Genomic DNA, 72,089 nt, shown 5'->3' with positions numbered 1-72,089 from the left:
TAGTCTAAGGATAAGGGGTAAGCCATTTAGGACTGAAATGAGGAGGAATTTCTTCACCCAGAGAGTGCTGAACCTATGGAATTCTCTGCCACAGAGGGCGGTGGAGGCCAGTTCATTAAATATATTCAAGAAAGAGTTGGATATATTTCTTGAGGCTAAAGCGATCAAGGGATATGGGGAGAAGGCAGGACAGGGTACTTAATTTGGATGATCAGCCATGATCTCATTGAATGGCGCAGCAGGCTCGAAGGGCCGAATGGCCTAGTCCTGCTCCTATCTTCTATGTTTCTATATAAGTACCACGCGCTAACTGATTGCGCCACTACAGCTGCGCTTGATGTGTGCCAGTTATCCGTGCTCATTTACTTGCAAATTTCAGGTTGTCTAATCGTGCGGGGGCGCAATGTTGTTTAATAGAGGTGCATTGGCTGGGTTTATATGAAAGAGTGAAGCAGGTGTTTTCTCATGTGTTAGTGAGCTGGTGAATTTACCAACAGCTGCACCAGATCATGGTGCCATAAACACTGAACATTTTTACCCAACTCCTACAATACGGTCTGCAAAATTAGAACCGATGAAAATTCATCACATGCAAAACGGAAGAAACGTTTTAAACTTTTGCCCATGATTCGGTAACCATGTGAATTACCCGGTGATTAATGACGATTACAACAATCTTTTCACACAGTCTAATGAGTTTTACTTAATAGAATAAACAGTTTTCTTAAAGTTCACTCCTTGACATGCAATGGAACCCTATCGCAGGTTAAGAGTATTTGTAGCTGACAATTGCTGTTCTGAGCTGCTTCTCTAATTATTTAAAGAGCAGCAGTTTCCGAAGTGTAGCGGTTATCACTTCCGTCTAAAGTACAACAGGTCCCTAATTCAATCATCTCTTGTAGGTAGAGATCCCTGGACCTCTCGCCTTTTTAAGTAGCGAAATCCCTTGAGCGAGAATCAGATCTCTAGACCAACCAGCCGCCGATCTTGGGCTCGAAGTTGCATTGGGTTTCCCTGCGCTGGTGCGAACCCAGTTCGCAGAGGATCTGTTCATTCATTTGAAATATGTTTATATTTTCCTAAATCCACTTCCTTATATGAGCCGTTTCCCGGAATATGCTCACAATTCTCCCCAAAACAAGAAGGTCGGCGACAGCCTAATTGTGGATATGGTGTTTGGGCAATTGGCTGTACGTAACTTCCGTCCTTGTAATTCACAACATCATTTTCAGGTGAATCGTTGTTTGTGTTCAACATGATGTCGGAAACATGTACAGATTACCCGTGAGTTTACGCAACTTCTCGCTTGTGCCAAAGGCTCAGTCACTGATTTGAAATCGAATCTGTTTCCTGCACATTATTTTTTGCCTGATAGTTGCTGGTTTAACAGTTAAAACTGGCCCCACCTTCCCTCCTGTCAATGAGTAACACTGAAAGACTCCTTTAAAACTCTCATCCGTTATTGCAACACGGTGGGCCTCAGGAAACTGAGAGCAAAAACATTGGCTGTTCTAGGTGAGGCTCGAACTTACAACCTCGACATTTCCCCGAAGCTACACTGTTATATAAATACCAACGCGCTAACCGATTGCGCCACTAGAGCTGCGCTGGATGCATTTTAGTTATCCGTGTTCATTTACTTGCACATTTCAGGTTGTCTAATCGTGCGGGGGCGCAATGTTGTTTAATTGAGGTGCATTGGCTGGGTTTATAGGAAAGAGTGAAGCAGGTGATTTCTCATGTGCTAGCGAGCTGGTGAATTTACCAACGGCTGCACCAGATCCTGGTGTCATAAACACTGAACATTTTTACCCAACTCCTGTAATACTGTCTGCAAAATGAGAAACGATGAAAATTCATCACATGCAAAACGCGAGAAACGTTTTAAACTTTTGCCCATGATTCGTTAACCATGTGAGTTAGGTTGCTGCAACTACCTGTTTTCCCCTGACATACTTAACAACTTGCTTGGCTCTCTTGTACAGTGCTTCCATGGTTCTCAAACCCATGATGTCCTTGAGGAGCAGGTTAAGCCCATGAGCTGTGCACCCAATAGACGTAATATGAGGGTAGGCCTCCTCCACTTGAGCCCAAGCAGCCTTCATATTCGCAGCATTGTCAGTAACTACTGCAAAGACCTTTCGTGATCCAAGATCGTTGATGACCGCTTTCAGCTCATCAGCAATGTATGTGCCCGTGTGTCTGTTGTCCTTCGTGTCTGTGCTCGCTATCGTTTCCTTGAGCTTTCTTTGGGCTCTGTTATACTCAGCCTCCAGCAAATAAGTAGACAAAGCATGTCTGGTGGGAGGACAGTATGCAGGGCGAAAAACATTGAAAAATCTCTTCCAGTACACATTGGCTGTGAGCATGAGGGGTGAGCCTGTTGCATATACAGCTCGAGCAAGGCACTCATCTGCATTCTTCTGGCTATGGTTATCCATTGTATCAAAGAACCTTCCAAGTGGGCCAGGAGTTGCTGATGATAAGGAGCCTGATGCTGAATGAGAACCATCATCTTCTTGAATGGAAGCAGAGGAACTCTGGGCTGACTGCTGTGAGCTTTGAGTGAAGTTGTTGCATTTGGATAAATGCTGCTGAATCTTTGTGGCATTCTTTACATATGGCTTTCTACAGTGTTTGCACATGTACACAGTCTTTCCATCTTTAATGCCTGGGGTAAAATGCTTCCACACATCCGACGGTAAACGTGGCATTGTTCTATGCAGAGAAATAAAGGGCATTCATCCCTGTGTCGAACTGCGGTCGATCAGCACGATTGCAACAGGGTGAGTACATTTTTGCTGATGCTCCATGTGATGGAAGCATGACCTGTACACACACGATGCTACATCACCAATAGTGTATTATTTTGTATATTTTAAATTGAAGGACAACAGAGTTCAACAAGTAACTGGTTTATTTGGTATAAAGTCTGATTTACTTACTGCATCATCACAACATCAGCAGAAAACAAAATGACTTCCCTCAGGACCCCTAACCTGGATCTTAAAAAAACTATAGCAGTCTTACAGATGCCTGCAGGCCAATCACAATTTGTTATGCAAATATTACAAACAGAGGGAGCTAATCGCTCATCCACTCATCCAACCAATCAGGACACATTTGTTCACAGTCACACACAAAACTTGTAATTATTAAAACAAGCCAAGTAAGAAGATAAACATATATTGATTAAGAAATTCCTTAATAATTAAGATTCCATCTCTGTTAGTAATTTTAAGAGAGGACCTGTGGAAAAAAAAGAAAGAAATACAAAAAAAACAATATTATGCTAGCATGTGCTTTTTAGGGCAAAATTCCCAAAATTCCCAAGCTAAACTTCCCGTGGAAAATTTCCGGAAATTTACCGGAAATTTACCGGAAACTTTCCACCCCTTTGCAACCCTACGTATGAATCTCGCTTTGGCGATTGTAGATTGACATTTGCGAATGGTTCCGCGTGAGGCCATTTTTAATGTCGACTTCTAATATTGGACTTGCGCTCAAAAGTTGCTCGAATCCGCCTGAGAAATGATCGTTTAGAACCCAAATCATTCTCCATCAATCTCCAGCGGCTTTGGAGGAAGGTCAGTGCAAACTACCATGCAAATATTGTGGCTTTAAAGACAAACAATTAAAGTATTTTTTTTAGCAAACAATCAGTAGTGATGGTTGTAAGTATATTTGTGTGTGTCCATATTAGATACAAATGTATTGGTGAGTTGCTATCATATTAGTTGTAAATGCTTTTGCACCTCTGATCGCTACAAATATGTTTAGATGTATCTGTATTATTTATAAATGTATTGAGTGGGGGAATTTATGCCAGTTATAAATGTATTTCTGAGCGCTGCAAATGTTCAGTCCGGCCCCATTCTACCTTCTCATTGCCCCCACGTGGGACACGGCAGACCATCTGTTACATTAGGATTCAACTTTTGATTTTATTGATAATTAGAAAATGTGAGCTGTAGAAAGTAATAAATCTGCATCCATCAGACTCTCTGATACCTCTTGAGCGTCCCTTACTCTGTCTGATTGGCCTTGAGCATCCCTTACGCGCTCCAGAACCTCTTGAGCATCCCTTACCCTGTTTAGTACATCCGGAGTATCCCTTACCCTCTCTGGTACATCCGGTGCGTCCCTTTCCCTATCTGATACAACCGGAGCTTCCCTTACAATGTCTGGTACATCGGGAGCGTACATTACCCTGTCTGTTACATCCGGAGTGTCTCTTACCCTATCCGATACATCCGGGGCATCCCTTACCCTGTCTGATGCATCCGGAGCGTCCCTTACCCTGTTTGGTATATCCGGAGTGTCACTTACCCTGTCTGGCACAACAGGACCGTCCCTTACCCTGTTTGGTAAATCCGGCTCGTCCCTTAAACCGTCTGGTACATCCGGAGCGTCCCTTACTCTGTCTGGTAAATCCGGAGCGTCCCTTCAACTGTCTGGTATATCCGGAGCGTTCCTTACCCTGCCTTTTACATCCGGAACGTCCCTCACTCTCCTTGATAACTACTGAGCGTCCGTTTTCATTTTTGATAGCCAGTTTGTCAAAATTGCATATTTCACCCTTCATCCGCAGCTATGTAGCGCTTCCCATCGCTCACGCCCATCAACTGCTTAGGGAAAAGCGGCAACTACCAGGTGAACAAACCCAATTTTTCAGTTAGCCTCCCCAGTGCACTTCATTTCCCGAGGAATTTTCTTGTACAATCAGGCTGCTTTGGTTCCAAATGCCGGCCCTGCTTTCGCAGAGCTTGTCTGTCGAGAGGTCCCGCAGGTCTAAATATATCGACTGGTTTGAAAGCACCAACTCAGATTGGGGCGAATGGGACATGTGCCCCAGGAACAGCGGTGGTAGCAGAGCACACTTAGCGTTTTAAGTAGGTGAAAGTGAATGTTAGATTAAGGTAATACTGCAGGAAATTGACAATGAAATTGAAGGAGGAATGTAAAGGAAGGCTATTGATTGTGGAAGGATGAAAAATCTGTGCCGTGACTGGGATTCTGACCGAGATTGCTGCGGCCACAACGCAGAGTACTAACCACTATACGATCACGCCGCCACACATCAACTACTGAAGCTCTGCTCTGACTACAACAAAGTAACGCACGGCACTGCTTAGAAAAGATGGATTTTTGGTGAAGAGGCCAAAATCAGCACCGCCAGAAATTAGGACAGCGGTGGAATTCGACCCAGGCCCCGCAGCGACTGGAGCGTTCAACCAGAATGTGAGCTTGTGCAGTTGCAGTTACATTTAAAAGAATTTTAGCCTTTTCACACGAGAAGAAACTCACCCCTAGAGATTCAATAAAACAAAGGCCCCGCTGCAAGTCGAACCCAGGATCTCCTGTTTACTAGACAGACGCTTTGATCAGCTAAGCCACGGGGCCAAATCCCGAAAAGAAAATTCACCTCCACTCACTGACCTCTATCAGCTACCGGTCACTGTCTTCTGGAGTCACAGGCCGTTTTGTATTTCTCCAGCTCTCTTGTCTATTCCACCATGTGTCCCATTGTTGTCTGTATCTCCCACTTAATTTATCTCAGTGTCAATCTGTGGGGTGATTCTGAATGATTACCTGAGTTTGTGTCTTATTATCTATATATATAAACGGATCGATCTGTCTGCCTGTCTATCTGAATGTCCGTCCGTCTGTCTGTCTGTCCAGCTATACACTCTAAAGTTATAGAGCCTACCTACACGTGCATTACATCAATAGAAAGCTTATGATTCCAGAGCGGTCAGAAGCGTATTTACTTTTTGGTGAGACAAAACTTGCGCCCGCAGTATCCAAAAAACGTTCAAAATTCCGCTCATTATCCGCTCATTAGCATAGTGTGACATTAAGGTCGACCAATTGTATGGTCGAGCGACCCGACGGTCAACCAATCGCTGCATGGCGGGGGCGGGTTCGTTGCACGTACGGGCGGGCCCTGCTAGAGCCGAGTGACAGGACCATTGACCAATCCCACGCTTCGGTGACATGACGGTCGACCAATCGGTGCATGTGTGGGCGGATCTTATCGTTCTGAAATGAGGTGAGTGGCCGCCATCTTGATTCTAAACTGTTCATTTCTTTTTCCCACTTTCTGCGTGTTTCTTTTCACATCTACATTTCCAGCAAAAAATAAGTTGCTTTTAAAACACAAATTATTTTTTTAAAAGTTAATTAATTTGTAAATCTTTTCTCTAACCTCAATAATTTTCCTACCTTTCACCATTTTTCCAGGCCGCGAAGCCTGGGCCGCTGTTGCCCAGCCCCGCCCTCTGTTGCCCAGCCACGCCCGAGCTAGTCACCACCCGTCGTGATCAACAAAAGGCCCGCGATCGCCACAATCTTTGTGAAGGCTGGAGGGGGCAGGCCTGAGCCAAGCGTCGCCACCGCCGCCATCTTAGTAAAGGCGGACGGGGCGGGAGTCAGCGCACACATCAACTTCTGCCCAGAGCGTGACTTGAGTCCGGCCGGGCCTCACGTGGTAGGTTGCGCGGCGGCATCTCTCTCTCTGGTCTTGAAGCCGGCTCGGGCGTGGGGAGGTGCTCGGGAGGGTGGAGCTCGGGAGGGCAGGGCAGGGCTCGGGAGAGCTCGCACGCGAGGTTCGGGGGGGCGGGGCTTGGGAGAGAGCGAGCGCGGGGCTCGGGAGAGCGTGAGTGCGGGGCTGGGGAGGCGGGGCTCAGGAGAGCACGAGCGTGGGGCTCGGGAGAGCGGGGTCGCGGGGCTCGGGAGGCCGGTGCTCAGGAGCGCGGGGCTCCAGAGGCCGGGGCTCAGGAGGGCGGGACTCGGGCTGAGCCATGTCAGTACGTGGGGTGGCATGGAGCTCCGCGGAGCCATCGCCAGCAGAGGGGAAAGGGTCTGCTAGCTCCCCCCCTCCCTTTCTCCCCCCTCCCCCTCATTCCTCCGCACACACTCCCTCCCCTCCCACCCCACACCCCCCTCCCCTCCCCCTCCCCTCCCCTGCCCCTCCCACCTGCCCCCTCCCCCCCCTCCCCCTCACCCTGGCCCCTCCCCTCCCCCTCCCCTCCACCTACCCCCTCCCCTCCCTCCCCTCCACCTCCCCTTCCCCCAGTTGCTCTTTCTCTTCCCCCCAGTTGCTCTCTCTTCCCCCCAGTCGCTGTCTCTCTTCCCCCCCAGTCGCTCTCTCTCTTTCCCCCCCAGTCACGCTCTCTCTTCCCCCCCCCCAGTCGCTCTCTCGCTCTCTCTTCCAACAACAACATGCCCTCAAAAAAGCCTCGTCACCGCCGGGCACTCCAGCTAGTATATATATATCTAAGAGTATGTCTCTCTCTCTTTCTCTCTGTCTCTCTGTCTCAATGTCTGCCCAGCTTTACAATCAAAAGTCATAGAGCGTACCTACACATATGTTATATCAAAAGAAAGCTTATCGCTAGGGGACTCTTGTAGTTGTATTTACTTTTTAGTCACACAAATATTGTTTGGACAGTCTACAAAAAACATCAAAATTACTCAAAAATCCACTCATTAGCGCTTGACCAATCCTACCTCTCATTAGCGTTGAGTGACGTGCTACTTGACCAATCCTGCAGTTCACTCACCTGCTGCTTGACAAATCGGTGCGTCACAGGCGGGACCTAATGCTCCAATCTCCCTAAACTTCGCCGCCATTTTTTTCATCCCCACAGGGACACCACCAGCCAAAGAAACCCCCACATTCTGACTCCGGCAGCGGCCGGTGAGTTTCCACGTAGCGGGCGGGTCATCGGCAGCGGCCGACCGTCAACCGCGCCATCCGCAGGGGAGCCCCATCCCCACAGGAACCCCCACATTGCGGCTCCCGATCCCGCTGCAGCGGCCGCCCGTCAGCCGCGCGATCCATGAGGGAACTCAGCTATGGTCCGTCTCGACCCGACAGCACGGCCGCACCTCAAGCGCTAGGCCCCGCACGGCCGCTATCAGAATGGCACTGGGCCTCAGGCGTTAGACAGGGAGAGGGGAGGGAGGGGGATATGAGGGAGGGAGGGGGAGGTGTGGGGGGAGGGGGAGGTGATGGGGGCAGGGGGAGCGGAGGGAGGGATGCAGGGAGAGGACAGCACAAGGAGAGGGGGAGAGGGACAGAGAGGGGTGACACACAGGGGCACGGACACCGCGTGCCCCAAAATTGCCCTGGCAATGCCGGGCTCCCCTGCTAGTATGAAATAAATGCGGGGATCAGACAATTCTTCCTCTGACACCGGGGAACTAATGAGCCAACATTTATAACAAGATATTGTTTATTTTGGTGCAGCAAACACAATATTCCATCTTGAAAGATTCAGGTTCAATCCTGTGCAAAAGAAACTGTGAAACCAACGTGTTTCCAATAGGCTGCCTTTTAATTTGACGTCAAAAACACCACCATTGCAGCTCAAGGTGATTCATAACTAATGAACAGAGAAGTCAAGCAGTGAAAGGGTATTTGTAGAAAGGGTTGTGAGACTGTCGAATGCACTGGCCCAGCAGAGCAGCAGATATAAAACAAGGTCTAAAAACCGGCAGCATGTGGGAGGGAGGCAAGACAGCCACAGGTAAGATCACCTTGGAATGCACTGGCCCCGAATCTGCTTTAAATCCCCCCACTGTACTGAAACACATTTAATGTCATATTCACACATTGATGCATTTGAGCAATATATGAGATTTAACGCTGCCTCTGATCTAAAATATCTGCTTTATGTATGTGAAATTATCATGGCCGAGATTAAACACGCATTGCAGGGTTAGTGGCTCTTTGCTCTAGGGGTGTGATTCTTGTTTTGGGAATTCACAACAATTAAAATGCAAGAGGTACCGGGTCCAAATCCCGGACACGCTCCAAAATTTTAACAGAACCACTTTCTTCGGCCTGGAGACATTCCACAAGTCTTCAAATAATAACTGCCAGAAAATCAGCCTGTGTTCAGTACATCACAAAAAAACGGCAATTTTATTCTTTAAAGCAGGAATTCAGTCCCAGAAGTGCCGAATCTGTGAGATAAATATATAAGTCCGTTTGTATCCAGAAGCCTGCTCCACATTTTCCACAGTGTCAATCTGGGAACACAGGCAGGACATGTGGTAAAGAGACTTTATTAAAGGTTGTTTCAGAAATACTGAAATAAAAGGGATTTTTGGATGATTCCTTTTGTATAATAATGTTAGATCGAGGTTGGTGAGACGCTAACGTCTCAGGACTGTTAATCCAGTTGGAAGATACGTGGCCTGAAAATGTTACATTCCCCAAGTTAGACAATATTTTCTCTCCCTGTTTGGTAAAATTCTCCTAATTTTTCAACCTAATATTTCACCCAGCTCTAATGGAAAGAAGATGGAATCGAGAGCTCCTTCCTCCTTCCTCCCTTGCTTCCCTCCTTGCTTCATTCACATCCTTCTTGTTCACGGTTTCCTGCTTCATTGGACAATGAGCCTGAATTTGATGTTAATAGTTCCAGTCCTAATCTCGTCTTTTTGCAGATTTATTAAAATCTTTTTGATGGAAACTCTCCAACATATAATAAAACCGCCCATTTAATGCCTGTGAGTTAAAACAGGCGTTTTCCTGGTGAGGGAGCTATTAGAGGAACAGAACAACTCCTGCAACAATAGAAATAGATTCAGTGCCCAGCTCTGCTGTTCGGGGCAATCCTCGAAGGGCTGAATGGCCTATTCCTGCTCCAATTTCTTATGTTCTTATGTTCTTACACCGCTTGAACGATAAACAGAAAAAGCAAATGAAGTGGGAGCTGGCAGAAAGGGTTAACTTTATCCTTTGGAAATGAATTTAATTTCAAACTGTTATCGATCTTCGACCAGTGCAGTTTTCTGATTTGTAACACGCCTGTACATTTTATTTCTGTTAAACTGTATTCCTGCCCCCGCTCTTCATAAAGAACAGAGGGTCCCGCGCCATGGGCATTCAAAAACATTTCAATTATGGCCAACCTCCTGTAATTGCTGGTTTCACCCACTAGTGCTCTTTCCATTTAACCTCTATTTGTTTCAATCGCACACTTCAAAGGAACTGTTAAGATTAAGACGAAGCACTTCCGATCCAACTGAACTGTAACAGCGGGCCACTAGTTCACATTTAAACCCTCATTGGCAGCTAGGTAGCGCTCCCTGTCACTCACGCACTACAACAGTTTTGGGAACAGCACGAACCAGCATTAAAATAAATCTCAGTTCTTCAGTTAACAAGATTCTCCAAGGAAATTTCGTGAACAATCCGGCCGCTGTCCATCTGAAGTTCAGTCCTGCTTTCACAGTGATTATCTGTCGATCTCTCACACAGATCTAAATGTATCGACTGGTTGTACATTGGTGCGAATGGGACATGTGCCCCCATGAACCGCGGTGGTAGCAGAGAGAACTTAACCACGTAAGCACATGAAAGTGAATGCTAGATTAAGATAATACCGCAGGCAAGTGACAATGAAATGGAAGGAGGGAAGTAAAGAATGGCTACTGATTGTGGAAGAGTTAAAACCTGGGAGAAGAGGTGGGTTTGAATTATGGAGCATCAAGCTCAGGCTTGTGAGAGCGCGGGGTTTTAAAGGAGTAAAAAGGTTTTCACCGCCAACAAAACATAATTTTTCATGTCTTAAAGATTGATTTTTCTGTCAGTTCCATTGGCAGGTGCCGCAGAAGACAGAAGATAAAAAGCGAGCTGTGACATGATTTAACTTTGAGCCGAGGTTACTGCGGCCACAATGCAGCGCACTAACCATGATATGATCAATGATCACAGCGCCGCACCTCAGCTTCGCGTATTTTTTCTGGCTACAGCATAGTTGCACACGGCACGGATATTTTTGCTGTTAACTATGAATAAAATGCGACGTATGTTTGCAGCTGTTGATGTTTCTGTCCTGTTACTGTCATAAGAACAGAGAAACATCACAAGGCCATTCAGGCCCTCGAGCCTGCTCCGCAATTCAATTAGTTCATGGCGGATCTGCAGCTGAACTCCATCTACTTGCAATGATTCCATAAACCTTCACATCCTCGCCGAACACAAATCTATCGATCTCATTTGGAAATTGTCAATTGAAGCCCAGCCTGAACAGCTGTTTCTGGAAGCGAGTTCCAGATTCCCACTACCGTCTGTGTGAAGAACAGCTTCCTTATATCATCCCTGAACGTGGTAGCTCTAATTTTACCGTTAGGCCCCGTTGTGCTGGACACTCCCAACAGAGCAAATAGATTCTCTCTCTCTTACACCTATTTGTTTGCAGCTCTAACGGAAGTTCACACCCCAGAACATTAATTGTCACTCAGATCCTGTCCTGCTAATTTGGATTTTGAGTTCATGCCTCTTTCCCTGATTGTTATTTGCGCCCTGTCTCTGCAATTGGATTTGTTGCAGATTACTGGCAGCAGGCAGCAGAAGCAAGCGGGATATGGGCGCTGATAGGGAATGTTGCTTCTCATGGCTGTCTCACACCCCGCGGGAGCTGGCGGGGGTTTGAAAGCCTTCACGTGCAACACAGTTAGAATTGATGACGTTGTGTCTCAAAGTACGACCCTATAATGGAAAAGCCTGTATATGGGGATATTTGAGACGCACACAGGATTTCGGGAAACTGTCTAACTCCAGATTATAAGACCGCCTGTTCGAATGACGCCCAGATCACGGCTACTTTTATACCAGATGTGCGTCTGAATAAATCTAAACCGCTCACAATAAACACTGTGAACTTTCAATATTTAGCGGACGAGTTTCTCCGAGCGATCAATCTGATCCTCTCATTAATTCTTTTCTACAAACTTTGGGAACAGACGGAAGTGGAAATGATTTACAGGGAAATCACGTAAACATATCTTCAAGTCTCCCAGTCACCCACAAAGAAGCTCAAACTCATGGATTCAGCACCCTCCGATGTAATCGGCTTAGTTGCGCAATGAATAGCGCGTTGAACTTCGAAGTGTTAAGAGTTGGAAAAGTTATTCAAAGGCTGTGGGTTCGAGTCCCACCAGAGTCGTTGTTCAGTCAGGTTTCGATGATGAACTTCTGAAGCAAAACCACTTTGATGTCCTTCATAGGACTGAGAATAACCAATGAGGTCGTTTCGAATTGTGAACAATTAACATGTCAGCAATCTGCGCACTTTCTGCAACTGTAAAAGGACATCATTTGAACCTGGGAACCACTCCCATATCAATCAATGGAAACCACCCCAAGCGAGAATCAAACCGGAGAACCAATGAGTCGCTGGCAATGAAGCCATAACATTTCATTCAGACCGCTTCTGTCCGTCCAATATTGCTTTCCTATAAAATGTACAGCAATATCTGCGGTACACTAAACATTTCAAGTCAAAATATCATCCTCACCTCACCAGGTTCTGTTTGAAAGTTCGAATTTCACTTTACTTAATTACTTACCCTGCCGTCTCAGTCACTATTTCTTTCTTAACCGTTTCCTGCTGGTGTGGCAGGTTCGATCAGCCTTGGCAGTTCAAGAAAGCCTGAGACGTCTAGCTGTGGAAAACACAGAGAGGCAAGATAGAGAGACGGAAACATTGAGAGATGGTGTCTACCGGTATGATTCTCGCACAGAAAAATCCACTGACTTAAATGCGAGAGACGAGGACCCAAATCGCGGATGAGCCCCGTTCTTTAGACGAAAATCCCCAAATCCCTCAGTTTGGCGACATTGCAGAAGATTTAAAATAATAACTGGCAAAAATGCTGCACCGAGCTTGTGTCCAGTACACGCAAGAAACCCGCGATTTTGTTATTAAAAGCAGGAATTCAGTCTCAGGTGTACAGAGACTGTATAATGTTAACCCGCTTGTTTACAGAAGCCTGCTCCACATTTTCCACACTGTCAATCTGGGAGCGCGAGCAGGACATATCTACAAGCCAGCAGCACAAACTCATGGATTCAGAAACAACTCATAGATGGAGAATGAAAGATAAACACAACCAGAGAAAACTGCAATACCTTTAGCTCAGGAAAAATGCTTTGGCACAAAAGCAAAAGACTGCGGATGCTGGAAATCTGAAATAAAAACAGGAAATGCTGGAAATACTCAGCAGGTCAGGCAGCATCTGTGGAGAGAGAAAGGGAGTTAACGTTTCAGGTCAATGACCCTTCGTCGACCTGAAAAGTTACCTCTCTTAAAATTCCGTGGCTCAGTTGGTTAAAGTGCCTGTTCAGTAAACACGTGTTTCTGGCTTGCACTCCCAGCTTTGTTTTATAATTAGTGAAATTAAGCAACAAAATAACTCTGTATCTGAAAACCACACAGACCAGAGCGTGGAAATATCAATTTTAATAAAATGACCTGCAATTTTTTCAATGGTTGGTGCGAAACATTAGATCGGAGGAGAGCTCATCGACCTGAAACGTTAACCCTGTGTTTCCATCTCCACAGATGATCCCGGACCTGCGGAGTGTTTACAGCATTTTCTGAATAATTTCATTTCCAGACTCTGCAATATTTTGCTTTGTGTTTTATTCTTTCATTAAAAGAATCAGGAGCGTAACAACAGAATTGAATACTAGGCTCTGTTGGTCCAGAGGTAGAATTCTCGCCTGCCATGCGGGTTCCATTTCCGGCCAATGCAAAGTTTAAATTCTGACTGAAGTATGTCGGTAATCCTTTTAAATTAAAGAAGATTCATGAAACGCACTACAAAGTATACAATTTTAAAAATATGTATCAAACTTTCCGTCATTCTTCAGTTAAAGAAGGTAAATCCATCCTCTCACATCCGTGGGACAAATCTCAGGCAAAGAGCTCCGAGCTTCCTTAAGAATTTCTTCACTCAGAGGGTTGTGAATGTTTGGAATTCTCTGCCCCAGAGGGCTGTGAATGCTGAGTCTTTGAGTATATTCAAGGCTGAGATAGATAGGTTTTTGGACACTAGGGGAATCAATGGATATGGAGATCACGCAGGAAAGTGGAGTATAGGTCGATGATCAGCCATGATCTTATTGAATGGCGGAGCTGGCTCGAGGGGCCGAGTGGCCCTCTCCTGCTCCTAATTAGTATGTTCGTACAGATAACCCGTGAGTTTACACATCTTCTCGATTGTGCCAAATTCTTAGTCACTGCGTTGAAATCAAATCTATTTCCTGCACATTATACTTTGCCTGATAGTTGCTGCTTTAAGAGTTAAAACTGGCCCCACTTTCGTCCTGTCAATAAGTAACACTGAAGGGCTCCTTTAAAACTCGCATCCGTTATTGCAACACGGTGGGCCTGAGGAAACTAAGTGCCTACGTGAAACAGCTAATAAGGAGAAAGCTTCCGCAAACACCAATTGTACCATCAGCTCCGGTAGAAATATCACACCGCAAAAGCATTGGCTGCTGCAAGTGAGGCTCGAAATCACAACGCCGGCATTTCCAGAACCTCTACTCTCATAGAAATATGGCACGCTAAACGATTGCACCACTAGAGACGTGCACTGTGGGTTGGAGTTATCCATGCTCATTTACTTAACTTTTCAGATTGCTTAATAGTGCGGGGGGCTGCGGCACTGGTTACTGTTGTTTAATTGAGGAGCATTGGCTGGGATTATATGACAGAGTGCAGCAGGAGTTACTCTGATGTGTTCGCGAGCTGATGAATTTACCAAAGGCTGCACCAGATTCCTGGCGTCATAAACATAGAACATTTTTACTCAACTCCTAAAAGTGCAGTCTATAAAATGAGAACGGATGTAAATTTATCACATGCATAACACAACATTTATTTTAAAGTTTTGCCTATGACTCGTTAACCATGTGTGTATTTCGATCAGTCCGAAACAGAAAGTTATCGGTTGATTACTGGCGATTACCAGAAACGTTTTGCACAGTTTAATGAGTTTTGCTTAATTAATAAATTAGCAGTTTTCGAAAAGTTAATGGAACCCATGTCGCACGAATAAGAGCATTTATAGATGACAGTTCTCTTCTGAGTTGTGCCTACAATTATTTAGAGAGCAGCGGTTTCCAAATTGCAGCGATTGCAGCCTCAGAGAGCGTAAACTGCCCATCGCTGCGAAACAAGCTATCACTGAAGCGGGCGCTTGGAGGGAACCGGACGGACAGGCGGCCTGAACGTTGCTGCTGTCGCGGCCTCACTCACTCCAGGAGCTGGGGAACAGTAAACCAACACAATGGGTTTGTTGCCGGGCCTCAAATGCGGCTCCGAACTGTTGCTATTGACCGAGGCAGCGGTGCAGGATCCTGTAATGATCTCCCACACTGTCGGTGTCTCTGTAGAGTTTGAGTGTGTACAGAACTGTATAGAGAAAAGGAGAATACTGCGCAGCTGTTCATATATTTTATTGCTCTCTGCCTACAAGTGATGATTGAACCGGGGACCTGTTGTACTTGAGACGAAAGTTACACTTCAGAAACCGCTGCACTCTAAATAATGAGAGGAACAGCCCAGAACAGCAACTGTTCATCTATAAATCTCTTATCCATGCGACGATGGTTCCATTCCACGTCGAAGAATTAACTTTGAGAAAACTGTTTATTTTATTAATTACACAAAACTCAATAAACTGTGTGAAAAGTTTGTTTTAATCGCCATTAATCAACCGCTAACTTTCTGTTTCCGACTCAGCGAAATACTCACATGGTTAACGAGTCATAGGCAAAACTTTAAAAAGATATTGTGTTCTGCACGTGATGTATTTTCATCCGTTCTCATTTTACAGACTATATATTAGGAGTTGGGTAAAAATGTTCAGTGCTTAGGACACCAGGAATCTGGTGCAGCCTTTGGTAAATTCACCAGCTCGTGAATACATGAGAGTAACTCCTGTTGCATTCTAGCATATAACCCCAGCCAATGCTCCTCAATTAAACAACATGGTGGTGCAATAAAGCATGAGAGTTTTAAAGGAGCCCTTCAGTATTGCTTATTGACAGGAGGGAAGGTGGGGTCAGTTTTAACTGTTAAACCAGCAACTATCAGACAAAGAAAAATATACAGGAATTAGATTCGATTTCAACGCAGTGAGTAAGCCATTGACACAAAGGAGAAGATGTGTAAACTCACGGGTTATCTTTACATGTTTCCTACATCATTTTGAACACAAACAACGATTCACCTGAACACGTTGTTCAGGATTATAACGACGCAAGTTGCGTACAGAGAATCGCCCAAACCCCATATCCACAATTATAGATTCATTTAACTGCCGAACTTCAACATTGATGGAGCGAGATCGTCCATACAGGATGTTCAATTACCATTGCCCTGATGGACAGTATCACACACATAATTGGCGTCAAACATCCGACAAAATCTGAGCTCAATTTCAGAGTAGGACCGAGGGGTTTCGTTATCTGGAGAGTACATCGGGCTCTCGGTGGCGCTCAACAACAATAAAAACAACAACTTGTATTTACATAGCGCCTTTAAAGTAGGAAAACGTCCCAAGGCGTTGCACAGGAGTGTTTTAAGTCAAAAAAATTGAAACCGATCCACACAAGGATAAATTAGGGCAGTTGGTCAAAGAGATATGTTTCAAGAACCGTCTTAAAGGAGGAAGGTGGGATAGCGAGGCGGAAAGGTTTAGGCAGGGAATTCCAGAGCTTAGGGCGGCAACAGAAGGCTCAGCCAGCAAAGATGGAGCGATTATAATCAGGGATCCTCAAGAGGGCAGAATTAGAGGAGCGCAGATATCTCGGGTGTTGTGGGGCTGGAGGAGATTACAGAGATAGGGAGGGGCGAGGCCTTGGAGAGATTTGAAAACAAGGATGAGAATTATGAAATCGAGGCACTGCTTAACCGGGAGCCAATGTAGGTCAGCGAGCACAGGACTGATGGGCGAACGGGACTTGGAGCGAGTTTGGACACGGGCAGCCGAGTTTTGGATGATCTCAAGTTTATGTAGGGTGGAATCTTGGAGGCCAGCCAGGAGTGCGTTGGTATACTCAAGTCTAGAGGTAACAAAGACATGGATGAGGGTTTCAGCAGGGCATGAGCAAAACAAGGGGTGTATACAGGCGATGTTACAGAGGTGGAAGTAGGTGGCCATCGTTATACCGCGGATATGTGGTCAGAAGCTCATTTCAATGTCAATTATGAAAGCAAGGTTGCGAACAGTGATGTTCAGCCTCAAAAAATTCTTTGGGAGAGGGATGGAGTCAATGGCTAGGGAACAGAGTTCGTGATGGTGACCGAAAACAATGGCTTCATTCTTCGCTCCTGGAGGTTCTTCTGGAGCAAGTTCCAAATAATGTTTCCACCCGGGATCGAACCAGGGACATTTCGCGTGTAGAGGTGAACGTGATAATCACAACACGATGGAAACCTCTGCTCCGTTTATTATCGGCAAGTCAGATGACGTGTTCAGGGACAGGGTGAATCGCTGAATTAGAGGGCGGGGATCCTGCGCTGTTGTTGAGGCGGTCTGGCTGTTGCTGCTTCCACCTCTCGCACTCGGAGAGCCTGAGCCACAGTCCGTACTGATCTCACTCCTATAGATCCCAACTTTACTCCGTTCACTGTGGTGCAATGGTATCGCAGTCTGAAGCCAGTTCATGAAAGCTGCGTGTTCAAAATCATGCGCAGTTACAGAAACCGCTCCTAAATTGATAAAAAGGAACAGTTTGCAAGCTGGGAAACTCAGTGTTTTTCAGAATTGTGCTCTTTTTCTGTTACTTCCCAGTTACACATTCAGTTTTTATTTGGCAATTTTTATTTTATATCGGAACAATGTTTAGGGGATGTGATGTATTCATTGTTGGTACAGTAACTCTGTCACCCAGTGTGAGAAGTGAAACACAGACCGTCCAGCCTGGGGCTCGCACCCATTCGAGGTGAGTCTTTCTGTCCGTCAGCTCAGTTGGTTAGAGGCGGTGTTAATAACGACTTTACAAAAAAATACAGAATGTCAGGGGAATTTATTTTCAATAACATCCATTGCACCTTTGCACTGGGGTGGAGTAACGCATCTTTTTGTTTATTTGTGTTTCTTCGGTTTGCTGAAAAACGTTTAACTGGCGGCCTGTTCCCGTTAATGTTCACAAGCATTAACAGACAGACAGAGCGTGTCGGACCGCCCGAGATGTGCAAAAGGCATCAGTTTAGGACAAATGCATCAAATCAAATGTTCACCCGGTACCGAGAGAGAAAAAACCAGAGAAAATGGCAGAAGTAGATCGAGAAATAAAAACTAAATACAGAGGATATAAATATGTCCCACTCTAGATGTCACTCAACCATCATAACAAAAACAGATGATCTGGTCATTGCCCCATTGCTGTTTGTGGGAGCTTGCTGTGCGCAATTGGCTGTCGCGTTTCCGACATTACAACAGTGACTCCACTTCTGTAAAGTGCTTTGATTGGTCCGGTGGTCATGAAGTGCAAAATAGAAATGCAAGTCTTTTTTTCTTTATTGATTCCAACCCAGCCCTTCAGTTCCGGATAAAGAATTTCAGAGTAAATCATTCAGTTCGAGATTCAGACCAAAGAAAGTGACAGGAAATACCATAAAACTGCCAAAACCAGAGAATGAATCAGGAACCTTTAGATCTTTTTCAGTCTAACGCTCTCCCAACTGAGCCATTTCGGCCTCACAGCAAATTGCGCTTAGTGTCATTCATTGGAAAAAAATATCTCCCCGGATGGAATTGCCCCGAACCTGCAACACCAGCAGAAAAGAGTAAAGAAAGAAATAATGACTGAGACGGCAAGGAAAGTGATTCAGAAAAGTAAAATTCGCACTTTCCAACCGAACCTGGTGAATTGAGACTAATATTGTTGACTTGGAATATTTAGTGAACCGCTTGATATTGTTGAACATTGTGTAAGAAAGCGGATTGGATGAAACGATGGCTGATCAGCAGTGGGTGGTAGCGAAATCTTACGGCTTCGTTTCCAGCGGCTCGTTGGACTTGGGGTTTGATTCACGCTCGGGGGGTTTCAGTGATTGATATGGGAGAGATTCCCAGGCTCAAATGATGTCTTTGTACCGTTCCAGAAGGTCGGATTGTCTTTTCTCCAGAGAATGTTTGAGCTCCAGAGGACAGAATGCACAGGGTTTGTCCACACAACACACGTGGAGTAAAGAAAATATTGCCAGGAGGTGCGCAGGTTGAAGCTGACATGTTAATTAATCACAATTCAAGCGGCCTCATTGGCGATTCCCAGTTCTTGAAACATAGAAACATAGAAGATAGGAGCAGGAGTAGGCCATTCGGCCCCTCGAGCCTGTTCCGCCATTTAATGAGATCGTGGCAGATCATCCAAATTCAGTACCCTGTCCTTGCTTTCTCCGCATATCCCTTAATCCCTTTGGCCTTAAGAAATATATCTAACTCTTTGAAAATATTTAATGAATTGTCCTCAACTGCCTTCTGTGGTACAGAATTCTACAGGTTCACCACTCTCTGGGTGAAGAAATTCCTCCTCATCTCAGTCCTAAATGGCTTACCCTTTATCCTTAGACTATGACCCCTGTTTCTGGACCCCCGCCATCGGGAACATCATTCCTGCATCTAGTCCTGCTAGAATTTAACACGTTTCAATGAGATCCCCTCTCATTCTTCTAACTTCTAGCGAATATAAGCCTAGTCGACCCAATCTCTCTTCGTACGTCATTCCTGCCTTCCCAGGTATCAGTCTGGTGAATCTTCGCTGCATTCGCTCCATGGCTAGAAGATCCTTCCTCAGATAAAGTGACCAAAACTGCACACAATACTCAAGGTGTGGCCTCATCAAGGCCCTGTACAATTGCAGCAAGACATCCTTGCTCCTGTACTCGAAACCTTTCGCTCTCAAGGCCAACATCCCATTTGCCTTCTTAACTGCCAGCTGCACCTGCATGCTTACCTTCAGCGACTGTTGCACAAAGCACCCAGATATCGCTGCACTTCCCCTTATCCCAATCTATTGCCTTTCAGATTATAACCTGTCTTTCTGTTTTTTCCACCAGAGTGGATGACCTCGCATTTATCCACATTATACTGCAGCTGCCATGCATCTGCCCAATCACCCAACCTGTCCAAATCATACTGGAGTTTCTCTGCATCCTCCTCAGAACACACATGCCCACCTTGCTTTGTGTCGTCTGCAAACTTGGAGATATTACATCTAGTTCACTCATTCTAGATCATTAATATATATTGTGAATAGCTGGGGTCCTAGCACCGATCCCTGCAGTACCCAACTAGTCATTGCCTGCCACTCGGAAAAAGACCCGGTTTTTCCATATCACAGAAACCTCACAGTGCAGATAGAGGCCATTTCGGCCCATCGAGCCTGCACCGGCACATATCCCACCCGATCCCCGTAACCCCTACACCAACAGATATCCCACCCTATCCCCGTAACCCCATGTATTTAATCCCCCTAACACTAAGGGTCAATTTTATCATAGCCAATCAACCTAACCTGCATATCTTTGGACTGTGGAAGGAAACCGGAGCACCCGGAGGAAACCCACGCAAACACGGGGAGAATGTGCAAACTCCACACAGACAGTCACCCGAGGCTGGATTCGAACCCGGGTCTCTGGCGCTGTGAGGCAGCAGTGCTAACCACTATGCAAATCTTTGCTTACTATCTGCCAACCAGTTCTCTATCCAAGTCAGTACATTACCCCAATCCCATGTACTTTAACTTTGCACGCTAATCTCTTGAAGGACATCAGTGAACGAGTTGTGGTGTTGCTGCAAAATGTCGTCACCAAAAACCTGAGTAAACAACGACTCTGATGGGACTTGAACCCACCACTTTTGAATGTTTTTTCCAATAATTAACTAGACATCCAAGGCGCTATCCAATGCGCCGTGGAGCCTACTGTATATTACAGTTCTGAATCCGTGAGTTTGTGCTTCTCTGTGGGTTACGCGAGCCTTGAAGGTAAGTTTAAATGATTTCCCTGTAAATTATTTCCAACTCCGTCTTTTCCCGAACTTTGTACAAACGCATAAATGAGAGGATCACACACATCGCTCCGAGAATCTCGTCCGCTAAACTGTGAAAGGTGAGAGTGTTTATTGTGAGGGGATTCCATTTATTGAGACACACATGTGATGTAAAAGTAGCAACAGGAGGCCTTATGATCTGGAGTGAGACTGGTTCCTGAAAGCCAGTTGTGTCTTAAACATTTAGATTTTATTCAATATATGGTCATATTCTGAAGCACCGCTTCACACATTCTGACTTTGTGACACATGAAGATTTTCAACCCCCCACCAGCTCCTGTCGCTTCTGCCGCCTGCTGTCAGTGATCTACAACAAATCAAATTGCAGGGGCAGGGCGCAAAGAATTATCAGGGAAAGAGGCATGGGCTCAAAATCCAAATTAGAGGGACAGGGTCAGAAGGACAGTTAATGTTCTGGAGTGTGGACTTCGGTCAGAACTGCAAACAAATAGGTGCAAGAGAGAGAGAACCTATTTCCTCTGGTAGGAGGGTCCAGCACAATGGGGCAAAGCAGTAAAGTTAGAGCTCCCCCGTTCAGGGATAATGTAAGGAATCTCTTCTTCACACAGAGGGCAGTGGAAATCTGGAATTCTATTCCCAAAACAACTGGTCAGGCTGGGGTCAATTGACAATTTCAAAATGAGATCGATAAATTTATGTTCGGCGAGGATGTGAAGGATTATGGAATCATCGCAGGTAGATGGAGTTAAGATACAGATCTGCCACGATCTAATTGAATAGCGGAGCAGGCTCGAGGTCCTAAATGGCCTCCTCCTATTTCTCTGCTCCTATGACAGTAACAGGACAGAAACCTCAACCGCTGCAAACATACGGCACATTTTATTCATATTTAACAGCAAAAATATCCGTGCCGTGTGCAACTATGCTGTGGTCAGAAAAAATACGCGAAGCTGACGTGTGGTGCTGTGATCATATCATGGTTAGTGCCCTGCATTGTGGCCGCAGTAATCTCGGTTCAAATTTAAATCACATCACAGCTCGCTTTATATCTGCTGTCCTCTGCGGCACCAGCTAATGGAACAGACTGATAAATCAAATCTTACCACATGAAAAAGATGTTTTTTTGGAGGTGAAAACCTATTTACTCATTTAAAACCCCGCACTCTCACATGCCTGAGCCTGATACTCCATAATTCAAACCCGCCTCTTCTCCCAGCTTTTTCTTCTTCCACAATCAGTAGCAATTCTTTACTTCACTCCTTCCATTTCATTGTCACTTGCCTGCCGTATTACCTTAATCTAACATTCACTTCATGTGCTTACGTGGTTAAGTTCTCTCTGCTACCACCGCTGTTCATTGGGGCACATGCTCCATTTGCACCAGTGTACAACCAGTCGATACATTTCGATCTGTTTGACCGCTTGACAGATAAGCGCTGCAAAAGCATGACTGGACCTTAGAAGAACAGCGGCCGAATTGTTCACGAAATTTCATTGGAGAATCTTGTGATATCTTGTTAACTGAAGAACTGGGTTTTGTTTTGATGCTGGTTGGCACTTTTCCGAAAACTCTTGCAGAGCGTGAGCGACGGGCAGCGCTACCAAGCTGCCAATGGGGGTTTAACTGTGAACTATTGGCCCGCTGTTATGGTGCAGTTAGATCGGAAGTGTTCCGTCTTAATCTTAAGAGTTCTGTTGAAATGTGTGATTGAAACAAATATAGGATACATGGAAAGAGTTGAAATGTCTTTGAATGCCCGTGGCGCAAGGCCCTGTGTTCTTTATGAAGAGCGGCAGCAGGAATAAAGTTTTACAGAAATAAAATGTACAGACTTGGTGCGAATGAGTAAACTGCGCTGGTCTAAGATAGATAAAAGTTTGAAATTAAATTCATTTCCAAAGGATAAAGTTAACCCTTTCTGCCAGCTCCCTCGTCATTTGCTTTTTCAGTTAATATTTCAAACGGTGTAAGAACATAAGAACATAAGAAATTGGAGCAGGAGTAGGCCATTCGGCCCTTCGAGCCTGCTCACCCATTCAATGAGATCAGGGCTGATGTTCTGCCTCAACTCCATTCACCGGCCCTATCGCCATATCCCTTGATGCCCTTACTCGTCAGAAATCTATCGACTTCTATTTTGAATATACCCAATGACTGAGCCTCCACAGCCCTCTGGGGTAGAGAATTCCAAATATTCACCACCCTCTGTGTGAAGAAATGTCTTCTCATCTCAGTCCTGAATGGCCTATCCTTTATCCTGAGACGGTGGCCACTGGTTCTAGACTCCCCAGCCTAGGGAATCATCCACCCAGCATCCACTTTATCAAGCTCTGAAATAATTCTGTATGCTTCAATGAGATCCCCTCTCATTCTTCTGAATTCAAGAGAATAGAGGTCTAGTTTACTCAATCTCTTCTCATAGGACAGTCCCGCTATCCCAGTAATCAATCTCGTGAACCTTCGTTGCACCCCCTCTATGGCAAGTATATCCTTCCTTCGGAAAGGAGACCAAAATTGTACACAGTACTCCAGGTGTGGCCTCACCAATGCCCTATATACTTGGAGTAAGGCTTCTTTACTCCTATACACAAATCCTCTTGTAATGAAGGCCAGCATACCATTTGCCAACCGAATGGCTTGCTGCACCTACGCATTCACTTTCAGTGACTCATATACAAGGACACCCATGTCCCTTTGAGCATCTGCATTCCCCAATTTTTCACCATTCAGGAAATACTCTGCCTTCCTGTTTTTTTTACCAAAGTGGATAACTTCACATTTATCCACATCATATTCCATCTGCCATGTTCTCGCCCAGTCACTGAGCCTGTCCAGATTCCCTTGAAGCCTCTTCACATCCTCTTCACAACTGACACTGCCACCTAGCATTGTATCTTGAGCAAATTTGGAAATGTTACATTTAGTCCCCTCATCTAAATCATTGATATAGATTGTGAATAGCTGGGGCCCAAGCACGATCATTGAGTGACCACACTAGTTACAGCCTGCCATCCTGAAAAAGACCCGTTTATCCCTACTCTTTGTTGTCTGTCTCTTAACCAGTGTAAAGCCCGTGTAGATTGGAGTTCGCTCTCAGTTTTCCCATCGATGTGAAAATGAAACACGAGGTGGCGAGGATTGCCCCGAACAGCAGAGCTGGGCACTGACTCGATTTCTATTGCTGCAGAAGTTGTTCTGTTCCTGTAAATATTTCCCTCAACATTAAAACGCCTGTTTTAACTCACAGCGTTTAAATGGGCGATTTTATTATATGTTAGAGAGTTTCCATCAAATAGATTTTAATAAATCTGCAGAAAGATGAGGTTAGGACTGGAACTGGTATGATGACGATACACAGAGTTAACATCAAATTCAGGCTCATTTTGCAATGGGGCAGGAAACCGCAAACAGTTGCTGATATGTGGCACCGTGATCGTATAGTTGTTCGTACTCTGCGTTGTGGCCGCAGCAACTTCGCTTCGAATCCGAGTCATAATACAGGTTTTTCTTCCTTCCACAATCAATAGCCCTCCTTTACTTTCCTCCTTCAATTTCGTTGTAACTTTCCTGTGGTATTACCTTAATCTAACATTCACTTTCACCTACTCGTACCGCTAAGTGTGCTCTGCTCCCACCGCTATTCCTGGGGCACATGTCCCATTCGCCCCAAACTCAAGTCGATACCTTTAGACCTGAGGGACCGCTCGACAGACAAGCTGTAGGAATGCAGGTTCGGCCTTTGGAACCAAAGCAGCCCGATTTTACAAGTAAACTCCTTGGGGAATGAAGTGAACTGGGGAGATTAACTGAAGAACTGTTTTTTTTTTAGCTGGTAGTTGGCGCTTTTCCCTAGACAGTTGAGGAGCGTGAGCGATGGGAAGCAGTACATGGCTGCGGATGAAGCATGAAATGTGAAATATGCAATTTTTGCAAACTGGTTATCAAAATGCATAATGCACGCTCAGTAGGGAACAAAGAGAGGAAGGGACGCTCCGGAAGTAACAGACAGGGTAAGAGACGCTACGGATGTAACAGACAGGGTAAGGGACACTCCAAATGTGCCAGACAGTTTAAGGGACTCTCCAGATTTACCAGACAGTGTAAGGGACGCTCCGGATGTACCAAACAGGGTAAAGGACTCTGCGAATGTATCACACAGAGTAAGGACGCTCCGGATAGATCAGACAGTGTAAGGCATGCTCCTGATGTAACAGACAGCGTAAGGGACGCTCCGGATGTATCAGATAGGGTAAGGGACGTTCCGGATGAACCAGCCAGGGTAAAGGACGCTCCGGATGTATCATACAGATTAAGGGACGCTCCCGATGTACCAGAGAGGGCAAGGGACGCTCTTGATGTACCAGACAGGGCAAGGGACGCTCCGGATGTACCAGACATTCTAAAGGACACTGCGGAATTACCAGACAGGGTAAGAGATGCTCAGGGGGTTCTAGAGCGGTTAGGGTGCACTCAGGACCTATCAGACAGAATAAGGGACGGTAAAGAGGTATCAGAGAGGCTGATGGATGCAGAGTTATTACTTTCTAAACCTCACATTTTCTAATTATCAATAAAAGCAAAAGTTGAATCCGAATGTAACAGGTGGTCTGCCGTCTCCCACGTGGGGGCAATAAGACCGTAGAAAGGGGCCGGCCTGGACAATTGTAGCGCTGAGAAATAGATTTATAACTTACACTGATTCCCCCACCCAATACATTAATAAATAATACAGATATGTCTAAATATATTTGTAATGAACAGAGGTGCAAAAGCATTTACATCTAACACAATAGCAACTCACAAATACATTTGTATCTAACATGAACATACACAAATATACTTACATCCATCACAGGTGATTGATTGCTAAAAGTACTGTAATTGTTTGTCTTTATGTGTCCCAGAAATTCGGGTCGGGGCTTTCCGTGGGTGCAAGCCCCCGACCTACACTTACCTTGCGCGCCGGCAGTTGAGCTTTAGGGCTCCGTGGATTTCCTCTCTGTGGCCCGGTCCAGCTCCTGGCGCGCTGTGCTTGCGTGTTCCAGCGGCATAGTTAGTGCGATGCGTCCCCTTGCCATGGGCAGCCAATCCGAGAAGGGAAAAGCCCATTCATAAGATTGACAGAAAGACCTGTCAAACTTATGAATACTCCGGTCCCCAAAACAGTAGTTAACCTTCAAATAAATTTTAACAAATCATCACACTTTTTAAATAAACTTTAAATTACATTAAATAACTATTTTAAAAATAATTTAAATTTTTGAAAAAAATAATTTTATAAAAAAACGGGGCTAAAAATAAACTTACCTTACTTTAAAGTATTTAAAAATAATAAACCTCTGGAAAAAATGTTTTCATTTCAATTAATTGACCACTTACGTTTAAAAAGCAGGCCTTACGCCTGCTTTTCAAATGTGTAAATCCTACAGGCTTACCCTTGCGTGAAAACCTGTAAAAAAAACTATGTTCAAAGCGCACGCGCCGCCTCCCCTGCGCGCGCGTTCCACCTCTGAACCACTTCGTTCAGAGGATCGGAAGTGCCGGTTTCCCGCGCATGCGCGGTGCATGCAAGATATCGGCCCTTCCATCGCATCTACGCGTGAGTACCCCGTGCATACTCACGCGTTCGGACCCGAATCTCTGGGCCTACTATGGGCCAGAAATTCGGGTCGGAGGCTTCCCGTGCGTGGAAGCCCCCGACCTGCAGTTACCTAGCGCGCCTGCCGTTGTGCTGTGGGCCCGCGTGGGATTCTGATCCTGGGCCTGCTCCAGCTGCTGGCGCGCAGTGCTTGCATGTCCCAGTGGCGCCATTAGTTCGAAGAGTCCCCTGGGATCACGTGGGCAATGGAGAGCCAATCGTAGCACGAAATCTTTATTATCAGATTTGACAGGAAGACCTGTCAAATCAATGAATAGAGATCTGCCCGAAAACCTAACTAAAACTTCAACATTTTTTTAGAAAACATCACAATTTTAAAATAACTATAAATTACATAAAATAACGGTTTAAAAGAAAATTTAAATTTTGAAAAAAATAATTACTGTTTTTAACGCGGCTTAAAATAAACTTACCTTTCATTTAAGTATTTAAAAATAATAAACCTGTGGAAAAAAGTTTTAATTTTATTTAATTCACCACTTACCATGTTAAAAGCAGGCCTGGCACTGATTGTTTAATCTCGGCAATGAGAATTTCACATACATAAAGCAGATATTTTAGATCAGATACAGCGTTAAATCTCATTGCTCTAATGCATCAGTGTGTGAATATGACATTAAATGTGTTTCAATACATAAGAAATAGGAGCAGGAGTAGGCCATACGGCCCCTCGGGCCTGCTCTGCCATTCAATAGGGTCATGGCTGATCTGAATGTAGACTCACGTCCACTTCCCTGCCCTCTCCCCGTAACCCCTAATTCCCTTATCTGCTAGGAAAATGTCTATCTCCATTTTAAATTTATTTAATGTTGCAGCTTCCACAGCTCTCTGGGATAGCAAATTCCATAGATTTACTACCCTCTGAGTGAAGAAGTTTCTCCTCATCTCAGTTTTGAAAGGGCAGCAACTTATTCTAAGATTATGCCCCCTAGTTCTAGTCGCACCCATCAGTGGAAACATCCTCACCGCATCCACCCGATCAAGTCCCCTCAGAATCTTATATGTTTCGATAAGATCGCCTCTCATTCTTCTGAACTCCAATGAGTAGAGTCCCAACCTACTCAACCTTTCCTCATACATCAACCTCCTCATCTCTGGAATCAACCGAGTGAACCTTCTCTGAACCGCCTCGAGAGCAAGTATATCTTTTCTTAAATATGGAAACCAAAACTGCACGCAGTATTCCAGGTGTGGCCTCACCAATACCCTGTGTAACTGCAGCAAGACTTCCCTGTTTTTATACTCCATCCCCCTTGCAATAAAAGCCAAGATTTCATTGGCCTTCCTGATCACCTGCTGCACCTGCATACTAACTTTTTGTGTTTCATGCACCAGGACCCCCAGATCCCTTTGTACTGTAGCACTTTGCAGTTTCTCTCCATTTAGATAATAACTTGCTCTTTGATTTTTTCGGCCAAAGTGCATAACAGTTTCCAACATTATGTTGCATCTGCCAAATCTCTGCCAACTCACTTAGCCTGTCTACGTCCTTTTGCAGGTTTTTTATGCCCTCCTCACTCAATGCTTTCTATCCCATCTTTGTATCGTCGGCAAACTTGGATATGTTGCACTCGGTCCCTTCCTCCAAATCGTTAATATAGATTGTAAAGAGCTGGGGTCCCAGCACTGACCCCTGCGGAACACCACTAGTTACTGATTGCGAGCCCGAGAACGAACCATTTATACCAACTCTTTGTTTTCTGTTAGATAGCAAATCTTCCACCCATGCCAGTATATTACCCCCAACCCCGTGATTTTTTTATCTTGATCAGTAATCTTTTGTGTGGAACCTTGTCAAGTGCCTTTTGGAAGTCCAAATACACTACATCCACTGGTTCCCCTTTATCCACCCTGTATGTTACATCCTCAAAGAATTCGAGCAAATTGCTCAAACATGACTTCCGCTTCGTAAAACCATGCTGACTCTGTCCTATTAAATTATGTTTATGCAAATGCTCTGTTACTGTTTCCTTAATAACGGACTCCAACATTTTGCCAACCACAGATGTTAGGCTAACTGGTCTATAGTTTCCAGCTTTTTGTCTACTTCCCTTCTTAAATAAGGGTGTTACATTAGCAGTTTTCTAATCTGCTGGGACCTTTCCTGAGTCCAGGAAGATCTGGAAAATAATCACCGATACATCCACAATCCCTACCGCCACTTCTCTCAAGACCCTAGGATGTAGGCCATCAGGTCTGGGGGATTTATCCGCCTTAAGTCCCATTATTTTACTGAGTACCATCTCCTTAGTGATTTTAATCGTGTTTAGCTCCTCCCCCCCCCCCATTGCCCCCTGTTTGTCCAGTGTTGGGATATTTTTAGTGTCCTCTACTGTAAAGACTGATACAAAATACAGTAGGGGGATTTAAAGCAGATTCGGAGCCAATGGTTTCTAAGGTGATCTTACCTGTGGCTCGTTAGTTCAGTATTTCTGTTTCCAAATGGTAGAAACAACCTTTAATAAAGTCCCCTTTACCGCATGTCCTGCCGAGCTCCCAGATTGACAATGTGGAAAATATGGAGCAGGCTTCTGGAAACAAACGGACTTACACATTGACCTCACAGTTTCAGCACTTCTGGGACGGAATTCCTGCTTTAAAAAATAAAATTGCCGTTTTATTGCGATGTACTGAACACAAGCTGTTTTTCTGGCAGTTATTATTTGAAGATTTGTGGAATGTCTCCAGGCCGAGGAAAGTGGTTCTATTAAAATGTTGGGGCGCGTCCAGAATTTGGACCCGGTACCTCTTGCATTTTAATTGATGTGAATTCCCAAAATGACAACCGCACCCCTAGGCCAAAGAACCACTAACCTTGCACTGATTGTTTAATCTCGGCAATGAGAATTTCACATACATAAAGCAGATATTTTAGATCAGAGACAGCGTTAAACCTCAATGCATTAATGTGTGAATATGACATTAAATGTGTTTCAATACAGTAGGGGGATTTAAAGCAGATTCTGAGCCAATGGTTTCTAAGGTGATCTTACCTGTGGCTCGTTATTTCACTCTCCCCTTCCTCCCACACGCTGACGGTTTTTAAACCTTGTTTTATTTCTGCTTCTCTGGGCCAGAGCATTCCACAGTCCCACAAGCCTTTTTACAAATACCCTTTCACTGCTTGACTTCTCTGTTTATTAGTTATGAAGCACCTTGAGGTGCAATGGTGGCGTTTCTGACGTCAAATTAAAAGGCGGCGATTTGGAAACACGTTGGGGTCACAGTTTCTTTTGCACAGAATTGAACCGGAATCTTTCAAGATGGACTATTGTATTTGCTGCATCACAATAAAACATATCTTGTTATAAAGGCTGGCTCATTAGCTCCCCAGTGTCAGAGGAAGGATGGTCTGATCTCCTCATTTATTTCATGTAAGACACAAACACAGGGTAATCATTCAGAATCACCTCACAGATTGACACAGATATAAACAAAGCGGTAGATACAGATAGCAATGAGACACATGGCGAAATGGACAAGAGTTCTGTACACAATTAAACTCTACAGAGATACCGACAGTGTGAGAGATCATTACAGGATCCTGCAACGATGCCTCGGTCAATAGCAACAGTTAGGAGCTGCATTTCAGATGCGGTAACAAACCCATGAGTTTGTTTGCTGTTCCCCAGCTCCCAGAGTGAGTGTGGCCGCGACAGCAGCAACATTCAGGCCGCCTGTCCGGCCCCGCTCTCTCCAAGCGCCCTCTGCTGGTGGAAAGCAGCAATTGCAACCTCAGAGAGCGTAAACTGCCCATCGCTGCGTAACAAGATATCATTGAAGCAGAGGAGCGCAGAGGTTTACATCTGTAGCGTGTAGGTAATATGACCGACTCATTGTTTTGGAACAGCTGAACCTGAATCGTTCTCTGGCAGATGTTGCAGACTTACGGATGAAAAGTGCCCTCGAGGTACAATCGACAAATTTGGAGATGACGTGCAGTGGGACAAGTTAAAGGATCAGCACAGTTAATGCCGGGAACAAATTAAACAGTAGCTCAAGCTGATGAATCTTACACTGGTGAAAATCATCAGCGGAAACTTAGAGGAAGCGACATTGAGAAGGGCTGTACTGCGATTCTAACACTTCTCCAAGCACATTCCGGGCAAATCATTGACAGTAAAAAGACGGTTTGGAATGGAAATGGAACTGCGGGCACGCGTGAGAGAGCATTGGTATTGGGAATGCAAAACTGCTGTCTCCAATACTCTGCTTACCTGAATCAGTCAAAATGCAATGGACAATACATGACAAACCTATTTGAATATACATTTGATAATCAGTTGATTCGGTCTGTATTCCAGACAGAGTGACACTTCAGTGAATGGGTATGAATCTCGCTTGAGGGATTGTAGATTGAAATTTGCGAAAGGTCCCTCGTGAGCCCCTTTTTAACGTTGGCGTCGCACTTCTGCTCCCACATGACACAGATCAGCCACAGCCTCTGCTCCCTGCCCGCCGGCTGCAGAAACATTGTCTCCAGATTACAAACTGATTCTAGGTCGGAGATCAATATTCAGGGTAGAGCCTAAACGCAGCGGGTGGGATCAAATAATAAAGCATTTATTTTAGACCAGAGGCAGCGATAAATGTCCTATATTGCTCACATGCATCAATGTGTGAATCTGACATTAAATGGGTTTAAATACAGTGGGGGTATTTACAGTAGATTCGAGGCCAATAGTTTCCAAGTTGATCTTTCCTGTGTCTCACTTGCCTCTCTGCCGCCTTCCTCCCACAGGCTGCCGGTTTTTAAATCTTGTTTTAAATCTGCTGCTTGCTCGGCCAATGCATTCCACAGTCTCACAACCCATTCTACAAATACCCTTTCAGTGCTTGACTTCTCTGTTTATTAGTTATGAATCACCTTGAGGTGCAATGGTGGCATTTGTGACGTCAGATTAAAAGGCAGCCTATTGGAAACACGTTGGAGTCACAGTTTCTTTTGCACAGAATTGAAACTGAAACTTTTCAGATGGAATATTGTATTTGCTGCAGCACAATAAACAAAATCGTGTTATAACTGTTGGCTTATTTGTTCCCCAGTGTCAGAGGAAGAGTTGTCTGATCCCCCCATTTATTTCATATAAGACACAAACATTCAGAATCACCTCACAGATTGACACTGAGATAAATTAAGCGGGAGATACAGACAGCAATGGGACACATGGCGAAATGGAAAAGAGAGCTGGAGAAATAAGAAACGGCCTGAGAGTCCAGAAGACAGTGACCGGAATCTGATCGACATCAGTGAGTGGTGGCGAGAAGTTGTGTCAGCAGTCTACCCCGTGTCTTAGCTGGTCAAAGCGTCTGTCTAATTGAAGAGGAGATCCTGGGTTCGATTCCCAGCGGGGCCTTTCTTTAATGAATCTCCAGGGGTGAGTTTCTTCTCGTGTGAAAAGGCTACAATTCTTTTAAATGTAACTGTGTCTGCACCAGTTCCCGTTCTGGATGAAGGCTCCAGTCGCTGCGAGGCCTGGGTCGAATTTCACCGCTTCAGTATTTCTGGCGGAGCTGATTTTGGACTCTTCACCAAAAATCCATGTTTCCCAAGCAGTGCCATGCGATACTTTGTAGAGCTCCAGTTGTTGATGTGTGGTGCCGTGCTCGTATAGTGATTAATGCTCTGCATTCTGGCCGCAGCAACTTCGGCTCCAAACCGAAACATAACGCAGACTTTTCTTCCTTCCACAATTAATAGCCCTGCTTTAATTACCCCCTTCAACTTGATTGTAATTTTCCTGCGGTATTTCCTAAATCTAACATTCACTTTCAGCCACTTAAACTGCAAAGTGTGCTCTGCTGCCACCGCTCTTCCTGGGCCACATGTCCCATACGCCCCAATCTGAGTAGGTGTTTTGATACCAGTCGATACATTTAGAGCTGCGGGACCTCTCGACAGTCAAGCTCTGCGAAAGCAGGGCCGGCCTTCGGAACCAATGCAGCCCGATGATACAAGAAAATTCCTCGGGAAATGAAGCTTCAAACTTTTCAAACAAATCGTTTTATTGACATAATAATACAAGTTTTACAGGGAGAAACTTGGACAACCTCAGTTGTGCAACTCAAAACTAAGAATGTTCAATTCTTCTGAATCAGGAGAGAGAGAGATGAGTTATGTGCAAGTGTCCTCCTTGTTGTTTTTCTGGTCAGTCTTCCAGATCTCCACTCCGTTTGTCTGTCTCCTGGCCTGTCTCCTGGAATGTGTTCTGCTTTTCACTTTAGAATGGCTGCACTTGTTCCATTGCTGCTGACAGAAACAAGCCTTCCAGTGACTTTCCATTCTCTCTCTCCCATGGTTACACAGACTGATGCTACCGGACAGCACCGAGTGTATGTGAAGGTACCTCAGAGACTGTCGAGGCCTCCTTATCTGGAGCTTCCAGACAATCTGCAGATAACTTTTGGAATTCGGTCAGCAAACCTTCTTGAAGTAAGTGATCCAGTTGTCTCGGCAATCCTTTAGTTTCCTTAAAACCGGCATTGAAAATTCCAAAATCCTCTCAGAGGGAGCAGATTGAAGAAAATAATTTATTCGAAGTAATTAATTATCATAATGAGTAAACCCGCTGCGAGCAGGGCTCGAACCTGCGCGTGGAAACTCCATTGGATTCCAAATCCAACACGGCCATCGCAGCCGCTGCAACGTCGGTTCCAAGATAGTAAATTCTCAAATCGCTGACCCTGTTTATTGTTGGCGATGACGGTTTCGTGATATTTAATTTGCTGCAAATTGAGCAAGTCCAGAAGAATCGCAGCGATCATTACAATAAAAGAAAACTTCCGATATTTAACGGTATGTAAGATGTTGAGAACAGTATGGAATATTCTGCAGGGTAATGAAAATAAACAGCAGAAACATTGTGTTCTGCTCCCACATGACACAGATCAGCCACAGCCTCTGCTCCCTGCCCGCCGGCTGCAGAAACCTTGCCTCCAGATTACAAACTGATTCGAGGTCGGAGATAAATATTCAGGGCAGGGCCTAAACACACCGGGTGGGATCAAATAATAAAACAGTTATTTTAGGCCAGAGACAGCGATAAATGTCCTATATTGCTCACATGCATCAATCTGTGAATCTGACATTAAATGGGTTGAAATACAGTGGGGGGATTTAAAGTAGATTCGGGGCCAATAGTTTCCAAGTTGATCTTTCCTGTGTCTCTCTTGCCTCTCTGCCCCCTTCCTCCCACAGGCTGCCGGTTTTTAAACCTTGTTTTAAATCTGCTGCTTGCTGGGCCAGTGCATTCCACAGTCTCACAGCCCTTTCTACAAATACCCTTTCAGTGTTTGACTTCTCGGTTTATTAGTTATGAATCACCTTGAGGTGCAATGGTGGCGTTTGTGACGTCAGATTAAAAGGCAGGCTGTTGGAAACACGTTGGAGTCACAGTTTCTTTTGCACAGAATTGAAACTGAAACTTTTGAGATGGAATATTGTATTTGCTGCATCACAGTAAACAATATCGTGTTATAACTGTTGGCTTATTTGTTCCCCAGTGTCAGAGGAAGAGTTGTCTGATCCCCCCATTTATTTCATATAAGACACAAACATAGGGTAATCATTCAGAATCACCTCACAGATTGACACTGAGATAAATTAAGCGGGAGATACAGAGAGCAATGGGACATATGGCGGAATGGACAAGAGAGCTGGAGAAATAAGAAACGGCCTGAGAGTCCAGAAGACAGTGACCGGAAGCTGATAGACATCAGTGAGTGGGGGCGAGAAATTGCGCCAGCATACGGTACCGTGGCTTAGCTGGTCAAAGCGTCTGCTCAGAAAACAGGAGATCCTGAGTTCGATTCTCGGCGGGGCCAATTTTTATAGAATCTCCAGGGGTGAGTTTCTTCTCGTGTGAAAAGGCTACAATTCTTTTAAATGTGACTGTGCCTGCACCAGTTCCCATTCTGGATGAAGGCTCCAGTGGCTGCGAGGCCTGCGTTGAATTTCACCGCTTCTGTATTTCTGGCGGTGCTGATTTTGGACTCTTCACCGAAAATCCATGTTTCCTAAGCAGTGCCATGCGATACTTTGCAGAGCTCCAGTTGTTGATGTGTGGTGCCGTGCTCGTACAGTGATTAATAATCTGCATTCTGGCCGCAGCAACTTCGGCTCCAAACCGAAACATAACGCAGACTTTTCTTTCTTCCACAATCAATAGCTCTCCTTTACTTTCCCCCTTCAATTTCATTATAATTTTCCTGCGGTATTTCCTTAATCTAACATTCACTTTCAGCCACTTAAACTGCTAAGTGTGCACTGCTACCACCACTCTTCCTGGGCCACATGTCCCATACGCCCCAATCTGAGTTGGTGCTTTGAAACCAGTCGATACATTTCGACCTGCGGGACCTCCCGACAGTCAAGCTCTGCGAAAGCAGAGCCGGCCTTCGGAACCAATGCAACCCGATTCAGAAAATTCCTTGGGAAATGAAGCTTCAAACTTTTCAAACAAATCGTTTTATTGACATAATAACACAAGTTTTACAGAGAGAGACTTGTACAACCTCAGTGGTGCAACTCAGAACTCAGAATGTTCAATTCTTCTGCTTCGGGAGAGGGAGAGATGAATTATGAGTTGGTGTCCTCCTTGTTTTTTTTCTGGTCAGTGTTCCAGATCTCCACTCCGTTTGTCTGTCTCCTGGCCTGTCTCCTGGAATGTGTTCTGCTTTTCACTTTAGAATGGCTGCTCTTGTAACATTGCTGCTGACAGAAACATGCCTTCCAGTGACTTTCCATTCTCTCTCTCCCATGGTTACACAGGCTGATGCTACCGGACAGCAGCGAGTGTATGGGAAGGTACCTCAGAGACTGTCGAGGCCTCCTTATCTGGAGCTTCCAGACAATCTGCAGATAACTTTTGGAATTCGGTCAGCAAACCTTCTTGAAGTAAGTGATCCAGTTGTCTCGGCAATCCTTTGTTTCCTTAAAACTGGCATTGAAAATTCCAAAATCCTCCAAGAGGGAGCAGATTGAAGAAAATAAATTATTTGAAGTAGTTAATTATCATAATGAGAGAGCTCGCTGCGAGCAGAGTTCGAACCGGCGCTGGGAAACCCCATTGGATTTCAAATCCAACGCCTTAACCACTCGGCCATCGCAGCCGCGAAAATATCGGCTCCAAGATACTAAATTCTCAAATCGCTGACCCTGTTTATTGTTGGCGATGACGGTTTCGTGATATTTAATTTGCTGCAAATTCAGCAAGTCCAGAAGAATCGCAGCGATCATTACAATAAAAGAAAACTTCCGATATTTAACGGTATGTAAGATGTTGAGAACAGTATGGAAAATTCTGCAGGGTAATGAAAATAAACAGCAGAAACATTGTGTGCTGATCCCACATGACACAGATCAGCCACAGCCTCTGCTCCCTGCCCGCCGGCTGCAGAAACCTTGTCTCCAGATTACAAACTGATTCTAGGTTGGAGATAAATATTCAGGGTAGAGCCTAAACGCAGCGGGTGGGATCAAATAATAAAGCAGTTATTTTAGACCAGAGACAGCGATAAATGTCCTATATTGCTCACATGCATCAATTTGTGAATCTGACATTAAATGGGTTGAAGTACAGTGGGGGGTTTAAAGTAGATTCGGGGTCAATAGTTTCCAAGTAGATCTTTCCTGTGTCTCTCTTGCGTCTCTGCCCCCTTCCTCCCACAGGCTGCCGGTTTTTAAACTTTGTTTTAAATCTGCTGCTTGCTGGGCCAGTGCATTCCACAGTCTCACAACCCTTTCTACAAATACCCTTTCAGTGCTTGACTTCTCTGCTTATTAGTTATGAATCACCTTGAGGTGCAATGGTGGCGATTGTGACGTCAGATTAAAAGGCAGGCTATTGGAAACACGTTGGAGTCACAGTTTCTTTTGCACAGAATTGAAACTGAAACTTTTAAGCTGGAATATTGTATTTGCTGCATCACAGTAAACAATATCGTGGTATAACTGTTGGCTTATTTGTTCCCCAGTGTCAGAGGAAGAGTTGTCTGATCCCCCCATTTATTTCATACTAGCTGGGGAGCCCGGCGTTGCCGGGGCTGTTTTGGGGCAGACGGTTTAAATCGAGTGCCAGGCTTTGGGGCCCTGTCTGTGTCCCTTTGTGAATCTGGTGCTGGGCAACATTTTAAATCGAGTGGCAGGCTTTAGGGCCCTGTGTGTGTCCCTGTCTGTCTACCTTTTAAAAGCTTGCAAAATGAAAGTGAAACTACTTATGGCTTTGGGGCCCTGTCTGTGTCCCTTTGTGAATCTGGTGCTGGGCAACATTTTAAATCGAGTGGCAGGCTTAGGGCCCTGTCTGTGTCCCTGTATGTCTAGCTTTTAAAAGGTTGAAAAATGAAAGTGAAAGTACTTATAAAACGTTTTTGGTAAATCTTATGTTATTTTTAAAAGAGATACTAACTTTGAAAGTCGTTATAGCTGGAAGCTGAAGTCATTTGAGCTGGAAGCTTCGTGAAAGAATGGTTGCCACATCCCCGAGATGAAAACGAATAGTCCCTCCCACACACACACCGATTGGCCAACCATCAGGGGACCGTACTGTAGGATTGGTCAATCGTGACGGAACAGGATTGGTGGAACCTTGATGTCAGTCAATCAATGCTAGCAGATAATGAGTTTAATTTTGAAGGTTTTTGCTGAAGGTTTTTTGCATAAGGCGCGAACACTTTTCGTCCGACTGAAAAGTAAATACGCTTAAAACCATCTCTGAAGTGTAAGCTTTCTTTGGAGGTAACGCGCGCGTAGGTACGCCCTGTAACTTTCGAGCGCATAGCCCGACAGACGCACAGGCGATGACAGAATGACAGACAGAATGACAGACAGAAGTACCGATTTATATATATAGATAAGACACAAACATAGGGTAATCATTCAGAATCACCTCACAGATTGACACTGCGATAAATTAAGAGGGAGATACAGAGAGCAATGGGACATATGGCGGAATGGACAAGAGTGCTGGAGAAATAAGAAACGGCCTGAGAGTCCAGAAGACAGTGACCGCAAGCTGATAGACATCAGTGAGTGCGGGCGAGAAATTGCGCCAGCATTCGGTCCCGTGGCTCAGCTGGTCAAAGCAACTGTCTAATAAACAGGAGATTCTGGGTTCGAATCCCAGCGGGGCCTATTTTTGTAGAATCTCCAGGGGTGAGTTTCTTCTCGTGTGAAAAGGCTACAATTCTTTTAAATATAACTGTGCCTGCACCAGTTCCCATTCTGGATGAAGGCTCCAGTGGCTGCGAGGCCTCCGTTGAATTTCACCGCTTCTGTATTTCTGGCGGTGCTGATTTTGGACTCTTCATGAAAAATCCATGTTTCCTAAGCAGTGCCATGCGATACTTTGCAGAGCTCCAGTTGTTGATGTGTGGTGCCGTGCTCGTATAGTGATTAATAATCTGCATTCTGGCCGCAGCAACTTCGGCTCCAAACCGAAACATAACGCAGACTTTTCTTCCTTCCACAATCAATAGCTCTCCTTTACTTACCCCCTTCAATTTCATTCTAATTTTCCTGCGGTATTTCCTTAATCCAACATTCACTTTCTGCCACTTAAACTGCTAAGTGTGCTCTGCTACCACCACTCTTCCTGGGCCACATGTCCCATACGCCCCAATCTGAGTTGGTGCTTTGAAACCAGTCGATACATTTAGACCTGCGAGACCTCCCGACAGTCAAGCTCTGCGAAAGCAGAGCCGGCCTTTGGAACCAATGCAGCCCGATTCAGAAAATTCCTTGGGAAATGAAGCTTCAAACTTTTCAAACAAATCGTTTTATTGACATAATAATACAAGTTTTACAGAGAGAGACTTGTACAACCTCAGTGGTGCAACTCAAAACTCAGAATGTTCAATTCTTCTGCTTCGGGAGAGACAGAGATGAATTATGAGTTGGTGTCCTCCTTGTTTTTTTTCTGATCAGTCTTCCAGATCTCCACTCCGTTTGTCTGTCTCCTGGACTGTGTTCTGCTTTTCACTTTAGAATGGCTGCTCTTGTACCATTGCTGCTGACAGAAACAAGCCTTCCAGTGACTTTCCATTCTCTCTCTCCCACGGTTACACAGACTGATGCTACCGGACAGCACCGAGTGTATGTGAAGGTACCTCAGAGACTGTCGAGGCCTCCTTATCTGGAGCTTCCAGACAATCTGCAGATAACTTTTGGAATTCGGTCAGCAAACCTTCATTGAAGTAAGTGATCCAGTTGTCTCGGCAATGCTTTGGTTTCCTGACAACCGGCATTGAAAATTCCAATATCCTCCCAGAGGCAGCAGATTGAAGAAAATAATTTATTTGAAGTAATTAATTATCATAATGAGAAAACCCGCTGCGAGCAAGGCTCGAACCTGCGCGGGGAAACCCCAGTGGATTTCAAGTCCAACGCCTTAACCACTCGTCCATCGCAGCCGCGAAAATGTCGGCTCCAAGATATTAAATTCTCAAATCGCTGACCCTGTTTATTGTTGGCGATGATGGTTTCGTGATATTTAATTTGCTGCAAATTCAGCAAGTCCAGAAGAATCGCAGCGATCATTACAATAAAAGAAAACTTCCGATATTTAACGGTATGTAAGATGTTGAGAACAGTATGGAATATTCTGCAGGGTAATGAAAATAAACAGCAGAAACATTGTGTTCTGCTCCCACATGACTCAGATCAGTCACAGCCTCTGCTCCCTGCCCGCCGCCTGCAGAAACCTTGTCTCCAGATTACAAACTGATTCTAGGTCGGAGATAAATATTCAGGGTAGAGCCTAAACACAGCGGGTGGGAGCAAATAATAAAGCAGTTATTTTAGACCAGAGACAGCGATAAATGTCCTATATTGCTCACATGCATCAATTTGTGAATCTGACATTAAATGGGTTGAAATGCAGTGGGGGGATTTAAAGTAGATTCGGGGTCAATAGTTTCCAAGTTGATCTTTCCTGTGTCTCTCTTGCCTCTCTGCCCCCTTCCTCCCACAGGCTGCCGGTTTATAAACCTTGTTTTAAATCTGCTGCTTGCTGGGCCAGTGCATTCCACAGTCTCACAACCCTTTCTGCAAATACCCTTTCAGTGCTTGACTTCTCTGTTTATTAGTTATGAATCACCTTCAGATGCAATGGTGGCGTTTGTGACGTCAGATTAAAAGGCAGGCTATTGGAAACACGTTGGAGTCAGTTTCTTTTGCCCAGAATTGAAACTGAAACTTTTAAGATGGAATATTGTATTTGCTGCATCACAGTAAACAATATCGTGTTATAACTGTTGGCTTATTTGTTCCCCAGTGTCAGAGGAAGAGTTGTCTGATCCCCCCATTTATTTCATATAAGACACAAACATAGGGTAATCATTCAGAATCACCTCACAGATTGACACTGAGATAAATTAAGCAGGAGTTACAGAGAGCAATGGGACATATGGCGGAATAGACACGAGAGCTGGAGAAATAAGAAACGGCCTGAGAGTCCAGAAGACTGCGACCGGAAGCTGATAGACATCAGTGAGTGGGGGCGAGAAATTGCGCCAGCATTGGGTCCCGTGGCTTAGCTGGTCAAAGCGTCTGTTTGGTAAACAGGAGATCCTGGGTTCGATTCCCAGCGCGGCCTATTTTTATAGAATCTCCAGGGGTGAGTTTCTTCTCGTGTGAAAAGGCTACAATTCTTTTAAAAGTAACTGTGCCTGCACCAGTTCCCATTCTGGATGAAGGCTCCAGTGGCTGCGAGGCCTGCGTTGAATTTCACCACCACCTTCTCAAGGCCAATGAGGGATGGGCAATAATTGCTTGCCTTGTCAGCGATGCTCACATTCCAGGAGGGAATAAAAAGAATAGCATTGCCACGCACGATACCGCTTAATAAAGGGATTGTTGATGAAGAGTATGACTCACTAGATGCTGCTTGACCCAATCAATGCTTCCTATATCATATATTTTTATTTTGAACTTTGCAGCGAGCATTTCTTTGGTAAAACCCGAAAATAAATAAAATTGTGGCAGCGGTGGGATTTGAATCCACTCCCCTGAAAAGACTGAAAATTAAAACCAGCGCTTTAGAACGCTCAGCCAGGCTTGCACGTCATTGCTATCTCACTTCTGATGCTGGGAACTGGCAACTGAAAGCTGACTTTCCTGTTGCTTTTGCTTTGGGTCCAGGGATTTGCATTGAGAAAGAAGGAAAGAAAAGATCTCTCTGTGCTGTGTTTATGGGGCGCGGTGGTTGAGAGGTTAAGGAGGTGGACCGTTAATCGACTCCGCTCTACACGCAGGGTTTCGAATTCTAGCGTTGTTGCATTTCAGACTAGATTTTTTTTCATTACTTCAACACATCCAAGGCATCTGAGTGCCGTCTTTGCCCAATCCGCAGTGGGGAGTTTTGTTTTGCTGCCTCGCTCTATTTTCTCAAATCAGCAAGGACCTCATTTCGGCCCAAACTGTTCCTTGCACGGAGGTGTTGAAATTGTAAGTTATGACCCACGTGAAGTATCAGTCACAGTGGGCAGTGATGCCCTGGTAAAATGAATATTTCTTCACAGATGCTGCCTGAGCTGCTGAATATTTCCAGCTTTTTCTGTTTTTAATTTTATGCTTTCACTGTAGCAGTTTACCTGACAACACAAAACTTGCCTCAAGGGCGGATCTCCAAGCAAAACGTTTCGGTGGTCTTCTCACACACAAAGTCCACTTAACCTTCCTACACACACTGTGAAGTCATCCGGTTCCGCCCATATTGGCCTGAGCCACGGCATTCAAAACACTCTTTGCTCCTGGTATCAGGGAGTCTAAAAGTTTCTCAGAGGGGATTGCGAGAGCAAAGGTCAGCTCAGAGGATGTGAGGGAATTGAAGAGTTCCTGAGATAGTATCAAGGGGGTATGAGGGCTTTGAGTGGATACCAGAGAGAGTAGTGGACTCTGTGGCGGTATCAGGGAGGTTAGAGACTCTCAGGATGTATCAGAGCGCGTAAGGGACGCTTCGGATGTTTCAAAGAGTGTAAGAGACACTGAGGATCTATCAGCGAGGGTGAGCAATGCTATGGAGATATCAGAGTGGGTAATGAACACTCAGGTTGTATCAGAAAGATTGAGGGACACTTGGGAGGTAGCAGAGAGATTATGTGACGCGGAAGTGGTGTCAGAGAGGCTGGTGGAACAAGAGTTGTTTTTTTTATAATTATCACATTTCTAAATGTCAACATAGTTACTAAAAACAAATGTTGAATTCGAATGGAACAGATAGTCTACCGTACGCCACGTGGGGCAATGAGAAGGTAGAATCGCGTCTGACTGGACATTTTCAGACCTCAGAAATACATTTATAACTGACACAGATCACCCACCAATACATTAATAACCAGCTGAAGTGCCCGGCGGTGCCGAGGCGTTTTCGAGGGAATGTTGTTGTTGGAAGAGAGAGAGAGAGCGACTGGGGGGAAGAGAGAGAGTGACTGGGGGGGAAGAGAGAGAGCGACTGCGGGAAGAGAGAGAGCGACTGGGGGGAAGAGGGAGAGCGACTGGGGGGAAGAGAGAGCGACTGGGGGGAAAAGGGGGGAAAAGAGAGGGGGGAAGGGGAGGGGGAAAGGGGAGGGTGGAAGGGGAGGGGGAAGGGGAGGGGGGAAGGGGAGGGGGAGGGAAGGGGGGGAAGGGGAGGGGGAAGGGGAAGGGGAGGGGGAAGGGGAGGGGGGAAGGGGAGGGGGGAGGGAAGGGGGGAAGGGGAGGGGGGAAGGTGGGGAAGTGGAGGGGGGAAGGGGGGGAAGGGGAGGGGGAAGGGGGGGAGGGGGGAAGGGGAGGGGGAAGGGGGGGAAGGGGAAGGGCGGGAAGGGGAAGGGGGAAGGGGAGGGGGAAGGGGAGGGGGAAGGGGGAAGGGGAGGTGGAAGGGGAGGGGGAGGGGGGGAAGGGGAAGGGGAGGGGGGAGGGGGAAGGGGGAGGGAGGGAGGGGAGGGAGGGAGAGGGAGGGGAGAGGGAGGGGGGAGAGGGAGGGGAAGGGGAGGATAAGGGGGGAATCCCCGTGTCCCCTGATCCCCGAGGCTCGCCCCCCGCGAACTCCCGAGCCCCCTGATCCCCGAGGCTCGCCCCCCCCGAACTCCCGAGCCCCCTGATCCCTGCCCCCCCGAGGCTCACCCTGGCACCCCCCACCAACCCCACCACCGATCTCCGGATACCCGATCTTCCGAACACCGGCCCCCCGCCCTCCGGAGCCCCGCCCTCCCGAGCTGGCTTCAAGACCGCCGATTGCGGCTGTGAGAGACTGCCGGCGGACCCGGTTGCCGGGGTAACCCTTCCCGCTCACCAAGCCCCGGCCGAGATCCGCACTCCCGAGAGCCCCGCCGACCCCCCGCCCGAGCCGAGCGGGGAACAAAGAGACGCCATGTCTCAGCTGCTCCTGCTGTGCGCGCACCCTGACCCTCGTGGCTGACGCCGTTGCCCCGGGTAACGTGACACCGGGGGGGGGGCGCGGGGGGGGGGGGGGGGTGGCTGGTGAGGAGCTTTGCAGAAACCGTGGGACAATTACCTAGCTCGGGCCTGGCTGGGCAAGAAAGGCCCAGGCTTTCAGGCCTAACAAAAACGGGGAAAGGTAGGAAAAAGAATCTTCAGGTTAGAGAAAATACTTACAAATGAGTCTAGTTTTTTTAAATCAATTTAATAAAAACAGTTTTATTTTGCTGGAAATGTATATTTGAAAAGAAAGAAGCAGAAAGCAGGAAAAAGAATGGAAGCAAGATGGCGGCTACTCACCTCAGTTCAGAACGATAAGGCCCGCCCACACACGCACCGATTGGTCGACCGTCAGGTCACCAAACCTCGAGGTCACTCTGTCGCTAATGAGCGGATAATGAGATGCTAATGAGCGGAATGTTGAAGGTTTTTCGGATACCGCGGGCGCGATTTTTGCCCGGCTGAAACGTAAATACGCTTAAGACCGTTTTGGAAGAGGTAAGCTTTCTTTTGACGTAACGCACGCGTAGGTACGCTCTATAACTTTCGAGCGCATACCAGGCAGACGCACACGTGAGGACAGACAGAAGGACAGACAGACAGAAGGACAGACAGACAGAAGGACAGACAGATCGACCGCTTTATATATATATAGATAATACAGACACATCTAAGTATATCAGCAAACTACAGAGACGCAAAATCACTTACATTCAGCACAACAGCAACTCACAAATACATCTTTATCTAACATGGACACATCCGATTATATTTACAAGGACCACAGGTAATTGATTGCTAAGAAAGACATTAATTGATGTCTTTAAAGGCTTGATATCAATATCGTGGTTTGCAGTGACCTTCTTCCAGAACCGCTGGAGATTGTTGTGGACTGATTTCGGTCCTGTCCGATAACTTCTTGCGTGGATTACTGCAAATTTGAGCATAATGGATTGATTCCACGGGCCCTGTTCTGTTTACTCCCAACACAATACACACTTACAACCAATAAAACAAATCTGCCGTGGATGGAAGTCGGCTTCGTTTTCTGGAAGCAATAATCAAAAGGGCCGAAAAATGACCTCTTGCAAAATCGTACTATATAAACAAAGGATTAAACGTCAGAAGTGGGATGCGAGCCCACACCTCCAGGAGCAACCCCGACCTAAACACCTGAGACCGACTGGTCATCCTGACTTACTGTTCCAATCCTACTCACGTCCCCTCCCTCACCTCTTTTTCTGGAACATTGATGACTGTATCGGTGCTGTTTCCTGCTCTCGCCCTGAACGAGAAAATTTCCTTCACTTTGTTTCCAATTTCCACCCGTCCATCACCTTCACATGATCCATCTCTGACTCTTCCCTTCCCTTCCTCGACTTCTAAGTCAACATCTCTGTGGATAGGTTATTGACAAACATTCACTATAAGCCCACTTCCTCCCACAGCTACCTGCACTACACTCCCTCACACCCTGCTTCCTGTAAGGACTCTCTTCCATTCTCCCAGTTTCTCCATCTGCGCCACATCTACTCTGACGATTCCCCCTTCCATACTAGTTCCTCTGACATGTCTTCATTTTTCCTCAACTGAGGATTCCCCTCTACTGTGGTTGACATGGCCCTTAGCCATGCCCGTTCTATCTCCCGAACTTCTGCCCTCACCTCTGCCCCTCCCTCCTGCAACCACCATAGGGTTCCCCTACGCTTTCACCCCAACAGCCTCCACATTCAACGGATCATCCTCCACCATTTCTGCCACCTCCAGCGTGATCTCACCACCAAACAAATCTTCCCCTCACCTCCCCTTTCACCATTCTGAAGGGACCGCTCCCTCCGCGATACCCTGGTCCACTCCCCTATCACCCCAATCACCTCTTCCCCTTCACCCGTCACCTTCCCGTGCAAGCGCAGGAGATGCAATGCATGCCCTTATACCACCTGCTTCCCACTGTCAGGGGCCCCAAACATCACTTCCAGGTGAAACAGCGATTTACTTGTACTTCTTGCAATTTACTATAGTGTACTCGGTGCTCACGATGGGGTCTTCTGTACACTGGGGAGACCAAACGCAGATTGGGTGGCCTTTTGCAGAACACCTCCATTCAGTCCGTAAGGGTGACCCGGAGCTTCGGTCGCCTGTCACTGTCATTCTCCGCTGCACTCCCGCTCAGACCTCACCGTCCTAGGCCTCTTACATTGTTCCACTGAAATTCAAAGTAAGCTCGAAGAACAGCACTTCGTCTTTTGATTAGGCACTTTACAGACTTCTGGACTCAACATAGAGTTCAACAATTTCACAACATAACATCGGCACCTAGCATGTATATTTTTTTCCACACTTCTTTTTTGTTTATTTGTGTTTTATTTTCTTCGCTCCCACATGGCAGCTGCCTTTCCTTCTGTCAGGGCAATTTACACTTCATCCAGAGCCATCTTTTGTTTCTTAAGCTGCCCCATTACCAGCTCCTTTTGCCTTGAATATCGGTTAATGTCTCTTACCCTCTACTGCCTCCTATCCTATCACAGACCATCCTTGTTGTTCTTTCATTCCCTCCCCCTTTCCCAGCACCTACACTTGCTTTAAAATCTGTTCTTTCTCCTGCTTTTTTCCAGTTCTGACGAAACGTTAACTCTGATTCTCTCTTCACAGATGCTGGCTGACCTGCTGAGTATTTCCAGCATTTTCTGTTTTTTTCCTGTAACATTATCCAGTGATTTCCTCACTGAGGCAAGTAAAACGTTTCATTTCATTTGGTCCTCGCCAACTGTTGCTGGAAGGCCGATTGACCTGGATTCAATCTCCACGGATTTTATGTCGCTGTGCTCGGTGTATGAGGAGGCTTCGCCTGGCCATATTGTATCTTGCTTCCCAAGGATGGACAGCAATGCGCTGCCTTCGCTGCAGTAGGGTCCCCCAGGGGTGGGTATTAGCACCATCACTTTTCCTGTTATATATAAATGACCTGGACTTGGGTATCGGGAGCAAATTTCAAAGTTTGCTGATGGGTTGGCAACATTTTAAATATTCAGCAGGACAGCATTCGGCATTCGGGATCCTTGATATTATAAGCAGGGAAATAGAGAACAAAAGCAAGGAATCTATGCTCAAACTTCATAAAACATCATTTAGGCATAAGGTTGAGTAGTGTGGCAAATTCTGGGCACCACAGTGAGGAAGGATGTAAAGGCCTCAGAGAGTCTGCAGTAGAGATTTACTAGAATGGCACAAGGGATGAAAGACTTCTGTTATGTTTAGAGATGAGGAAACATTAATACGCAGCGATATTTAAGATCTGTAATGCACTGCCTGAAAGGGTAGTGGAAGCAGATTCAATCGTAACTTTGAAAATGTAATATGATAACTACTTGAAAAAAATACTGGGCTATGGTGAAATTGCAGGGGAGTGGGATTAATTGTTTCGCTCTTTCAAAGAGCCGGCACAGGCACGATGGGCCGAATGCCCACTTCTGTGCTGTAATATTCTACCATTCTATAATATCGACCTCCACAACGTCACCTATAGGCGAGAGATGCAAAGTTGTGCACAACTCTGCTTCAGTGGTATCGTGTTCACCAGAGATGGGCTGTAATGCGCTGACTGAGGCCACATTCGCGGCTTCTTGCCAGCAGCGGGTGATTGAAGAGAGCTGCTTTTCGCGGCCTCACTCATTCGGGGTTCTGGAAAACGGCAACAAAACGATGGATTTGATGGCATGTCTGAAATGCAGCTTCGGACAGTTGTTATTAACCGAGGCAGCCCTGCAGGATCTTATAATGATCTCTCAAATATCAACTGAAACCAGTCAGGATGTAAGTATCATTTTGCTTTTCCAAAATAAACGGTGTGACTTTCATTGTGGAAACCTGGATAGAGTCTGGTCTGGCTCACTGCGGAAATATGCATGTCACAGCTAACCAGCTCTCCTGCAACCAGTACAGCCTCCCATTGGCCTTTCGGAGACTTGTCTGCTAAGATGAAATCTGATTTCCGTGAAGCCAATCTCAGGCTTTTATATATTTTTGATGTGCCTGCTTCCGATCGCAGGGTTAATGGTGGGAATGTCAGCTCTGCCCAGCTGGCAATGTTTGTAGCACATTTCCTTTCAGTCAAAACACACGTTGAAATCTGAAACTGTGAGCCAATAATGTAAAGATTACCCGATCGTTCGTAGAACCATTAATTTTTGAGCTCACGGCCGACCGTGTTAACTGATTGTCCCACAGAGGCAAAACCCTTTCCATATTGAAACAATGATTCACCGAGCTACAGCATCAGGTTACAGCAACCAATAAGGATCGAACATATATTACGAATTACGTTCGGTCTGCTGCAGATAAGCGGAGCATTGGGGACTGTATTTTGTACATTCCGAATATCAACGCCCTTTCACGCCAGCCCAAAGTTCGATTCCCATTCTGAGCCCTCTTTCACAGTTCGATGACTTCCATCGTATGTCCAAGTTTGCTGACGGCACCAGGTTAGGCAGCACAGTAAGTAGTGTAGATGGAAGCAGAAATTTGCAAGGGAACATTTATACTTTAAGTGAATGGGCAAAACTGTGGCTGACGGGGTTCAATGTGGGGAACTGTGAGATCATCCACTTTCGAACTAAGAAAGGTGGATTAGAGTAATTTCAAAATGGCAAATAGTTAGGAACTGTGGAGGAGCAGAGAGATTTAATAGTCCACGTAGAGTAATTACTTCAAACTACCGGACACGTACAAAAAAATGCTAGGTTCATGGAATATTAGCCTTAATCTCAAGATGGCGGGAATACAAAGGGGCGGAGGTGCTGCTGGAGGACTACAGGAAAGACAGGGTAATGGTGCAGGGGGAGGAGTAGCCTTAGTGATTCAGGATGAAATCAATTCAATGTTAAGGAGGATATAACGAGAGGTAAACAGACAGTGGAGAATTTATGGTTAGAATTAAGAAATAGGAAAGATTTAAGACTGAGCGATTAAGACAGTGGGATTTGTGTATAGGCTCCCTGGTCGCTGGTCTGAAGTGCTAGATTGTATAAATGCAGCAATTAGACAAGCGCGTCATAAAGGCAGTGTTGTATTAATGGGGGATATTAACTTTCACAGAGATTGGGGTAAGCAGACTAGCACTTATCAGAAAGGTTTTTTAAGTGTGTCCGGGATAGTTTTCTACAACGATATGTCCTAGAACCAAGAAGGGGGCATGCCATATTAGATTTAGTAATGAGTAACAAGCCAGATTTATTCATCAGATTTAGCGTACGTGAAACTGTATTTAATAGTGATCATAACATCTTCGAGTTCACCGCAATGTTTGAGAGGGAGAAATGCAAAGCAGCTACAAAGATTCTACGTTTTGGCAAGGCCGTCTTCAACAAGACAGAGCCTGTCCACAATAAACTGGGCAAATCTGTTCACAAGTAAAACGACAGAAGTGGGAGGTGTTCTGAAATAATTTAAGATGAAATTGAATCAGTTTAAACATCTGAGGGGCAAGAACTTTACTGGCCAAAAAATAGGCATGGGCGGCTAGAGGTAAGAGACCGCATTAAAATAAAAGGAGAAGCAAACACAAATGCAAAACATTGCAGCGATCCTGGTGAATGGGAAAGTTACAAAGAACAGCAAAGGGTCACAAAGCAGATAGTAAGAGCTACAAAGGGGGAGTATGAAGAGAAAGAGACTGGTGAAATGGGCAGACACATGGCAGATAAAGTTAACATAGAGAAGTGCAAAGTGATATATTTTGGTCGGAAGAATGAGGAGAGGCAATGTCAACTAAATGGTAGAACTTTAATGGGGCCGATTATTTCGTTTAATCGGCCCCCTCTGCAGACCACTGGCCCCGAAACCACTCAGAATGCTCTCCCCTGCAATTAATTAACCAGCTCTAAATGGTACAATTTGAAAGAGGGTGCACGAACTGGAACACATGGGGTGTGCGCACACAAATCATTGAAGGTGGCAGGATAAGTTGAGAAAGCTGTGTAAACGGATTTGAGATCCTGTCTTTTATTAATAGCTGAATAGAGTATAAAAGCAAGGAAATTATGCTTAACATTTATAAAGCACTGGTGAGGCCTCACCTGGAGTATTGCGTTCAATTCTGGGCACCACACTTTACGTAAGAAGGCAAGGCCTTGGAGGGAGTGCAGAATCGATTTATTGGAATGGTACCAGGGATGCGGGACCTCATTTATGCAAAGAGACTGGAGAAGCAGGGATTTTTCTCTTTAGAGCAAAGAATGTCAAGAGGAGAGTTGAAAGAAATGTTCAAAGTTATGAATGTATTTGATAGAGATAAAAAGGAGAAACATTAAAAATGTCAAATTAAATGCGATAAATGTCCCGAGGCGTAGATGGGGGTCGAACCCATGCTCTTCGGTTTACGAGACCGACGCCTTACCACTTGGCCACTACGCCGTATGTCAGAGTTTAACTTGAGCTTCATTAGTACCGAACCCCGAATCATTTCAATGAGGTTGAAACAGAACAGGCACTTGTACACAGAAATAAACTGAGATAGTGGAGCAGGCAAATAACAGCCTCATTTACATGAATCCTTCAATAAAACCTTTCAGATAATTAGAGAATCATACATCACAGAAGGAGGCCATTTGCCCCGTCGTGCTCTTGAAAGAGCAATCCAATTATTCCCAGCTCTTTCCCCATACCCCTGCAAAATTTTCCAATTCAAGTATTTATCCAATTCCCTTTTGAAAGTTACTATTGAATCTGCTTCCAGCACCATTTCAGGCAGAGCATTATAGATTATAATAACTCGCAATGTAAAAAAATGTTTCCTCATCTGCCCTCTGGTGCTCTTTCCAATTACATTCAGTTTGAATCCTCTGTTGTCCTCTGGGTGTTGCCAGGACTGGAGAATGTTGGCGTTGAGGAAAGATTGGACAGACTGGAGTTGTTTTCTTTGGAACAGGGGAGGCGGAGGGGAGACTTAATTGAGGTGTATAAAATTATGAGGGGCCGAGCTAGAGTGGATAGGAAGCACCTATTTCAGTTAGCAGAGAGGTCAATAACAAGGAGCCATAGATTTAAAGTAATTGGTAGAATGATTAGAGGGGTGTTCAGGAGAACTTTTATCACCCAAAGGGTGGTGGAGGTCTGGAACGCACTACCTGAAATGGTGGTAGAGGCAGAAACCCTCATCATATTTGAAAAGTACTTGGATATGCACTTGATGTGCCGTAAACTGCAAGGCTACGGACCAATAGCTGGAAAGTGGGATTAGGCTGGATAGGTCTTTCGTCCTGAGCCGATGGCCCTCCTTCTGTGCTGCAAATTTCTAGGGTTCTATGATTCTAACAGGTAGTGAGTTCTCCTAGGTGTCCTGGGCATATCTGTGTCCGAGAGCCAACATCACCAGTGGGATCTTGCTGTGTAGAAATTGGCACCCGTGTTTTCATACATTACAAGCAGTGACCACGCTTCAAAAAGTACTTCATTTTCTGTAAAGCAATTTTTTTTTAAAACATTCGCCATTCATGCAATGTGGGGGTCGCTGGCATTACTAGCATTTATTGACCATCCCCAATTGCCCTTGAGAAGGTGGTGATGAGTGCCTTTTTGAACCACTGCAGTCCGTGAGGTGAAGATACCCAGAGTGCTGTTAGGGAAGGAGTTCCCGGATTTTGACCCAGCGACAATGAAGGAACGACAATATATTTCCAAGTCAGGATGGTGCATGCCTTGGAGGGGAACTTGCAGGTGTTGGTGTTCCCATGCACTAACTGCTCTTGTCCTTCTAGGAGGTACAGGCATCGGTTTTGGGAGGTGCTGTGGAAGAAGCTTTGGCACTTGTGTAGCGCGATTGTTACTTTCTACGTATCAACTCAAGCCTGAATGTTGTCCAGTTCTTGCTGCATGCAGGCCAGGATTGCTTCATTATCTGATGGGATGAGAATGGAACTGAACACTGTGCAATCATCGCTGAACATCCCCACTTCTGACCTTATGATAGAGGGAAGGTCTTTGATGAAGCAGGTGAAGATTAACTCCTGCAGTGATGTCCCGGTGCTGATATGATTGGCCTCCAACAACCACAAGCATCTTCCTTTATGTTAGGCATGTGTCCAGCAGAGGAGTTTCCCCCTACCCCACGTCCCCCGAAAGATTCCATTGACTTCAATTTTACTCGGGCTCCTTGATGCAACATTCGGCCTAATGCTATTTTGATGCCAAGAGCAATCACTCTCACCTCGCCTTTGGCCATGTTAGGATCAAGGGTGTAATGAGGTCTGGATCCTAGTGGCCCTGTCGGGACTCAGACTGAGCATTCGTGAGCAATCCGGACGTCCCATGGTCGTGAAAGCTGCTATAGGAGAGCGAGTTTTCTTTTTCACTATTTAAAAACTACTAACAATTGCGTGATGTTTATTTGTAGTAACAGATGGTCATCGGGCTGAAACCTTAACTCCAACTTCCTCTCCCCACAGACCCTGCCAGGTTGTCCCAGCAAGGCCCATTCATAAATGTTGATATTAAATAAATTGTTCCTTCTATCGTCATTAATGACTTAGAAAACACAATATAGAGCCATATATCCAAGTTTGCCGATGATACAAAGGTTGGTGCTACGGTAAGTCGTGTAGCCAGCAGCATATAATTACAAAGATATATTGATAGCTTAAGTGAATGGGCGAAACCGTGCCTGATGGATTTCAATGCAGGTAATTATGTCGTCATTCATTTTAGACCAAAAATGTAGATCGGAGTATTGATTACATGGTGCACAGATCGGAACAGTGGAGTTCCGAAGTTATTTCGGGTTCATGCACACAGACCACTAAAAGGTAGCAGTAAGGTACAGAAATAATCAAGAAATCGCACAGCATATAAGGCTTTATAACGAGAGGCTAGAATATTAAGGAGAGGAAGTTATTCTACAGCTAACAGACACCTGGTTCTATGTACAGTTCTGGGCACCGGCCGTTAGAAAGTATAGATTGACAATGGAGGGGTTGCAGTGCACATTCACCAAAACGTTACCAGCGCTCCAAGGGTTAAAATATGAGGAGCGATTACATAAACTGGGCTTCTACTTCCTGCAATTTAGAAGGTTGTAGCATTTGATTGAGGTTTTTAAGATTTTGAAACGAATTGATAAGGTAGATAGAGAGAAATCATGTTTAGCCGTTGGTGGCGGAGTCTAGGACAAGGGGACATAATTGTAAAATCAGAGGCAGGCCATTCGGGGAAGAAGTTAGGAAGCATTTCTGCACGTGAATGTTGGCAGCAGTGTGGAACTCTCTCCCACAAAATAGCAGTATATGCCAGCTCAACTAATAATGTTAACCTGAGATCGGTACGTCTTTGCTAGACATGCGTTGAAATGATGTGTTGCCAAAGCAGATGGATGGAGTTAAGACACAGCTCAGACAGGAATTCAGTGAATGGCGAAAAGGCTCAAGGGGCTGAATGGCCTCCTCCTGTTCCTATGTTCAGAACACCAATTGTAAATGAAGAAACGCTGTCTTGAAGGGTGAATTATAAATATGGCACCATCCCTTGCAGAGATCAAATGACTTTTAATCCATTTCATACCAAAATTGGCTGGTTGTTTTATTTTCAACCCCCGTTGCCTGAGCATCTACCAGAAGTGGGGTTCGAGCACATGCAAACATACTTCTATTAGAATTTAATCTAACGCCTTAAAAACTCGGCCATCCTGGTGATAGAATCCGTGCCGCGCAGTGCTTGAAAATTCGACAAATCCCTTGCAGACTCTAAATTTAGTTTTCAGCGCCGAGCAAACTACACGTCAGCATAATCTAAAAATGTGAGAGGATAAAGACATTTTCTAAAGCTACGGACGGTGAAAAGCTGAACTGCAAAAGCACAGCAGCTGGGCAAGTGATGCATTGAACTGATCGTGCGTAACTAAACAAGAACTCCCTCGGCTTTTAGCCCACAGACCATGTAACCCTCCCGTTCAACACCGAACACCTATGAAGGAATAATGTTAAAATGCACGTGAAACACTCAGGATCAGCAAGCTGTAAACTGAACCAGCGCTTAAAGGGTTAACACGTGAGGTGCAGAGTAAAATGATGTGGGGGGGCGATGGAGAGAGTGACGGAGAGAAGGTAATAGTTGGACGGATAAACAGTGACCCAATTAGAAAAGCTTACAGAAAGTGACTGAGGCTGAGTGAGGCATACAGAGAGACTGACACCAGGAAATAAATACAGCAACAGAGAGAAATAGAGCGAATCATAGAGCGAGAAAAAGAGAAACATCACATTAAAGGTGAGAAAGTCGCTGCCGGCACGGGCGTGAATTGGAGACGTGACCTGCGGTTTACCGGTGAAAACACAAGGTCACTGAGGTAGAGGATTGTCGCATCATAGAACCATAGAATGGCGCACTTTCCCCACAGCCCTGCACATTGTTCGTCATCAAGTATTTATCCAATTCCCTCCTGACTATTGCATCAGCGATCCGATCTGCTTCCACCAACAGTTCAGACAATGAATTCCAGACCATAACTACCCTCTGAGTAATAAAAAAAACTCATCGCCTCAGTAATAAAACAATCTCATCCCCTCAGTAATAAAACAATCTAATCTCACCTCGCGTTCTTTTGCCAATTAAATTAATAATTTAAACCTGAGATCGATAGTTTTCTTTTAGACAAGGGTACGAATGGATTAGACGTTCAAAGCAGGTGGGTGAAGTTAAGATCCAGGTCAGCCATGATCTCACTGAATGGTGGAATATGCTCGAAGAGTTGAGTGGCCCACTCCTTTTCCTATTTTCTGTCAATCGGCGGAGCACCTGCTGTAAATGCAGCAACGCTGCCTGGAAATGTGAAATATAAATATTGAAATTTCCTTTCCAATGATTACAATACTTCGATGAGTTATCACAATCGATAACATCCAACATTGGGGGGCTCAGAATTCACACGTAATGACGTACATTCAATCTTCACTCAGATCCCTTAACCACTCGGCCATCCTGGTGATATAAACAGCGACGCGCAGTTGTACACAATTCAACAAATTCCTTTCACGTCAAAATACAAATCCATTGATAATGCCAGTGATTTGAAAGCTGCTGTGGGAAAAATAACATCACTTACATTCTTGTTTCCTGGTCCTCACCGTCTCCCTTTCACTGTGGGCGTCCAATTCCGCTACACCTCCATCCCCCACCAGGACGGCTGGATGACCCTCCGCTTCTTCCTTGAACGGAGGCCATCACAGTCACCATCCACTACCAACCTCCACCGCCTGGCTGAACTTGTATTGAACTTACATTGAACTACTTCTCCTTTGAATCTACTCACTTCAACCAAAGAAGCCCAGCTGCTCCCAAAGCTAACTTGACGCCACGTCCTCCCACCTTGCTTCCTGTAAGGGCTCTATTCCTTTTTCTAAGTTCCTCCCTCTCCATCGCATCTCTTCTGACGATGCCAACATACAGTTGGGCCAGTAATTCCGGTCCCAACGCGTGAGTACGGACGGGGTACTCACGTGTGGGCCCGTTGGAAGTGCCGGATATCAGCATGCACAGCGCATGAGCAGGAAACCAGCATTTCCTCCAAGGGGTTCAGAGGTCCTGCGCGCACGCGTTGAACTTCCTTCTTTTTGACAGGTTTGCCCGTGTGCAAGGGCCTGAACTTTTTAGACATATAAAAAGGAGGCGTAAGGACTTGGTTCTTTAAGGTAAGTGGTCTATTATTTAGAATTATAACATTTTTTCCACAGCTTTATTGTTCTTAAGGACTTTACAGTAAGGTAAGTTTATTTTTAGACCCGATTTCTTAAAAAATTATTTTTTTCAAAAATTTGATTAATTGTTTAAAATGGTTTTTTAAAGTTATTTATAGTTTATATAATTATTGGGAAGCTTTTTTAAATTTTATTTAAAGTTAAACTAGTCTTTTGGGCGCACTACTTTTCATGAGTTTGACAGATCTTACAAAAACTCATGAATGAAGTTTCCCCTCCCCTGATTGGCTGCATAGTGCTCACCTGATCCCAGCCGGCACATCGCACTAACTACGCCGCTGGATCAGGCAAGCACAGCGCGCTGACATCTGAACCGGGCCAGTGACAGGAATTGCAAGCAGGCCCAGGCTTCAGATGTCGGCGTGCCGGGTGAGTGCACATCGGGGGCTTGCACGCACGGCAAGCCCCCGAACCTAATTTCTGGGCCAACCACCTGGATCTGTGTAAGGGCAGTCTGTGTCAGGGTAGCATCGGTCTAGTTCTGCATATTATATCTGGATCTGAGTAAGCGCTGTCTGTGTCAGGGTCGGAGCTGTCAGGGTCGGTACGTTATATCTGGATCTGTGTAAGGGCAGTCTGTGTCAGGGTAGGAATTGTTTGGCTCTGTATGTTATATCTGAGTCAGTGTAGGTTCTTTCTAGGTTTGTGTAGGAGCAACCAGGGTTTATGAAGAAGCTAAGGAAAGGCAATCAACCTGCAACATTAACTGTTTCTCTCTCCACAGATGCTGCCAGACCTGCTCAGTATATCCAGCATTTACTGTTTTTATTTCAGATTTCCAGCATCAGCAGCATTTTGCTTTGGTTTCTATGATGCAGATGTCTGGGTCTGTGTAGGAATATCTGGGTCTGTGCAGGATCTGTTTGGATTTGTGTATGAGTGCCTGGGTCTTTGTAGGAGCTGTCTGTGTCTGTGTAGGAAGGTCTGGGTCTGAGCAGGAGCTGTCTGGGTCTGTGTAGGAATGTCTGTGTAGGAGCGGCCTGGGTCTGCGTAGGAGCTGTCTAGTTTTGAATAGGAATATCTGGGTCTGTGTATGTGCTGTCTGGTTCTGCGTAGGAATGCCTGGGTCCGTGTAGGCACATTCTGTGCCTTTCTTGGAACTGTCCATGCCCGTGTAGGAAGTTCCCATGTCAGTGTAGTGGCTCATGCATAGGTGCTGGCTGAGTCATTGTAGGAATTGTCTGGGTCTATGTCGGAGCGAATGGGTCGGAGCAGGAGCTCTTGGGTCAGCACATGTGTTCCATGGATCAGGGTTGGAGCTATCTGGTTTTCTGTAGGATAGTCTGTGCCTGTGACGGTGCTCCCTGTGTCAGGGTAGGAGCACCCTGTGTCTGTGTAGGACAGTCTGTGCCTGTGATGGTGCTCCCTGGTTCGGGGTAGGAGCTCCCTGGGTCTGTGTAGGACAGTCGGTGCCTGTGGTGACGCTCCCTGTGTCAGTATAGGAGCTCCCTGGGTCTGTGTAGTTAAGTCTGTGTCTGTGATGGTGCTACCTGTGTCAGGGCAGGAGCTGACTGGGTCTGTGTATGAAAGTCTGTGCTTGTGATGGTGCTCCCTGTGTCAGGGTAGGAGCTACCTAGGTCTGTGTAGGAAAGCCTGTGCTTGTGGTGGTGCTCCCTGTGTTAGGGTAGGAGCTGACTGGCTCCGTCTATAAAGTCTGTGCCTGTGATGGTGCTCCCACTGTCAGGGTAGGTACCTTGTAGGTCTAAATATGCTTACGGGTCTGAACCGAAGTTTTCTGGGACTAAATAGGAACTGCTTTGATCTTTATAGACAAAAACATCTGTCTGATGGGGCTGAGATTTCGTCAAAAGGTCACAGCGTTTCCGTCCTCACCTGTGCTTTGTAAAGCAGCTTTATTTACGTTTTAATTTACAGATGGGTGAAATGATAATCAGGGGCGGTTGGAGCCTCAGCGCCCCCGGGTGAGACAGGGATGAATCTGCCGGGCCTGGTCCTGAATGTGCAAATGTGGCAGAAATCACGATGGGCATGGGAGGAGATGGGTGGGGCTATGAACTGAGATTAAACCCCCTGCCCAAACAAAACTTGCCTCATTAACGAAACGAATGGTCACTTCCTGGGCGGTTGTTGCATCACTCACTGCCTCCATATCTTCTCACTGCCTTTGCTGAGATATTGTGCAAATCTGAGGCCTCGCACCAAACTAATGCAGAAACGCTGCTGCTGCTCTCGGGATGGGTACCTGCTGCCTCTATACATTACCGTCCTAACAATTCATTAACTGTCTGAGTGGAGCAGTGCGGCACTTCAGAAGACTGGCAGACAAGGCAATGTCAGAGCTGTCCCGGGCTCAAGTGCTCTGCTTATCAAGAACAGCCAACACATGGCTTACTTATGGAAACGCTCTAAGTGCTGCTTTTTATATCAATGGCTCGTTGGTCTAGGGGTATGATTCTCGCTTCGGGTTAATTAGCATAGAATATGTAAGAGATCCCGGACGAGCCCTCATTTTGCTCTCGACTTTTGACCTTGAATTCCCTTTGAAACATTTGGAAAGATAAAAGAGCAGTTTCCAAATCAATCCACGTGAATCTCAAGCGCTTTGGTAAGAGGGTCAGTGCAAATATGCCGGATCAAAGGTAATCTCTACGGCCTACTATTTGTATAAACGAGTTTTTTCTGGAAGTTGAATGCGATATTCAACCAGTTCTGGATTTTCATCGCATTAAAGTAGATAAATGAACAAAAGATTTGCATTTATTGTGCGCCTTTTACCACAAACGGACGTCCCAAAGCACTTTACAGCCAATGAAGTACTGTTGTACATCACTGTTGTAATGTAGGAAACATGGTTACCAATTTGCGCACAGCAAGCTGCCACAAACAGCAATCAGATAATGACCAGATCATCTGTTATTTTTTGTTATGTTGATTGAGGAATAAAAATTGGCCAGAATGATTGATGTCCCAGTTTTATTCAGTATACAGGCAGTCATTAAGATAAATAATGATTGGGACTGGGAAGGACACAGTTTTCACACCTACCCGCAATGATCACAAGATCCTTACCTCTGAGGAAGGCCATTCAGCCCATTCTAATACAGCCCTCCAGGGCATCCATAGTCTTCACCTCATTGTTTAATCCAGTTTATTCCTATAAATCATTCCGAGGAGTCCATTCTAAGTGTTGATCATTCTCCTGATATCAGCCCTAAAGAGCTCACTTTTACTTTTGAGGCTGTTTCTTCTTGTAATCTGGTATTCCACATGAGCTACTTTCTTGTAGATCTCTCCATTGCCGCAGCTGCCTCCATACTAGGCTGAAAATTTCGATTTTAACCCCGAGCGGGTAGGGGTAAAATCCCTCCACGTGTGTATGTTTGTTCAACAGTATCCAGGTGTGTCTGGTACTGTTGCTCCCTCCTCTGGCCGCTGTGTAGTATTGCACCACCTGGCACTGCTGCAGCCTCCTCTGGCCGCTGTGCAGTATTGCACCACTTGGTACATCTGCTCCCTCCTCTGGCCGCTGTGCAGTATTGCACCACCTGGTTCTGCTGCTCCCTCTGCTGGCTGCTGCGCAGTACTGCTGTGTATGGTTGAACCTGGTCCAACTTCGACCTCCTCTGCTTCTAGCTGTGCCAGAACTGGAAAAGGAGAATGAAGGGTGGAGTTGCTTCGGGGGAAGCGACCTTCCAGAATAGAAGGAGTGAAAGGACGATTTCTTGATCCAGTCTGCAGACACCTAATATAGGGTAAACTTATCTGAGAAGGAAGAGAACAGAATTCCCGAACTTAGAGCTGGTGTAGTGCTTTCAACCTTCTACCTGCTCCGACATTACATTAGTTCATGGCTGATCTGCACCTCACCTACATTTGTCTGGCGTTGCTCCATATAGCTTGATCCCCTTACCTAACAACAACTTGCCGATCTCAGTCTTGGAAGCAACAATTGACCCACACGGAATTATTGGGGAGAGAGTTCCAGATTCCTGCAAACCTTTATGTGAAAAGATGCTTTCGGATTTGACTTTTGAATGCAGCGGCTGTAGTTTTAAGTTTTTCCCCCTTGTACTTGATTCCCCAGTCAGAGGAAGGAGTTTAACTCTATCTACACTATTAAACCTTTTAACACTTAAAACACCATGATCAGCTCACCCATCAACCTACTAAATTCAAGAGAACAGAAACCAAATTTATACAATTAATCCTCATAATTTAACCCTGTAAGCCACGGTATTAATCTGGTAAATCTGCACTGCACCACTCCAAGGACAATATATTCTTCCTGCGTGCGGTGACCAGAACAGAAAACAACAGGCTTGACTATTCCAAAGCACGCCTGGCCGGCCTGCTACGTTCCATCCTTCAGAAAACTGAGGTAATCCTGCCTGCCCATGTCCTTACTCGCACCAAGTCCCATCCAGCCATCACTCCTGTGCTTACTGACCTGGATTGGTAGGGCAGCAATTTCTGTGTGAATAACTGGGAGAATCGGACATTATAGGGACGTGGGAGGCTATAGAAACGCGGAGCAAACGAGGACTTTTTCATTTTGAGTCTCAATTTAGACAAACCAGAATCGCTGAATGGCAGCTTATGATCAATTATGATTATGGAGCCTGACATTGCTCGGAAATCGAATCACAATAATGATGCATTGAAGGCGTGCGTCATTATTATTACATATATGTTGCAGCAAGCGCGAGGCAAGATGGTTTGTGCTGCGCAAGAAACTGATGGTTATTCACTACAAATGGGAACATATTGTGCTTGTTCGGGATTTGTACATGTGACCTCACATATCAATCAGTGAAACCCTTTAGCGAGAATCACACCACCAAAACAACGAGCCGTTGGCAACATAGCCGTTCAGCCAGTGTAGAATTTAACTGCCACCAAAACCCCATCAGCCCGCCTTTCAAACAGCGTGTGTCCAGTCCATCTCGGTTTCTATTCGGGGAAAATCCTCTCTGACACATCTAGGTGAGTGGAATTAGCCCAGGAAATCACCCTGGCCCTGTATCCCTCACAGTACCGAGCTGTTGCAAGAGGTGAATCTGCCCCAGCCAGAAACAGGTCCAGCTCTCGCTTGAAGAAATTCAGTGAATCGGCGTCCACTGCCCGAACCAGCAGATTGTTCCAGAGTTAAAAATAGAAACATAGAAGATAGGAGCAGGGGTAGGCCATTCGGCCCCTCGTGCCTACTCCGCCATTCAGTGCGATCATGGCTGATCATCTAAATTCAGTACCCTGTCCCTGCTTTCTCCCCATACCCCTTGATCCCTTTAGCCTTAAAAAATAATTGCTACTCCTTCTTGAATATATTTAATGAATTGGCCTCTACTGCCTTCTGTGGTAGAGAATTCCACAGGTTCACCACTCTCTGGGTGAAGAAATTCCTCCACATTTCTGTCCTAAATGGCTTACCCCTTATCCTTAGACTGTGACCCCTAGTTCTGGACTCCCCGACCATCGGGAACATCCTTCCTGCATCTAGTCTGTCCAGTCCTTCAGAATTTTATAAGTTTCAATGAGATCCCCTCTCATTCTTCTAAACTCCAGCGAGTATACGCCCAATCGAACCAATCTCTCCTCATACATCATTCCTGCCATCCCAGGTATCAGCCTGGTGAATGTTCGCTGAACTCCTTCCTTGGCAAGAACATCCTTCCTCAGATAAGGCGACCAAAACAGCAAACAATACTCAAGATGTGGTCTCACCAAGCCCCTGTACAACTGTAGCAGGACATCCTTCTTCCTGTACTCAAACCCTTTCGCTACGAAGGCCAACATACCATTTGCCTTCTTAACCGCCTGCTGCACCTGCATGCTTACCTTCAGCGACTGGTGCACAAGGACACCCTGGTCTCGTTGCCCTTCCCCTTCTCCCAATCTATTACCATTCAGATAATAATCTGCCTTCCTGTTTTTGCCACCAAAGTGGATACCCTCGCATTTATCCACGTTATATTGCATCTGCCATGCTTTTTGCCCAATCACCCAACCTGTCCAAATGATCCTGGAATTTCTCAGCATCCTCTTCACAGCACACAAGCCCACCCAGCTTTGTTTCGTCTGCAAATTTGGAGATATTACTTCAAGTTCCCTTGTCTGGATCATTAATATATATTTTGAATAGCTTGGGCCGAAGAACTGATCCGTGCGGTACCCCACTAGTCACTGCCTGCCACTCAGAAAAAGACCCGTTTATTCCAACTCTTTGCTTTCTGTCTGCCAACCAGTTCTCTATCCAAGTCAATACCTTGCCACCAATCCCACGTGCCTTAACTTTACACGCCAATCTCTTATGCGGGACCTTATCGACAGCCTTCTGGAAGTCGAAATACACCACATCCACTCGTTCTCCCTTATCTATTTTAACAGTTACAACCTCAAAAAACTCCAGTGGATTAGTCAAGCACGAATTACGTTTTGTAAATCCACGTTGATTTTGTCCGATCCTGTCACTGCTTTCCAAGTGCTCTGCTATTACATCTTTTATAATGGACTCTAGCATTTTCCCCACTACCAATGTCAGGCTTACCAGTCTGTAATTCCCCGTTTTCTCTCTACCAACTTTTTTGAATAGTGGGTTAACATTAGCTACCTTCCAATCCATGGGAACTGTTCCAGATTCCATCAAATGTTGGAAGATGATCAGCAATGCATCTATTATTTCTAGGGCCACTTCCTTAAATATCCTAGGATGTATGTTATGAGGCCCTGGAGATTTATCGGCCTTCAATCCCATCAATTTTCCTAACACCATTTCCCGACATATACTGATTTCTTTCAGTTCCTCACTTTCATCAGACTCTATGTTCCCCGACATCTCTAGGAGGTTATTTATGTCCTCCTTTGTGAAGACAGGACCAAAACATGTATTTAATTGGTCAGCCATTTCTTTGTACCCCATTATAAATTCCGCTGATTCTGACTGCAAGGGATCTACACTTGACTTCACCAATCTTTTTCTCTTCATATATCTATAAGAGCTTTTACAGTCAGTTTTTATGTTCCCTGAAAGCATACTCTCATATTCTAATTTCCCTTTCTGAATTAATCTCTTTGTCCTTATTTGTTGAATCCTAAACTGCTCCCAGTCCTCAGGTTTACTGCTTTTTCTGGCCAATTTATATGTCCTCTCCTTGGATCTTATGCTATCCCTAATTTCCCTTGTCAGCCACGGTTGCATCACCTTTTTTGTTTTATTTTTATGCCAAACTGGGATGAACAAATTCTGTAGTTTTTCCATGCGGTCTTTGAATGTGTGCCATTGCCTATCCACCGTCAACCCTTTGAGTGACTTTCCCCAATCTATCCTACCCAACTCGCACCTCAGACCATCATAGATTCCTTTATTTACATTTAGGACCCTAGTCTCTGGGTCGACTACTTCATTCTCCATCTTAATGAAGAATTCGATCATTTTATGATCGCTCCGACCCAAGGGGCCTCGTACAACAAGATTGCTAATTAATCCTTTCTCGTTACATAATACCTAGTCTAAGATGGCCTGCTCTCTGGTTGGTTCCTCAACGTATTGGTCCAGGAAACCATCCCGTAAACGCTCCAGGAATTCCTCCTCCACAGTATTGTTACTAATTTGGTTAGCCCAATCTATATGTAGATTAAAGTCACCCATGATGACTGCTGTGCCCTTGTTGTCCTCTTCTCTAATTTCCCTTTTAATGCCATCCCCAACCTCCACATTACTGTTTGGAGGTCTATATACCACTCCCACTAACGTTTTCTGCCCCTTGGTTTTTCTCAGTTCCATCCATACAGATTCCACATAATCAGAGCCAATATCTTTCCTTACAATTGTGTTAATCCCTTCTTTAACCAGCAAAGCTACCCCACCTCCCTTTCCTTTTTGCCTATCTTTCCTGAATATTGAATACCCCTGCATGTTGAGTTACCAGCCTTGGCCACCCTGGAGCCATGTTTCCGTAATCCCAATCAAATCATATTCGATTACCGCTATTTGCGCAGCTAATTCATCCACCTTATTACGAATGCTCCTCGCATTAAGACACAAAGCCTCCAGGCTTGTTTTTTTAACGGTCTTCGGCCTATTAGAATTATTATTTACTGTCAGCAGCAATTTTATGAGAGCTGCAATACTAAAGTGAAAAGCAAAACACATTCCAGGAGACAGACATAGAAACATAGAAACTTAGGAAATAGGAGCAGGAGTAGGCCATTCGGCCCCTCGAGCCTGCTCCGCCATTCAATGATATCATGGCTGATCATCCGAATTCAGTACCCTCTCCCTGCATTCTCCCCATATCCCTTGACCCATTTAGCCTTAAGAAATATATCTAACTCCTTCTTGAATATATTTAATGAATTGGCCTCAACTGTCTTTTGTGGTAGAGAATTCCACAGGTTCACCACTCTCTGGGTGAAGAAATTCCTCCTCATCTCAGTCCTAAATGGCTTTCCCCTTATGCTTAACTTATGACCCCTGGTTCTGGACTCCCCGCCATCGGGAACAGCCTTCCTGCATCTAGTCTGTCTGTTCTGTCAGAATTTTATAAGTTTCAATGAGATCCCCTCTCATTCTTGTAAACTCCAGAGAGTACAATCCCAATCGACCAAATCTCTCCTCATACATTATTCCTGCCATCCCAGGTGTCAGCCTGGTGAATCTTCGCTGAACTCCTTCCGTGGCAAGAACATCCTTCCTCAGATAAGTCGACTAAAACTGCACACAATACTCAAGATGTGGTTTCACCAAGGCCCTGTATAACTGCAGCAAGACATCCTTGTTCCTGTACTCAAACCCTTTCGCTATGAAGGCCAACATACCATTTGCCTTCTTAACCGCCTGCTGCAGCTGCATGCTAACCTTGAGCGATTGGTGCACAGGACACCCAGGTCTCTTTGCACTTCCCCTTCACCCAATCTATTGCCATTCAGATAGTAATCTGCCTTCCTATTTTTGCCACCAAAGTGGATAACTTCACATTTATTCACGTTATATTGCATCTGCCATGCTTTTTGCACAATCCCCCAACCTGTCCAAATCATCCTGGAGTTTCTCGGCATCCTCCTCACAGCACACACGCACACTCAGCTTTGTTTCATCTGCAATTTTGGAGACATTACATCTACTTCCCTTGTCTAGATCATTAACATATATTTTAAATAGCTTGGATCGAAGGACCGATCCCTGCGTTACCCCACTAGTCACTGCCTGCCACTTGGAAAAAGACCTGTTTATTCCAACTCTTTGCTTTCTGTCTGCCAACCAGTTCTCTATCCAAGTCAATACCTTGCCCCCAATCCCATGTGCCTTAACTTTACACGCTAATCTCTTATGTGGGACCTTATCGACAGCTTTCTGGAAGTCCAAATACATCACATCCACTGGTTCTACCTTATCTATTTTACCAGTTACATCCTCAAAAAATTCCAGAGGATTAGTCAAGCACGATTTACCTTTTGTAAATCCATGTTGATTTTGTCCAACCTTGTCACTGCTTTCCAAGTGCTCTGCTGTTACATCTTTTATAATGGACTCCAGCATTTTCCCCACTACCAATGTCAGGCTTACCAGTCTGTAATTCCCCGTTTTCTCTCCACCAAATTTTGAATAGTGCGGTAACATTAGCTACCTTCCAATCCATGGGAACTGTTCCAGATTCCATCGAATGTTGGAAGATGATCAGCGATGCATCTATTATTTCTAGGGCCACTTCCTTAAATATCCTAGGGTGTAGGTTATCAGGCCCTGGGGATTTATCGGTCTTCAATCCCATGAATTTCCCTAACACCATTTCCGGCATATACTGATTTCTTTCAGTTCCTCCACTTCATCAGACTCTATGTTCCCCGACATCTCTAGGAGGTTATTTGTTTCCTCCTTTTTGAAGACAGAACCAAAATATGTATTTAATTGGTCTGCCATTTCTTTACTCCCCATTATAAATTCCCCTGATTCTGACTGCAAGGGACCTACGCTTGACTTCGCCAATCTTTTTCTCTTCAGAAATCTATAAAATCTTTTACAGTCAGTTTTTATGTTCCCTGAAAACTTACTCTCATATTCTAATTTCCCTTTCTTAATTAATCCCTTTGTCCTCCTTTGTTGAATCCTAAATTGCTCCCAATCCTCAGGATTACTGCTTTTTCTGGCCAATTTATATGTCCTCTCCTTGGATCTTATGCTATCCCTAATTTCCTTTGTTAGCTACGGTTGCGTCACCTTTTTTGCTTTATTTTTATGCCAAACTGGGATGTACAAATTCTGTAGTTTATCCATGTGGCCTTTGAATGTGTGCCATTGCCTATCCACCGTCAACACTTTGAGTGCTATTCCCCAATCAATCCTACCCAACTCGCACCTCAGACCATCATAGTTTTCTTTATTTACATTTAGGACACTAGTCTATAGGTCGACTATTTCATTCTCCATCTTAATGAAGAATTCGATCATTTTATAATCGCTCCGACCCAAGGGGCCTCGTACAACAAGATTGCTAATTAATCCTTTCTCGTTACATCTAGTCTGTCTGTCCTGTTAGAATTGTATAAGTTTCAATGAGATCCCCTCTCAATCTTCTAAACTCTAGCGAATATGAGCCTAATCGACCCAATCTCTCTTCATACATCATTACTTCCATTCCAGGTATCAGGCTAGTGAATCTTCGCTGCACTCCCTGCATGGCAAGAACATCCTTCCTCAGATAAGGCGACCAAAACTGCACACAATACTCATAGTGTGGTCTCACCAAGGCGTCTAGAACTGCAGCAAGAGATCTTTGCTCCTGTACTCGAATCCTCTCACTATGAAGGACAGCATACAATTTGCCTTCTTAACCGCCTGCTGCACCTGCATGCTGACCTTCAGCAATTGGTGCACAACGACACACAGTTCTCGCTGGACTTCCCATTTTTCCAATCTATTGCTGTTCAGATAATGATCTGCCTTCCGGTTTTTGCCACCAAAGTGGAGAACCTCGCATTTATCCACATTATACTGCATCTGCCATGCATCAGCCCAATAGCCCAACCTGTCCAAATCATACTGGAGTTTCTCTGCATCCTCCTCATAGCACACACGCCCACCCAACTTTGTGCCTTCTGCCAACTTGAAGATATTACATCTAGTTTCCTCGTCTAGATCATTAATATATATTGTGAATAACTGGGATCCTAGCACCGATCCCTGCGGTACCCCATTGGACACTGCCTGCCACTTGGAAAAAGACCTGTTTATTCCAATTAATTGCTTCCCGTCTGCCAACCAGTTTTCTATTCAAGTCAGTACCTTACCCCCAGTCCCATGTGCGTTAACTTTGCATGTTAGTCTCTTATGCGGGTCCATATCAAAAGCCTTCTGAAAGTCCAAATGCACCACATCCACGGGTTGCGCTTATCGATTCTACCAGTTACGTCCTGAAAACATTCCAGTAGATTAGTCAAGCATGATTTACCTTTTGTAAATCGATTTTGACTTTGTCCGATCTTGTCACTGTTTTCCACGTGCTCTGCTATTACATTTTTATAATGGAATCTAGCATTTTCCCCACTACATATGTAAGGCTTACCGGTCTATACTTCCCCGTTTTTCTCTACCACCTTTTTTAAATAGTGGGGATACATCAGCTAACCTCCAGTCCACGGGAACTGTTCCAGGGTCGATCGAATTTTGGAAGATGACCAGCATTGCATCTATTGTTTCTTGAGCCTCTTCCTTAAGTACCCTAGGATGTAGACTATCACACCCTGGGGATTTATCAGCCTTCAATCCCATCAATTTCCCTAACACCATTTCCCTACAAATACTGATATCATTCTGTTCCTCACTCTCATTAGACCCTTTGTTACCTGACATCTCTGAGAGTTTATTTGTGTCCTCCTTTGTGAAGACAGAACCAAAGTATAAATTTAATTGGTCTTCCATGTCTTTGTTCCCCATTATAAATTCCCCTGATTCTGATTGCAAGGGACCTACGCTTGAATTTACCAATCGTTTTCTCTTCTCATATCTATAGAAGCTTTTACAGTCAGTTTTTATGTTCCCCGAAAGCTTACTCTCATACTCTATTTCCCCTTCTTAATTAATCCCATTGTCCTCCTTTGCTGAATCCTAAACTACTCCCAATCCTCAGGGTTGCTGCTTTTTCTGGCCAATGTATGTGGCCTCTCCTTGGATCTTATGCTATCCCTAATTTCCCTTGTTAGCCAATGTTGAGTCACCTTTTTTGTATTATTTTTACGCCAAACAGGGATGAACAAATTCTGTACTTCATCCATGTGATCTTTCAATGTTTGCCATTGCCTATTCACCGTCAACCCTTTAAGTAACCTTCCCCAATCCATCCTCGCCAACTCACGCCTCATACAATCGTAGTTTCCTTTATTTAAATTCATTACACATGTTTCTGAATCAAATACATCACTCTCCATCTTAATGAAGAATTATATCATATTATGATCGCTCCTCCCGAAGGGGCCTCGCACAACAAGATTGCTAATTAATCGTTTCTCATTACATAATACCCAGTCTAGAATGTCCCGATCTCTAGTTCGTTCCTCGACATATTGGTCCAGGAAACCATCCCGCATACACTAGGAATTCCTGTTCCACAGTATTGTTACTAAGTTAGTTAGACCAATCTATATGTAGATTAAAGTCACCCATGATAACTGCTGTGACCTTATTGCACGCATCTCTAATTTCCCGTTTAATGCCATCCCCAACCTCAGCATTACTGTTTCGGGGTCTGTATCTAACTCCCACTAACTTTGTCTGCCCCTTGGTATTTCTCAGCTTTACCCATACAGATTCCACATCATCAGAGCAAATACCCTTCCGGACTATTGTGATAATTTCCTCTTTAACCAGCAATGCTACCCCATCACCTTTTACTTTCTGCCTGTCCTTCCTGAATATTGAATACCCCTGGATGCTGAATTCCCAGCCTTGGTCACCCTGGAGCCTTGTCGCTATACTCCCAATTATATCATACCTGTTTACATCTATTTGCGCAGCTAATTCTTCCACATTATTACGAATGTTCCTCGCATTAAGACACAAAGGCTTAAGGCTTGTTTTTTTAACCATCTTAGACCTTTTAGAATTTTTGTTTACTGCAGCCATGTTTGATTTACACCCTTGACCTCTCTGACTTCCACTTTTGCTTTTCTCCTTCCTTTCTTTTGCTTCCATCCTTGCTTCTGTTTCCTCTGTCTCCCGGCACAGGTTCCCAACCCCCTGCCATTTTAGTTTAAAACCTCCCCAACTGCACTAGCAAACACTCCCCCTAGCACATCGGTCCTGCTCCTGCCCAGGTGCAAATCATCTAGTTTATACTGGTCCCACCTCCCCCAGAACCGGTTCCAATGTCCCAGGAATTTGAATCGCTCCCCCTTGCACCATTCCTCTAGCCACATGTTCATCTGACATATCCTTCTATTTCTACTCTGACTAGCACGTGGCACTGGTAGCAATCCTGAGATTACTACCTTTGAGGTCCTAGCTTGTAATTTACCTCCTAACTCCCTATATTAAGCTTTTAGGACCTCGTCCCGTTTTGTACCTATATCGTTTGTACCTATATGTACCACGACAACTGGCTGTTCACCCTTCCCCTCCAAAATGCCCTGCAGCCGCTCCAAGACATCCTTCACCCTTGCACCAGGGAGGAAACATACCATCCTGGAGCCTCGTTTGCGGCCGCAGAAACGCCTATCTACTCCCCTTACAATAGAATCCCCTATCACAATAGCTATCTCACTCTTTTTCCTCCCGTCCCGTGCAGCAGAACCACTCATGGTGCCAGGAAGTTGGTTGCTGCTGCCTTCCCCCGATAAGCCATCCTCCCCTACAATATCCCAAGTGGTATATCTCTTTGAGAGGGGGATGGCCACAGGGGATCACTGCACTACCTGACTGCGCCTACTACTCTGCCTGGTGGTCACCCACTCCCTTCCTGCCTTTGCACCCTTTACCTGCGGTGTGACCAACTGATTAAACGTGATATCCATGACGCCCTCAGCATCACGAATGCTCCAGTATGTATCCATTCACAGCTCCAGCGCCGCAATGTGGTCTGTCAGTAGCTGCAACTGGATACACGTCTTGCACATATGGTCATCAGGGACAAAGGAAGTGTCGCTGATTTCCCACATAGTGCAGGAGGAGCATGCCACAGGGCCGAGCTGTGCTGCCATGACTTATCTTTTAATTAATTTAAATTAAATCAATACCAACAATTAAACTACAATTAAATGATATACTCAAGGGCCCTTGTTTCCTAGCACTCCCCGCTACACAACAGAGACCACAGCAAATATAATCACAAAATTAAGACTTTCTAAACTTTATGAACCTTAACTGTCCAGCTATAGAGTAGTATAAGTACTCACGCAATCAGCTGCTTCCTCCTACCTGCGTCACGTTCAGAATCATGACATGGCTCTGGAGCGCCGCCACCAGTCTGTGAGATTGGTAAGCCTCTTTGAAAAAGCCCGGGAAAGTGAGCTTATATACCCACTGAAACTCCGCTCTCACCACTCCCGACAAAGGCCTCTGTAAAAAGCCCACAAAAGTGAGTTTAAATATTCACTGAGTCTCCGCTCTCACTGTTCCTGACAAATGGAGTGGAGATGTGGAAGACCGACCAGAAAAACACCAAGGAGGACACCAATACATAATTCATCTCTCCATCTCCCGAAGCAGCATAATTGACCAATCTGAGTTTTGAGTTACACCACTGAGTTAAAGGTTGTACAAATCTCTCTGTGAAAACTTGTATTATTAGGTTAATAAAACGATTTGTTTGGAAATTTTAAAGGTTTGGTTGATCTTAGCTCTGATTACCCTAAAGAGTGAAGAGAGGTAAAATAAAAACCCGACAGATCCTTCCGGCAAAATCACATTTTCCTCCCAAGCATGCTACACTTAGCTCATGGCAAGGCTCAAATTACTAATATATAGGTGGAATGGAATACCTTGTCGGACTATGGGGGAGAGCAGCAGAGTGATGCACGGGCTGTTAACTCACTGGGCGAAACTTTTTCTTCTCTGCTCTGAATCAAGCTTAAAACCGACCATTAAAACCGATGGTCATTCGTACTAATCCATTGTGCTCTGGCCGCATGGGTGTGAATCGCTATCCTCATTATTGCTGGCCACACGGGGCTTTTCAGTCTGTGCCTCTGCGCTCTTCATGCGACTACAAAAATAAACATGGACTCATTGCATAAACGTAGAACAGAGATCGCGAATCGCAGATACACTTTTTCCTCTCTCTTCCTTCCTCTGAGATTGAAACCCACTGAAAGACTAGCGGGAAAACAAATGATTAGAGAGCCGAAACATAACTTTAACTTTTAGGAACAAATGTAATTTCAAAAGATTTTATCCACATCAATGTCCAGGTTATCTGTTTTTGTTGTCTTTCGTCGAGAGATAAATAATGGGCAGTGCACTGGGGAGAAATCCTCATTCTTTTCAAAATAGTGCAATGGTACCTGAGGCTTCGGTGTAATGTCTTTTCAGAAGACGGTACCGTCGACAGTGCAGCACACCATCAGTACTGCAATTGAGTGTCAGCCTGGATTATGAGCTCAAGTCTCTGGAGTTTGGTTTGAGTTTGCTACCGCTGAGCCACGGCTGACACCTAAACTCAGTTCATTCGGCTCGAGTGAAATGGCAAAGGCAAAAAAATGACAGTGGACTAAATCTTCAACTTGGAGCCCACGAATAAACTGTTTAAAAGTGATGTGCTGTCAGTCCCGGATCATACTGTGTCTGTTTAAAAGGAATGTGCTGCCAGTCCCGGATCATTCTGTGTCTGTTTAAAAGGGATGTGCTGTCAGGCCCGGATCATTCTGTGTCTGTTTAAAAGGGATGTGCTGTCAGTCCCCGATCATTCTGTCTCTGTTTAAAAAGGATGTGCTGCCAGTCTCGTGCCATTCTGTGTCTGTGTAAAAGGGATAAGGGATGTCCTGTCAGTCCCCGATCATTCTGTGGCTGTTTAAACGGGATGTGCTGTCAGTCTCGGATCATTCAGTGTCTGTTTAGGGATGTGCTGTCAGACCCGGATCATTCTCTGTCTGTTTAAAAGGGATGTGCTGCCAGTCTCGTGTCATTCTGTGTCTGTTTAAAAGGGGTGTGCTGTCAGTCACGGATCATTCTGTATCTATTTAAAAGGGATGTGCTGTCAGTCCCGAATCATTCTGTGTCTGTTTAAAAGGGATGTGCTGTCATTCCTGGATCATTCTTTATCTGTTGAAAGAGTTTGTTTACCTGACATGCATCATACAACCTCTTTTCTGTTTAAACAAGAACGAGGTTGTATGATGCGTGTCAGGTGAATTCTTCAAGGCAGAATCAGACCAAGTATAATAAGTTGAGAGGGGATGTGAAGATAAAAATAAGAATAGCAAAGAGAGAATATGAGAGTAGAATGGCGTGAAACATAAAAGTGAACCCAAAAATCTACTACCGGCATGTAAACATTAAGTGGGTCGTAAGAGGCGGGGTGCGGCCTATTAGAGACAAAGAAGGTGATATATAACTACAAGCGCGGGGCAAGGCTAGAATACATAATGAATACTTTGTATCGGTGTTTACCAAAAAGTTGGATGCCGACAAATTATCGGTCGAAGTGGAAAATATAGAAGCAATGGAAGGGGTGAAAATTGATCGACAGGATGTCCTGGAAAGGCTGTGTCTGCTTAGAGTGGACAAGTCACCTGGTCCAGATGGTTTCCATCCCAGGTTGCTAAGAGAGTTATGGGAGAAGACAGTGGAAGGCTTGCCATAATTTTCCAATCTTCCCTAGATGCGGGGGGTGGGGGGAGGAGGTGCCTGAGGATTTGAAAGTGGCAAATGTGACAGAATTGTTCAAGAAAGGATGTAAGGATGCTCCTAGTAACTACAGGCCGGTCAGTTTAACATCAGTGGTGGCTAAAGTTTTAGAAACAATAATCAAGGAGAAAATTAACGGGCTTTTGGAGAAGTTTCAGCTAATTAAGTAGAGCCAACACAGATGTGTAAAATGCCGAACTTGCTTGACTAATCTAATTGAGTTGTTGATGCAGTAACAGAGAGCGTTGATGAAGTGGATGCAGTGGGTGTTGGCGACATGGATTCTCCGATGGCCTTTTACAAAGTACCGCATCAAAGGCTGGTTAAAAAAATTGATGCTCATGGAATATGTGAGTATGTGGCAGCTTGGATAAGGAATTGGCATAAGGACAGAAAACAGCGAGTTGTGGTAAATGGCTGTATTTCAGATTGGAGGATGGTAGTTAGTGGTTTTCCCAAGGTTCAGTGCTGTGCCCACTGCATTTTTTGATATATATAAATGACCTGTATATTGGAATACAGAGTAGAATTTGCACATTTGCCGATGACATCAAACCTGGGGGTGTGGCAAACAGTGATAATGATGCCAATCGACTACAGGACATAAAAAGGACATAAAAAGGCTAGCAGAATGGGCAGACAAGTTA

The 72,089-nt window shown here is 45.2% G+C and overlaps 3 non-coding genes across 3 annotated transcripts; 1 reads left to right on the top strand and 2 right to left on the bottom strand.

Moving 5' to 3' along the window:
• Window positions 1-35,524: 35,524 nt before the first annotated feature.
• Window positions 35,525-35,606, bottom strand: trnas-uga (transfer RNA serine (anticodon UGA)). The gene has a single exon. It is a non-coding gene; the product is annotated as a tRNA-Ser (tRNA).
• Window positions 35,607-40,013: 4,407 nt separating this feature from the next.
• Window positions 40,014-40,087, top strand: trnat-ggu (transfer RNA threonine (anticodon GGU)). Its single transcript has one exon. It is a non-coding gene; the product is annotated as a tRNA-Thr (tRNA).
• A 9,161-nt stretch (window positions 40,088-49,248) lies between these two features.
• On the bottom strand, window positions 49,249-49,320 carry trnat-cgu (transfer RNA threonine (anticodon CGU)). The gene has a single exon. It is a non-coding gene; the product is annotated as a tRNA-Thr (tRNA).
• Window positions 49,321-72,089: the final 22,769 nt, after the last annotated feature.

This window comes from Somniosus microcephalus, unplaced genomic scaffold, assembly GCF_052327205.1.
Source record: "Somniosus microcephalus isolate GS21.2 unplaced genomic scaffold, FLI_Smic_1.0 unresolved_chr1, whole genome shotgun sequence".
Taxonomy (NCBI): Eukaryota; Metazoa; Chordata; class Chondrichthyes; order Squaliformes; family Somniosidae; genus Somniosus; species Somniosus microcephalus.
This window is presented reverse-complemented; position numbering and strand designations above follow the sequence as displayed.